Here is a 69,843-nt window from a genome sequence, read left to right on the forward strand (position 1 = left end):
CGGTTGATTTTATCTTTATTTTTATGAAAAACGAAAATAAAAATTTTGAAGGTTTTTTGGGAGGAGTTTCTGGTGGGGAGTCTTGTAAAGGACAAGGTATGCACATGGATCCATCTATTGCTAGTTTGTTTCAAGCCTTCTCATTGTCAATGCAGCAACAGCAAAGCAATGATCGAAAGGAAGCTTTGGCAACCAAAGCATTGCAAGCAGTGGTCAATAAAATTGATCAATTTGATGGGAGGAATATTTTAAGGTATTTAAGATGTTATGTTCGTGAAATGGAATTAAATCGGGTTTCTGAGAAGAAAATGGTTGCACTATTTGGACTTGCCACGATACCGTAGATAAGGGACCACATTACATCGATTACGGATCGTTGTGGGAATTCATGGGAGGATTTTTCACATGCATTGAAAGACGAATATTTCTTGGAAGATGCTGATCGCGTTACTAAGAAGCTGTTTCTGGGATGGATTGAACGGCCCAATAAGAATTTGCAAGCAACAGAGCTACTAAGGGAATTTGAGAGGCAGTACTCTCAATTATCGAAGGTAGAAAAATTGACATTGGAGCCGAACAAAGTTGATCTATTTCTTCAAGCTGCTGATGGAGAATTGCAAGAGAAATTAGAACCCCTTCTTGAAGACAAAGAAGAAGATGAAGGATTGACAACGAAGTGGAAGAACGTTGAAGATGCGGTGGGGTTGCTTACAAAAAAAGAAAGGAGGAAGGATAGGAGTAATATTCCGAAAACAGTACAAGCACCCAAAGCTCCAGTACGTACAACACCACCAACAATGCCTACAGTTCAACCTTCGACATCCTTGTCAAAGAAATCAGATATGGGTATGGAAGAAATTATACGAGGAATGCGAGATCTTCAAATCAAATTGGCAAGACTTGAAGAGAATACTTCTATAAACAATTCGAAGAATGTTTCAGAATAAGGATATGTACAAAGATGCATTTGGTGTGATGATGCTTCACACACTAGAAAAGATAGCAATGAATTTAATAATATGATACGGCAGGGAATTATTTGCTAGAAAGATGGGAAGATAGCATTGAAAAATAGAGAAGATCTTCTTCAAACCAATTTTGGCAAGGGAGGAATGAGAGCATTGATTCAAGATTACTTAAAAGAGCATGAAACAGTAGCACGAAAAAGTGCAAGTTATGGTGCTAGAGTAGATGATGAAATTGGTGGAAGTACGAAAACTAGTGAGTTTTGGACTTCTGCCGTTTCTACAATGCAAGAAGGGAAATTACCTCGAGAAGCGTTATTGAGAACTACAGCTACAATATGAGGTAGAACAGGTTGAGAGGATCATGTTGAGTCTCTTTTAGTTCATGCATATATTGCTAAGAACCAACATGAAGCTTTGATGGAAGAAAAAAGACGAGGAAATTTTGATGATACTAGAGAAGGAAATTCTTTTAAGAGGCAAACTCGAGGAGACAAGGCTCGGGAGGCAGCTTCACAAGAATTGCCTGTAAAGGATACCTCAGCATCATTGGAAGAAAAAACAATGGAAACAAAAGATAAAGGCAAATCAATTGCTTATAAGCTACTTTCTGACATTGAAGCGGCAACAAATTTGAAAGGGGTGTTAGAAGAACGTATATTAAACGCTAAGATGGAATTCACATTGAAAGAAGTCTTGAGAATTGCAAAGAAGGAGTTTCATGATGTTATCATTGACAGCCTTAAGCGAAAGAGGCAATTAATGGGCGAAACTGGAATGAGTCATGCTATTGATGTAAGAATATGTAGAGATGAAGAAGAGGTTGATATTGGTTACAAGCAACCAACAAATGAAAAGAATGGGTATAATCAGCGAGTACGTTTTGAAGATTCTAGTGACAAGGAAATAGAAACTTTGAGCCATTATACTCGAAAGCATTGGGCAAGGGCAACTACTGAGGTATTGGTGAAGGTAGGAGATATAGAAGAACCAATAGTTGCTTTGGTCGACCATGGTTCTAAAATAAATCTCATGTCTAAAGATCTTTATAAGAAGCAAAAATGGCCAATTGATATGGAACATGGATGGGCAATACGAGCACCTAATAACACACGGGGCGAATTATATGGAGCTTGTCCAGATGTCAAAATTTGGATTGGGGATGTTGCGACGGAGCAACATTTCTTCGTTCAAGATACAACGTCTTATCCGTTGATTTTAGGACAACCTTATATCACGGCAACACGGATGGAAACAAAAGTACTTGACGATGGTTCTGCTTATGCAAGGGTACGGAGCGAAGATGGGAGGAAAGTTGTATAATTTCTAACAGTACCTCGTAACCATGAACGGAATCGAGATAGGTTGAGGGAGAAACCATTGCCAAAGATTGTTGAAGGATTTAAGGATTTTGGCGAGATACCACTGTAAAGCGAGATTATGGAGGTACAAAAGAGGAGGTACTCTCGCGAGATGAAGGTACCTTTGATGCGAGTTTTATTGGTATATTGGAGAATGGAAATATTATGTATAAAAAAATTGATGATTTTAAAAGAAAAGAAAGAAAAAGATTATATAATATTGAAGGACAATTACGCAAGATAGGTACATTGCAAGATGATGAGAGGATTTTGGGTGTTTATGAAAGAAATGGACTAGAAGATTCATTGGAATTGATTACATCTATTGGGTTAGGGGATAATGATAAGATTGTTGAGATTCATTCGAGAGAGGTTTATACCATGCTTGAATCTTTTCAAGCACCAGAAGTCACAGTAGAGTCGAGATATAAAACGGCAGATAAGAAGGTAAAGCTTGTTGCCGGACCATTACCAGAGGATTCTAAAGAACAAATGGGAGAAGCATCAAAAGAAGCAAGTTTAAAAGATCCAATGAGTATTGGACATCAGTTTACTGAAGAGACTTTTGAAGAATTGAAGATTGGTTCTGATGGTTCTTTATTGTCGGAGGAAATTACTTGCTTCAAAAGACGTTGGCTAAACAAGGTAGATCGTTTGCCTTCGAATCTCTTGAAATTGGGTGTGTGGATCCAAATATTATAACACCTATGGTTATCTTCACTGTACCGCATGTACCTTGGAATCTAAGACCGATTCCAGTACCGAGGGCACATTTACCTAAATTGGTGGAACTATTGAAAGAAAAGATAAAGATGAAAATATTGGAACCTTCATTTGCGCCGTATTCTAGTCGATGGTTTACGGTACCTAAGAAGAATGGGTCACTACGATTTATTCAAGATATGCAACCGGTGAATGTAGTAACTGTCAGGAATGCAGGAATTGGACCTATTGTGGATGAATTTGCTGAGGCGTTTGCTGGAAGGGCGATCTATTCAATGGGTGATTTGTATTCAGCTTATAATCAATTTCAACTTGTCGAAGAAAGTAGAGATATGACAATGATGACGACACCGCTTGGATTGGTTAGAATGTGCACTCTTCCTCAAGGCGCGACCAACTCAGTTGCGCATATGATGAATGGGATGAATAAGGTATTGAGAGATTTTATTCCAGAAAAGACTATGCCTTTTCTGGATGATGTTCCAATAAAAGGGTGCAGAGAAGGAGACAAGGATGAAACTTTAGATACGAGGGGGTATCGCAGATATGTTGTTGATCATATACAAGATTGTGAAAAGATTTTAACTCGGCTTGGAGAAGTTCATCTTACATTATCGGGTATGAAGTCCGTATTTGGAGTATGAAAGATTGTAATTGTTGGACATTTATATGGATCTTACGGAAGAAAACCAGATCCGACTAAAGTTGATGCAATTGGAAGGATGAAAGAGGATTCTGATTCTTTAACAGAGGTTTGCAGGTTTTTGGGTGCATGTGTATTTTATCAAATCTGGATCCCTCATTTTGCTCACATAGCGGATCCATTATATGAACTGTTACGCAAGGGTTACCGATTTAAATGGGAAGAAAGGCATATTCAAGCAATGCAAAGATTGAAGAAATTATTGATGTCACCTCCAATATTGAGGAAGGTTGATGATAAGTGCAATAGACCAGTGATTCTTACTGTAGACGCTAGTCCAATTGTCATTGGATGGACTGTGGATCAAGATGATTCAAATGGGAGTAGATTTGCAGTTCGATTTGGGGCTAAAGTTTTAAGTATTTGTCAGCGTGTATATTTGTATGTGAAAAGAGAACTTTGGGGAGTCGTTTCGGCTATGAAAGCTGAAAAGGACTATTTGATTGGGGCAGTAGTAGTAATTGAAACAGATTGCTTGCCATTGCTTGGAATGATTATTAACTGTTCAACGACAGATATTGCAATGTTGAGATGGATTGCTTATATTAAGTCACTAAATCCAGAATTTAAGCATATCACTGGGAAGGACAATTTAGTAGTAGACATGCTATCTCGAGCAAGATACGAGAGGGAGGACGAAATGGTTGAAGACATTGATGATGTCGGATTGAAATTCTATTCAATATTAAATCTCAACAGAGAAGACAAGCTATTTCTTGAAGAATCTTATGAAGGAGAACTATTGAATGTTGATCATTATTTGAATACCTTGACTAAGCAGGAAAATTGGTCTACAGAAAAATTCAAACAAATAAGAAAAAAAGCATATAGATTTTTACTTCGAGATGGATTCTTATGGAAGAGACCGAAGAAAGGAATTGGGATGCCACAGCCAGTGATAGTCAAAAAGGAAGAAAGACTAAAATTATTAAAGGAGTTTCATGATAGTTTATGGACAGGGCATAGAGGAATCTGGGCTACTTTTGCTAAACTCAAGGAACGATATTGGTGGAAAAATATGTATCGAGATGTGCTCTCATTTGTAGAGTCATGTGAAATCTGTCAATCGTATTCTAATATCCAACATCGAGATGGTCTTCATCCTAAGTATCCTCTGCTATTCATTTTAAATGGGTTGTTGATTTGGTTATTATGCCGGTTGGGTTATGGCAGATGAGATATTTGGTTTTAGCTCGTGAAGATTTATCAAATCAAGTAGAAAGAAGAGCATTGAGGACAAAATCTACGGAGGGGATTTGTAGGTTTTTGCTTGAAGATGTCATTTGTCGTTACGGGTGCGTAGGAAAAATCATTGCAGATCGTGGAGAATTAAATGCACAAGAAGCTCGTAAGTTCTTTGAAAAATGTGGAGTTAAATTATCACTGACTACTGCTTATAATCCGGAAGGGAATGCAAAAAGCAAATGCGGTCACCCACCGATTGTGAAAGCATTGGTTAAAGCTTGTAATGGGAAAGTTAAAGAGTGGCCATGACTATTGTCATTTGCATTATGGGCTGATCGAACAACACATAGTTTGGTGACAGGATATATGCCAGTAGAACTTATGACAGGTCAAAAACCAATTATGCCGATCGAAGAAAAGGTACTTACTTGGAGTATGCTACCATGGGAAGATGGATTGACAAGAGAAGAACTTCTGGCTATTAGGATTCGACAATTGGAGCAAAGAACGGAAGATGTCTAGATAGCATTGGGAAGGTTAAAAAGAGCAAGGTTACAAAACAAGGCTCGATTCGATAAGCAACATCGATTGAAACCTAAAGCAATCGAGGAAGGTGATTGGGTACTTGTTTATGACAATAGTCTGGATAATCAACATAGTACTTTGCGGAAATTTTCAAAACGTTGGTTTGGACCATATGTGGTAACAACTGTTCATGATAATGCGACTTACTCATTACGGGAGTTAGATGGTACAAAATTGAAAATACCAATTGCAGGGAAGCGAGTAAAAATATTTAAACGAAGACACGCAGAGATGAATATGGAATACCTTAATGAAGGTATAGAGATTCCGCAGCAAGAAGATGAAAGTGATTTGGATAATGAAGGTGACGAAGATAAACTGGACAAAGACGTAGAGGATATATTCTGAATCAAACAGCAATTGGGTAAATTGGTGCATACCGGAAGATGCACAGGTTCAGAGGGGGTGGATGTCGTGTTGTAATACGAGTATACAGTGAAAATAAAAAGAAAAGGGAACTTTATTAATATTCAGTTACCTCGAATATTGGGAGCAACGACCAACTCATGTACAAATACTGAGTGGCCAGTTTCAGTCACCCCGTTACAATCAGCCGGGGCATACTGAAATACTCCATTCAATTCCAATAACAGGAGTCAGTAGGAAGAGAAGGACCAATTCACACGACGGGTTCGAAGAGCCAATTGGATCCAATTTTGAGAATCCAATCCAGGTTACTACTAGACTCTTATCCAATATGAGACTTGAATTGGCCGGTCAACCCAATGCAATCTAATTACGGGAAATCCAGGTCTTACTACGGGTCTTAGCCAATCTGACGTGAGGAGCAATTTGACCCAATTATGTGAACATCCAGGTTACTACGGGCATCTTTCCCAATATGGGACCTGAATTGGTCGGGCGACTCAATGTGGACCCGATTACGGGGTTCGATTTTGTTTCAGGCTGTCCTATTCTTTGTGCCGTTTCAGAGAACGTTGTTTTCGGTAAATAGATTTCTTAAAGGTAAAAATGGAGGAGAAAGCTCTGACGGCGAGAACCAATTTCGGATCCGAGCTTGATGGCGAGAGCCAATTTTGGATCCAAGCTTGACGGTGGGAGCCAATTCCGGATCTAAGACGGAAGATTGAAGAAATTCAGAGGATAAGGTTAGGAGGGATATAGTTTTGAGAGGGAAGTTTTGAGAGGGAAGTTTTTAAGGGGGATTAGAGAGAGGAGCTTCATGCTTTGGGTCGGGGAAGGAAAGACAGAGAATTTGGATTTTTCTTCTTCGTAGAGTTTTGGGAAGGCTGAGGCAATCGCTGCTGAAGTCAGTATTGTAATGGTGAATCGGGATTTTTAATGAAGTGGGTTTGAATACTCTTGACTGTTTTGTGAAATCGAGTTACGTTTGTGATTGAAGGATTAAAAGGGCATCTATAGGATTGAGTATGCGGAGTGAATGAAATTTATTGGGTTAATCTAACAAGACAGTCAGTGGATACAAGATCGTAAGTACAAAGCGGTATTGAAGATTAACAGTTTGGGTTGTTCGGGGTTCTTTGTAACGTCTAGAGACCTACCGGCTGGGGCAAAAAGGACTTCGACAAGCAGTAAAAGAGCGTCTGTATAGATTTACAGTACATTGTTGCAGTCGTTTATATTCTAGCAGACAAAACTGATAGACTTTTTGACTATCGACGAATCTCCATACTACCTTCTACAACCAGACGCCTGGCGCATTCTCGAGCAGGAAAGCACGTAATAGGACACCGTATCATCCTAGAGCCCATAGACAAACGAAAATGAGTAATAGAATTTTATGTAAAATCTTAACAAAAATAGTTTCAGGAGCGGGAATACATTGGGACACTAAGTTGTTCGCAGCTTTATGGACATGCCATACTGCGTATAAAGTTATTACCAATGCTATCCTTTTTCAATTGATTTATGGCTAGGAAGCAATATTTATCTATTAAATTGGAAGTCCAAAGTTTATAAATTGCTATAGATAATAGATTGGGAGATCATGATTCATTACGACATTGTTTAGAAGAATTAGAAAAATTGGATGAAACTAGAACTAATGCATTAATGATAATGGAAACTATACAAAAACGAAGGAAGACTTATTATGATAGTAAGCTTAGACCAAAGGCTTTTATGCCAAATGATTTGATACTTCTTTATGATAGTCGATTTAAAAAATTTTCAGAAAAATTTCAAGTTCGATGATATGGGCCATATCAAGTTATTGACGGATTTTCAAATGGTTCAGTGCAATTGGAAGATTTTATGGATACTAAATTTATGATACGGATCAATGGCAATTGGCTTAAACTTTACTATACATAAATCTGGGATGAATTTTCTATTACAAAAGGAGAAAGGATAAATAATGATGATGATAGGGTAATAAATGCAAAGAGATAAGAAGTGTGAGGAATATGGATGGGATTAGTGATAGCGGTAATAAAGAATGGTTGACAGACCTAGTTAGTAGGATATTTCATCATGACAAATAGTGAGAAATAAGAAGGAGTCGACTCAATTGATTAGACTATAGTAAGAAGTAAGAGAGGGGCTGTAAATAAGCATCGTGTTTTCTTTTGTGTAAGCAGCCATGTATGTGTATTTTGAAAGTTTAGTTGTGAGTGCTTGCTTGTGTTAGAATACAATGGCGATTGAGAAGACTAAGAGGCAGTTGAATAGGGAGAGAAACAACGCAATATAAGGCGTAAAGATGAATTGCCACCATTGGAGTGTATTATTGTGACTAACATGGAGCTGATTCGATTGGATGTTTATTGGACTAAGAAAAAGTAGCATGATTTTTGAAGAGCGCATAGGCATGGATTTTTACGCATTTCGTAAAACTTACCACCAATTGACGTTGTGCTAGTGGAGGTTAGGATTAAAGAGAAGTGAATGGCAAAAAAAGAAAAGATGGCAAACATGGTGTCTGAGAAAGCAAAGATGGAGACCGATTGGAAGGAACGGCAAGAGCGGCTCCATATAGAGGTTGCAATGTTGCAGACTAAACTACTCTTATTAGCAAAAGAGGCCAATAATTTAGTGCAGACCAATACACCAATTTCAACAACAATACCTTTGGAGATACTTTTGAAACCGATCGAAGAATGGCAGAAGATGTTGAAGGAACGCAACAACCAAATTATCCATCTTGAGTTTCAGGTACATGAATTAGGTTTATTGAATGAAGATCTGATGGCACATTTGGATGGAGAACCCTCGAACATCGAGACAGACGACAAAGATGTAGCAGAGGAGAAGGTCACCAATTCAAAGGGTGGTAAGCCAACGCCATTCACTAAAGAAGCCAATGCTGCTACGTTGTCGTATTCCGTGCTTTCCTGCTCAAGAACGCACCGGGCGTCTGGCTATAAGAAATAGTATAGAAATTTACTAATATTCAAGCAATCTATCGATTTTTGACTGTTGCAATATAAATAATTATAAGAATATACCATAAATCTATACGGATGTCCTTCGACTGCTCGCCGAAATCCTTTTTGTCCCAACTGGTAGGTCTCTAGACATTACAGAGAGCCCCGAACAACTCAATCTGCTAATCTCTGATACCGCTTTATACTCATGATCTTGTATCTAGTCACTCTCTTGTTAGATTAATCCAAAAATTTTCATTCACTCCGCATACTCAATCCTATAGACACCCTTTTAATTCTTCAATCACAGACGTAACTTTGATTTCACAAAATAGTCAAGAGTAATCACACCCACTTCATTAAAATCCCAATTCACTAGTACAACAATGACTTTCAGCAACGATTATCTCAGTCTTGTCAAAACCCTATGAAGAAAAAAAAAAAATCCAATTCTCTATCTTTTTCTCTCCCCTCCCTCCCCTCCCTCCCCCCCCCCCCCCCCGAAGCATAAAGCTAGCTCTCCCCACTTTAAAAACCTTGATTCTCTCCCCTTTTTTTTTATTTCTTAACCTATCCTCCCCTTTAATCCTAATTCTCCTCTCTTTCAAACCCTAGCCTCTGAATTTCTTCAATCTTTCGTCTTGGATCCGGAATTGGCTCTGTCGTCAGAGCTTTCTCTTTCATTTTTGCCTTTTAAAAGGTTCTTTTTCTAAAAACAACGTTCCCTAAAACGGCACAGAGAACAGGACAACTTGAAACGAAATCGAAACCCCCATAATCGGGACCACATTGAGTCGCCTGACCAAATCAGGTCTCATATTGGTTAAGAGGCCCGTAGTAAGACCTGGATGTTCCCGTAATTGGATCAAATTGGTCCTTTGCGTCAGGCTCGCTCAGTCATTAATTTAGTCCTTTTGATTTCGTTGACTCCCACTATTGGACTCGAACGGAGCATTTCGTTATTGGTAAGTATGCCCTGACCGACTGTGACGGGGTGTCTGAATTGGCCCTTGAATGTTGGCACTAGAATCGATTGTTGCTCCCAATATTCGAGGTAACTGAAAATTAATAAAAGTCCCCTTTTTTTATATTTTCACGGTATACTCGTGTTACAACACGACAACGTCTTTATAAGTTGAGGCTAAATAATGTTTGCGAAGACATTGCACAGATAGGAGTGGAGCTTTGTAGAATAGGTAAATAAATTTTGTTGTAAGTTATTGGTTGGTTATTGACAACCTTGACAATTAGACTTATGGTTAGATAGATTAATTAGTAACAGTAGGTTGTTAGTAGAATAAATGGTTAAGAATTAAAAGGTTCATAACCTTTGGAATCTACTAGCTGACGGTCCAACTTTTGGTAGGATAAAGAGATTGAGAAAAGCGAGATCGGGGCTAGACTGTGATAGTCGTAAGCCGGGATAAGCTTGGTACTACCTCTATGTTTTCTTTGTTTTTATTATTTTCTTATGAAGAATTATCATTGAGAGAAGTATTGTTAAAATTGTGATTAGAATATTGTGGAATATGACTTTGGACTGACCGTTTTGGAAAAAATCTGTGACCTTGAGAATTGAGATTATCAAATTGTATTGCGTTAAGTGAAGATATTGAATTCTGTGTGATGAATTGAGAAATTGAATATAATAAGTAAGCTGGAGATTAGTAATTGAATATATATAAATTGCAAAGAGAGTAAGTGGGAGATGAAGTGATAAGAATATGGAAGTATTATTGAATTGATAGTTGTAGAATAGATTATGTGTTGAATTAAGACAGAAGTAGTAAGCCTCGGTGTTTTGTAGTTTGATAATTGATTTCAGATAGCTAGAGTACAGTCAATTGTGAGACTAATAAACCCAATTTATATAACCAATCTTTCTCCGTGTTCGAACCCACCTCTATTAGTTCAATTGCTTTGGTATATTGGAGCTTGAACACAATGAAAATAATATAGAATGCAGAATGTATGGGAGATGGAATTATATGTTGTTCTCATTGTGTTCAAGCTTTAATATACCAAAGCAATTGAACTAATAGAGGTGGATTTGAACAGGAGAAAAGATTGGTTATATTAATTGGATTTGTTAGTATCACAATTGATTGTACTCTAGCTATCTGAAATCAATTATCAAACTACAAAACATCAAGGCTTACTACTTCCGTCTTAATTCAACACATAATCCATTCTACAACTATTAATTCAACAATACTTCCATATTCTTATTAGTTCATCTTCCACTTACTCTCTTTGCAGTTTATATATATTCAATTACTAATCTCTAGCTTATTTATTATATTCAATTTCTCAATTCATTACACAAAATTCAATATCTTCACTTAATGCAACACAATTCGATAATCTCAATTCTCAAGGTCACAGATTTTCTCCAAAACGGTTAGTCCAAAGTGATATTCGACAATATTCTAATCATAGTTTCAATAATACTTCTCTCAAACACAATTCTTCATAAGAAAATAATAAAAGCAAAGAAATCAAAGAGGTAGTACCAAGCTTATCTCCGCTTACAACTATCACAGTCTGGCCCCGATCTCCCTTTTTTCAACCTCTTCATCCTATTAAAAGATGGACCGTCCGGTAGCAGATTCCAAAGGTTATGAACCTATGAATTCTTAACCATTTGTTCTACTAACAACCTACTGTTATCAACTAAACTCCCTAACAATAAGTCTAATTCTCAAGGTTATCAATAACCAATCAATAACTTATCACAAAATTTATTTACCTATTCTACATGGATATAAAGCTTTCTTTAGATTTTTATCATCAAATTTATGGACTAGCAAAACAAGTGAATCAAATTTTGGAGTAGTACTTGAGGTATACCATCAATTATTATCACTATGATTGAACAATTCTTTTACTATTAATTAAGTTTGCGTACAATAATTCAGTATATTTTTCTATTCAATAAACACTTTTCTTTGCAAATTATGGTTATAATCTATAACTTGATACTTTTGACTTTTCAAAAGTTGATAATTTTGCAATAGAAGATTTGACAAATTATTTATTAGAGCTACATGTAGTAATAATGGTACAGTTAAAGAGAGCTTAAGAATGACAAAAGATCAATGTAGATGCTTATTGCAAGGAATAACTACAATTAAACATGGATGACAAGGTATGATTACTTTGTTGTAATATCAAGACTACTCATCTTTGTGACAAGTTGGACTATTGTAGAATTGGACCTTTTCCTATTAGTGAACAAGTCAATTCTTGTTGCTTATCAATTATAACTACCAAGTCTATTAAGATCCATCCCGTATTTCATTTATTTCTTCTTAAGCTATATAAGACAGTGAATATCTTGGAAAAAAAAACAAATGCTACCTCTTTGTATAGAAGTGGATATTAATCAAGAATTTGAGGTAGAAGAAGTCTTAAATTCAAGGCAGCATCAAAATAAGTTAGAATATCTTGTTCATTGATACAAATATGATATTAATGAATGCACATAGAAGTCAACAAAGAAACTTGCAAATGTAGCAAAGAAAGTTGAAGCTTTTCATTGACAACATCCTTCAAAACCATCTTTCTACTCTAGTATAGGATACTATCAATGACTAAGAAGACCTATCAATTATCTTCAAAGAAAATAAAGATCAAAGTATGTAGCAAATATAATTTGTGTCATCTTAGATTTCATCATTACATGATGATCACTGTCGTGGTAGAGAGAATATGTCTAAAGAAAATGTTGGACTTTTGACTTTTACTAATTACTGAATTAAGCCTTAAGATAACAAAAAATACCAAGTTTATATATAAAATTATCCTTATAAGGGCAATTACATCAATACATAAGCCCTATCTATCAAAGATCACCAAAAATATGATAAAAATATCATAAAATCTTGTATATTCTTAAGGTGAATTTTTTCCAAACTTCAATAGCTCATATCCTATGATCGGACTATCCAAAAAAATCCAAATTTTACATAAAGTATTGATGTACTTTTAAAAACTATTACAACAAATTTCAACTACAAATTAATTACGGATCTCTAGATATTGCCAAAATCCTACTAGTAGCTTCAAATCCTTATTTACATACATTTATGTTCAAATTTCTTCATATCTCACAGAATAAGTACTTAAACACCATATAATTTTGGTATATAACTTTTTAACTTAATAATACATACTTTTAGAAATTTGATTCTAAAAATTCATCCGAAAACTTAAGATATGGCTCCACCTAATACTATCAACAAAACGACTCACTTATTGCCTTTGAATTATATATGCTTTCTTCAACGTTCTATATCTTCTTCATACAAATTCTAATGCAAATTTTTTTTCACAAGAGATGAAGATCTTAAAATCAAACTTGCAAATGCTCTTTCAATGTCCAAATTCTATCAAAAAACTCCTTATATCCTCAAAATAGCAACAATATGTCTTAAAAAGACACCTTAACTTCGAACAACTATAACTTCATCACCTTAATTCCAAATCCTTTAAAATTTATACAAAAATTGTAATCCAAATCCTAAACCTTATAATCCTTACTTTTAATTCTTAAATGCCACTTCTAAGGTTGCTGAAACCCTTGTTATGGTTGCAGACAGCCTGCTAAATGCCCATGGCATATGGCTTTTGATCAATAGGGATTAAAAAAACTTTATTTTTAGCCTTCATCCATCCATATTTTACTTTCATCCCTCTAAATAAGTTTTTTAGAAGTTTGGATCTTTATCTTTGAGTTCCAATCTTCTTCTTAAATTTTATGCTAAATATTTAAATCCTACATATTTTAAATACTATAATCAACATAGGTAAACTTCAAAATAAATTTTCTTATATCAACTCTCTTTAAATTTATCAATTAACCACTCTGAAGTAAATCAACACTTATAAATATATTATCTAGTTTAGTTAATTTTTACATATTACAAACAATTACATTATGATATTGCTCCTTGTAGAACTTGTCCCTAAAAGGGCAGAGTAATATCATGGATATACATAAATATTGTAGTAAACATCTCTATAATTAAGTAGAAGTATGTAAAAATAAATTAAAGTTGATTAATTTTATAATACCTTTTAGAGAAGCTTCCTAAAAGCTTCATAGATGCTACTTTGACTTGACATGTGTTTGTAATTAATTAATAGATTAGAAACTTAGTCATCAAGTTAACTACGTATTAATAGCTTGCGAAACAAGCTAACTATGTGGTACACATATAGAGAACTTATTTTGTAAGTTAAGATATGTTTCTTGCAAAGTCAACATATTTTGGAGGTCCTATAGAATATCACCATGTAGTTTTTAATTAAGAGTATATGTAGAGGCAAAAGTGAAGCCTTCTTCACTCTTATCAATGTTTTTTTAGTCTTTAGTCTTATTTCAAGACTTTTTAGTACCTTATTTTTAAAAATAGCCATTTTAGTTCAATACTACAATATCTTTGAGTGAATTTTTAGTTCTTTTTATTGACACAAGAGTATATTGATGATTTCTTTCTTCAAGATTCATGTCTTTGATAAAATTTCAAGTAATTTGAATTTTTATTGACTTTATAATTTTTTTACAAAGTCAATGTTGTTTTTGAAATAACTTTAGATGTTGAAAAATATAAAGCATTCATATTTTGGAGAATTGTGTGAAATTGATAGATGATCTATGACTGAATTTTTGTAATTATGTAATGAGTGTTGTGCTTAATCTATGTAGTAAGTTTGAGCTTGATTTAACATTTTATTTAAAGATTGTTGGAATTCAAACATATTGGCGTCTTAAGAATTAGAGTTTAGAGGACAAGTGAGTGTTTCTAAGATATATAATAATTTGCAAATTGAATTGACTTAAATTTTTTTACACTAGTAGTTGACTTAATTTTTATTAGCTTTATATTATTTTTAAGTCTAATTTTAAAAATAAAATATAGATATTCTATCCTTTCTTAATATGTAATGAATGTTTAATTTATTAATAATGGATATATAAATATATGGATAATTGTGGATGCTAAAGTATTAGGGTAAGAGTGATATGGATTTTTAGAACTTATATTCTCACTTATCAAAAACTAAATAGGGACACGTTTTTAAAAGAAACACAAAAGAAAGATACGACTTCCTTTACATGGACATGGAAGTTATAAAATGGCTGCTTGAGCTGAATTGTAGCAATATTTACCATATCATTCTCCATCTCATTTCCTTGCCCTAACACCCTCCCTTCATGACTTGTAGCACCAAAGTAAAGAAGCGTGAGGGGTCCACGTCAGCATTCCGCAATGTGCCTCGAGAATGCCGCCTCCACGACCCACAGCGACGAGCGGGAAATGGAGTCACGTCACTTCCCCGGGAAATTGCCAAATGGCGCCACTCTGGAACCAGGCCCTGCGAAAGCACACTTGGAACGGACCCATCAATCCAACCAACACTTGCATTCCTGCCTTCACTCCATGCATTGATCCAATCGCTCTCTTGAAAGCTACGACAGTATCCAAATCTGTCTCTCTTCGAAATCTCCATATTCTTCAGTTACGCCTTCTCTGAAATATTTTATCTGTGGGTTTGTTCATTGCTGTGTCCACATGTGCTCAATTAGGTGCCAATTTGGTAGAGGGGAGGTCTGTGAGCAGTTATGGCGAAGTGTGATAGCGAGTATGCGGGGTACGGTACCTCACCCGATCTCGAGGTGGGATACGGGGCAAGGCCGGCTCTGTATCCAGGCATTTATGCTGATGAGAATGAGCTTCGTTGGGGGCTTATTCGGAAGGTGTACAACATTTTGAGCATTCAGGTGTTGCTCACGGCCGCGGTTTCAGCTTTTGTGGTATTCACGCCCGCAGCGTTGAGTTTTTTCGCTGTGCATCCGTGGATTCTGTTCTTCGCCAGCATAACGCCTCTAATATGTGAGTTCTCAAATCTCTCAAATTTAATTGGTGGTTGTTTCGCATGCAGTTCTGCTGTAGTCTTGGTGTTGGATTGGTGGCTTGCTGACAATGCATCCGAAGCTTTTTCTGGTGGCCGGTGTTTTCATGTTGGGTAAACGTTTAGATTTTTCGATCTTGGGATGCGTCAATTTAGGATGCATGGTGTGTTTTACATGTTACATTTTCGGTTGAATTACGGTGAGGTAGAATATGTTAGATGGGAATCTTAATGTCTCTAATTATAAGCATGTGTAAGTGTTCTAAGAGGATTTGAAGTTTTTATCTATTTGCAGCCTCATTATTCCATTTTGCTCCAGATTTGAGAAATACACATTATGATTCAATGGTGTACTTCCCGACAAAGTTGGATAGTCTAGACCAGCAACTCGTCATTTTGGTTTCCTATTTTGTTCCTCAATTTACTCTAACTAAATCACCCATAACATTTGTTTCTGTTTTCTCTTGCAGTAATGTGTCCGTTGTACTACTATCGTCAACAGCACCCAGTGAATCTGGTTCTCCTTGGTTTATTCACAGCGACTATCAGTCTTAGTGTTGGAATATCATGTGCGCTTACCAATGGTATGATTCCAAGGTTCTTTTCTCATTCGGTACTTTATTTCTTATTTTTTTATCTCATGATAATGCTAGTCTCTGAAGGTGTTCGTGCAGCATTTGCTAATGTTCATATTGGAACTTGCGATGGACAGGATACATAGTGTTGGAAGCCCTTCTATTGACAGCAGGCGTGGTATTGGCCCTTACCGCATATACTCTGTATGCAGCACGAAAGGGTCACGACTTCAGTTTTTTGGGTCCTATCTTGTTTACCACTCTTACGATCATCTTGCTCTTTGGACTAATTCAGGTTAGTTGCCGGACCTGTTATGTCTGTTTTCCATACGTTGCTGGTTGTAGTACTCATTGAAGTAAGAAAATCAGGCTGTGCATATTTTGAGAAGCATTTTGAAATCGTGGTTGTAATAGGTAGCCCGTTGATGCCATTTATATCTTGTGGTTTTTGTCGAGATTTTTAGAGAAGATCTTAACTTAGCGCTTATTCTTCCGTAGCTTCAGTGTGGTACTCCTTTTGAGACAACTGTGATGCTTTCAACAGGTGTTCTTTCCACTTGGTCCCGTGTCTCAAATGATCTACAGTGGTCTTACAGCACTTCTTTTCAGTGCCTACATCGTATACGACACAGACAACCTCATCAAGCGATACAGTTATGATGAGTACATATGGGCATCGGTGGCTCTGTATCTGGATATTCTTAATCTTTTCCTGTCGTTGTTGCAGATTCTCAGGGGTATGCGAGACAATTAAGTGAACATATTTGCATTTATCTTTTGTATAATCCCTCTGATGTTCATGCATACAATGTTGACACGGGAGTTGTAGCTTGTTGAGTTAGCCACGAATGTGATTGGATTGCGATTTAAAATTTGGTATTGCTAGTTTAATGGGATGCAGTATTGAACTTGGTCACCACTCAAGTTGACTCTACACTATCTTAACTACAGCATGTCTATGTAAATGAAAAGTTTCATGTCTCTTGATTCATTCGATTTGTATCTATCCTGTGTAAATTATTGAACAGAATCGTTAGAGGATATTGGAATAAAGTGATAACCGATTAGAGTTATTTTAAATGTAATTTAAATATGTTTTAAGGATTTTTTTGAAGATATTCACAATCTGCATATTGTTTAGCAAAAAAGCCTTATTAAAAATGACCTTTTTTATAAACAACTTTGATAGCCACTACGAACCAATTTCCAAGCTAAGTAATAGGATAGATGGATATTGGAAATTAATTTAATTTAAATATAAATTGTATATTTTTTAAAAAATCAACACAATTTCTTCATTTAAATGGTAACTGGAGGATGATGAGAGTTTTTCTACGAAAAATGAAAGTACTTAAAGAAAATGGTATATTTTTTAAATTTTTTTATTAAACTTAACTTAAGATATTGAGGTTAAATAAATTTATAGTTGGAATTTAATTAAAAATTCTATTTGATAGATAAATCAATAAATTAAGAATTTTCTTCAATGATCTATTTTTCAAAAGACTAAATACGAAATTTTTTTAATAGATGGAATTTTAATTCTACTAAAATTTGAAATAAAAGTAAGCAAGTAAAATTTTAAAATAATTTTGATAGTAAACTATTGGAAATAAGAAACTCATGAAAATTAGGGTTAGGGCTGAATTAAGTTTGGATGAAAAAATCTTATTGGATGAGATTTAATTTAAAGATGAATTTAATACATGGATGAATTATCATTTATGGATGAGTTATTATGCAAGGATAAAGGTTGTCAATTGGTGAGTATTTATTAAATTAAATTAAAAATAAAATAAATAATATATATATATATATATATATATATGTATAATAATTAAATAAAAATCTATATACATATAAAATAAATAAAACCAAAAAAAAAAACTAAATTAAGAGTCAAGAGAAGGAATTCTTTTAGCATGTATTTTGGAATAAATTGACATTATATATGAATTATTGGTAGAAAGTTGGTTTCATGGCTTGGATGTTTAAATAACATTAAAAAGTGACTTGATTCAAATTTAAATATGAGCTAAATGTCTATAAACAAAGTAGTTAATTTACTTATTGTGAATTAGAATAAACTTCCAATTAGTGGTAGTTTATTTAGCTTAAAGGTGCACATATAGAAAATTTGCCTTGCAAGTTAAAACAAATGACTTGCAAATTAAATACATGTTAGAAGTTCTATAGAATGTCATCATATAGCTTCTAATTAGATAATATATATAGAGGCAAGAAAGAAGTATTATTCACTCTTGTTAATGCCTTTCTAATCTTTAGTCTTATTTCAAGACTTTTGATACGTATCTATCTTACAAGATATAAGTTTAACTTATAAGATAATTTTCTTACATTTTCTCTATATAGCCAACTTATACTATAATTAGCTAACATGTGAAGTATGTGACTAAGTTATTAGCTAAGTTTTCAACCTATCAATCATTTATAAATATATATAAAATCAAATCTATTGTCGTATTATATTTGTATATGATATATAAAAATAAGATAAGAACTATGAAATATATTAGTTCTCAGTTTATATTTTTTTATTAAATAAAATATTTAAAAAATTTATTAGGAATTAGAATTAGTTAATTAATTAAAATTAAAATTAAAATAAAGATTAATAAAAATATATTTAAAAATATATATATATATATATATATATATATATATAGATGAATAAATCCTATTAGTAGAAAGTGTTGTAGTTGTTAGAAAAAAAAACTAAGTTTGTATAAGAAAAAAAATATAATTTAGAATGATTAATTATTAAAATACCTATTTCATATAAAATTAAGTAGACATAATTTTTATAGATCTTTTAATAGATATAAAAAATTTATAAAAGAAAGAATTATAATTCATAAGAAATAAAGATTTAAAAAATAGAGAGAGATTGAGTAACAAGCTTATAGGGAGAAAAATTGAGGCTTTAGATATCAAGTGGCAACTTAAGGCGGATGGAGGTAGATGGATAATAAGGTACTTGGATGGCACCTAGAAGTTCAAAATTTTATGATAGCATATAGAGAAGATGGAGAAGAAACATTTCCTAAAAATTCTTAATCAATTTATTGAAGGTATCTAGAAGGTTAATCCTTCAATGCTTGTATTAAGAGATTATGTTGGGTAATAAGGCACTTGTTGCCTATAGGTAGTATTTAAGAAGAAAGAATATTCCTTGAGAAAGCGTTGACAATTACATCAATATATAAGCCCTAAGTACCAAAGATCATCTAAAATGTGATAAAAATATTTTAAAACCTTATATATCCTTAAGGTGAAATTTTCTTAAATTTCAAAAACTCATATCTCATGATCAAATTGTCCAAAAAAACTAAAATTTTACATAAAGTACTAATGTACTTTAAAAAACTATCACGACAAATTTCAACTATAAATTCATTATGAATCTTAAGATATTGCCAAATTCCTAACCATATCTTCAAATCCTTGCTTACATAGGTTTATATGAAAATTTCTTCATATCTCACAAATTAAGTGATTAAATACTATAAATCTTTAATATATAGCTTTTTAACCTATAAGTACACATTTTTAAAAATTTTGAGCAAAAAATTTGTTTAGAAACTTAAGATATAACTCCAACCATTACTATCAATAAAATGACTCACTTATTGCATTTAAATTACATGTGCTATATTCAATGCTCTATAATTTCTTTATATAAACTTCAAATAAAAAACTTCCTTCATAAAATACGCAAGTCTTGAAATCATCCTTGTGATTGCACATCCTAATCTCCAAAAGCTATTGTAAAATTCCTTGTATCCTCAATAGTTGATCTATAGCAAAAGCAAAGATTATCTCTAAGTTCTATAGGTCAAGATAAACTTGACCTTTAGAACTTAGAGATCAAAAGCAAAGATTATCTTGACGTATAAATGTAAGTTTTAAAAGATTTGGAAGTAGGATTTAAAATTTAGGATTTAGAATTTAGGATTTAGAATAGGATTTAAGATTTAAGATAAAGATGAATAAATTACTAGTCTACATAGTGCTATGGTTGATAAAAAGAGGATTAGAGCTCTTTAATGAGAAAACTCTACAAAACTTCTCAAAAAAAAGAGATCATTGAAGAAAAAGAAATAAAATAAGAAAGATGCATTAAAAAAGGCCAAAGGTAAAAATCTTACTTATAAATTTTAATTTGATATTAAAAAATCTATTGATATGAAGAATATCTTAGAAGAAAAAATTTTGGATGCTAAAATTGAATTTACTTTGAAGAAAGCTCTTAGTATAGCAAAGAGGGATTTCCATGAATTGATCATTGATGTAATAAAAAGAAAAAAATAAATGATAGTCAAGGCTATTATGATTGAGATGAAAAAGAAGTGATAGGACATGTATTTGTCCAATTCGCAATGCTAAGAGTAAGGAGAGAAGCAAACTTAGAAAACAAGACTTTGATCAATAATAATATTCTTCTAGGAATACATCAAGTACAAGAAGCTCTAGTTGCAAATTATATCAAGTGTCATAATCATGAAAAAAATAGAGTGAGTTATTCATTTTTTTATTAAGCTAAAGTAACCATAGAGACAAAAATGAAGCTTGATGATTTAAATGATCCAATGTTGGCATTGATTGATCATAAGTTAAAAATTAATATCATATCAAGGAAGGTGTATAAAAAGAATAAGTAGCCAACTGATATGAATCATAGATGAGTAATTAGAATAATAAATAATCAAAAAAGAGATCTTTATAGAATTTATTTGGTAGTAAAGACAAAGATTGGAGATGTGGAGGTGGAACAAAAACAATTTGTATAAAATTCAATTACATATTAGATACTTATGCTATATATTTCATAGAATTTTTAAAGAGTACTATTATTAAGTAAAGATATTAAAAATCCTTGATCATTACTATGCTATATATTTCATAGAATTTGTAGTCTTTTCAAGTATCAAGAGCTTTACTTCCTAAATTAATAAAATTATTTAAAAAATGATAAAAATAGAAATTCTAAAACCTTTAATTATTTTCTATTTAAATAAATAATTCATAGTATCTAAGAAATTAGGAGTATTGAAATTCATTCAATATATGCAACTTATAAAGAAATTAACCATTAGAAATATGGGATTTAGTTTGGTTGTCGATAAATTAGAAAAATAATTTGCCACTCATGTTATCTATTCTATTAAAGATTATATTCAAGGTATAATCAATCTCAATTGGCAAAAGAAAATAGACATTTTACAATTATGAAACTCCTTTGAATTTGATGAAGATATATATCTTATTTCAAGGTACAACCAATTTAGTGGCTCATATATAAAATACAATAAATTAGATATCAAAAGAATTTGTGTCAAAAAAGACTTCTATTTTTTGATAATATTTGAATAAAAGTTTACAAATATGAAGAAAGAAATGAAACCATTAATACAAATGGTTGTAAAATATTTTTAAGAAACATATTAAAAATATAGCTTAAATATTAGAGAAGCTTCTATTAATGAATTTGACATTGTCTTTGGAAAAATCAAATTTTGGAATTGGAAAAATTCTAGTAGTAGAATATATATATAAAAAATATGATAGGAAATCAAATTTTGATAAGTTTAATGCTATATCAAAAATGAAAGTATATAATAGTATTACTAAGATTAAAAGATTTTTAGGTACATGTCTGTTTTATCATATTTAAGTGCCTCATTTTGCCTACATTTTAAAGCCACTTACAAGTTATTGAAAAAAGATAAAAAAATTATTTAAAAGGAAAAAAATAAAGAAGCTATGAAAAATTTAAAGAAGATTTTAACTTCACCACTTGTCTTTACACAAGTAGATTATCAATGTAGAAGGTCAATAGCAGTGACGATGGATACTAATCCAATAGTAATTGAATGGGCTATTGAACAAAATGATTTATTATAAAGTTTAGAGTATAGCTATAAATAGAAAAAAAGACATATCTATAAATTAAGCATAAATTTTGGAGAGTACTTATGGCTTTAAAAGTTGACAAAAATTATTTGATTGGAACCAATGTGGTTTTAAAAATGAATATTCTATCTTTATTTAGAATGATAAATAAATATTCTACTTCGGATATTATCATGTTGAAATAAATAGCTTATATTTGGATATTAAATTTGATTTTAGAACACATCATTGGCAAAGATAATTTGATAGCAAATATATTATTTAAAGCTAGATATATTAATGAAAAAGAGATGATGGCTTATAAAGATGGAAAAGATGGAAATAAAAAAACTTATAGATATTTATTTGCTATCAAAGAAGTAATTTGCAAAGATGGAAATGAAGTCCTCCAAAAGGATCTATATGAAGAGAGGCCTAAAAATATTAGAATTTATTTGAATACAATGAAGAAATAAGAAATTTGGATAGATAAGACTTTTAAGGAGATTGGAAATAAATCTTATAGCTTTCTTTTTAAAGATAGAATTTTGTGTAAGAAAACAAAAAAATGTGATAAGTTCTAATTATAAGTAATAAATGATTTAATGACTAAAAAAAAGATTCTAAAAAAATTTTATTAAATACTTTGAGCTAATTATAGAAAAATTTGAACCACTTATATTAAAATCAAGAAGAGGTATTAGTAGAAAAGACTATTCAAATATACAGAAGACTTTGTGGATTTTTATATAGATTGATAAATATAATCCAAGATTAAGTATATGGATGGACTTTGACCTACTTATTTATCGTCTATATATTTTTCAATGGATGATTGATTTAGTAACTATGCCATTTGAACTTTGAAGCATGAAATATTTAGTTTTGGCAAGAGAAGAACTATCAAATTTTATTTAAAGAAGGACTTTAAAAACCAAGTCTATTGAAGGAGCATGTTGATTTATATTCAAAGATATCTTTAGCCAATACATGAGTATTGAAAGAATGAGAGCAGATAGAGGAGAATTACCAAGGACATGAACTTCAAAGAATTAAAATATCAATTTACTCTTGTATTACTAAAAAAGATTAGAAAATCACTCAAAGATGATATAATATTGAATTAGAATGGCTATTATCAAAGTTAAGAAGACTAGAAAGTCTTCAAATAAGATTAAAGGCTAAAAAAGTATTGATAAGAGAGAATAAGGTCTTACTCTTGCTTCTTTATATATTCTTAATTAAGAACTACGTGATAATATCCAATAGGACCTTCAAAACGTGTTGACTTTGCAAGACACATATCTTAACTTTTAAGACAAGTTTTTTATATGTATGCAACATAATTAACTTATTCCACAAGCTGCCAATATGTGGTTAACTTATTGACCAAGTTTCTAACTTATCAATCAATTATAAATACATATAAAGTCAAAGAAACGTCTATAAAGCTTCTAAAAAGGTATTCTAAAAAATATTATGAAATAAATCTATTTTTATTTATTTTTATTTTATCATATAGATAAATATTAGAGTTAATATGTATGTTCATGAAATTACCTCTTTTTTTAGGAATGAATTCCATTAAGAGTAGTCATCATATATTGAGAAAATTCAAGATGCAACAAATTATATTTGCTAAATATTTTAATCTTTGCTCTCTTTAAAGATGATTGATAAGATCTCTGGGCCATCAATAATATTTCATATCAAGGTAGAAAGACCATCCTATTATTCGAGCATTGTTGAGGCTTTTGTACCTTCCTTCAAATAAACCATTTAGAATATTGTCAAGAGTTGTTCCTACTTCTAATGAAATCACCAAATATTGGGAGTTTCTTCTAAGGTTATGATACCAAATATGTTGTATCTTGCCATCTATTCAAGAAAAGACATATTATTCTTGAGGATCTTCATCTTGATTATGTTGCCTTGAAAGTTGTCACAATCGTAATATCTTATTTGGTAAGTTAGCAAGTAATGGCTTTTGAATTGAATCTACTAGTTATTGGTTCTCCATCTCCTTAGTATCACAAATACACAAAAGTTACAAACAAGAATAGAAAATAGAATTCTATCTTTCTTAGAACTTGTTTATTTTATAACAAAGATTTATTATTATTTATCTTAATTTTGATAGATATTGTCAATAAAAAGCCTCAACCTTCTTTATTGCATTTATAAGATTCTTTTTTGGCTCTCATGTGCATCCACTAATATCATATCCATGCCAATGAACAAGATATTTTAACCTATTTTGGTGCCGCCTTGAATCTAAGACTTCTTCTACTTTAAATTCTTCATTATTATCCACTTCTATAAGAAGAAGTGGCATTTATCTTCTTCTTGAGATATTCATTGTCTTATATGACTCAAAAAGATATACATGGAATACAAGATAGATCTTTATAGACTTTGATAAATATAATTAAAAAACAACAAGATTGACTTATTTACAAATAGAAAAAAGTCTAAGTCTATAATAGTTTAACTTATCATAAGAATAAGTAGTCTTGATATTGTGATGAAGTAGCTATACCTTGTAACTCATGTTAAATTATGGTTGTTCTTTTCAATAGGCATCCACATTGATTTTTTTTCATTCTTGATTTTTTTTTTCATTATGCATTCATTGTTGCATGTAGTTCTAATAAATTGTTTGCCAAATCTTTAAGCATAAGATTATTAACTTTTGAAGAATCAAAAATATCAAGTTATGGATGATAACCATAATTGAAAAAAGTCCATAAAATTGAATTAATAATGGCTGAAGAAGTCCATAAAGTTAATGACGAGGAATTTTAGATCTTGAATAAATATAGTCATGCTTTGACTTTTGGAATATATTAATATCCCTCAAAATAGAGTAGATTGTTTTTAAACTTGAACTTGGAAGTATCATGAGATTTAGAAGGATTATTCTTAACATCATGAATAAAAGGATCAAAAGACATGCTTGATGGAATTTGGTTGATAAAAGTTGAATCAATAATCAATGTTGATTTTATTGTTCAAAGATGAAAATGCCAAAAAGAAAATCATTATTTATTTATTATTATTTTATTTTTTTAGACCTTAAAGGAAATCATTTTTTGTTGATCAAAATTTGCATTTGTTTCTTTTGGTGCAAGATAAGAATGTCTAAAAAGAACATTTGACAAATCTTGTTGTTTTTCATATTTGTAGGTGATCTTAAAATCAAATCTTAATAAAAACCTACTTCATCAGGCTTAGCAATAAATCAAAATATATACCAACATGAAGTATTCAAGGTTCTTGTAATCCATACGTACAATAACTAGACTAAAATCACCTTTTACATAATGACACCACTCTTGAAACAAATCCAAAAATACAAGAAGCTCTTTATTGTCAATCTTATGATTAATCTCAGCTAGTGAAAAAAATTTGGAATGAAAAGCTATTAGATGGAGCTTATCATCTACTCTTACTTATAATAAAATAATATCTATAGCAAAGTCTAATGTATATGTTTCCATAAAAAATACCTCAAAAAAATTGACGCAATATAAAATTAGTGAAAAAATAAATTTTATCTTCAAGACTTTAAAAGATGTTTCAATTTCTTTGCTCCATTGAAATTTGTCTTTATATATCAGACATGTAAGAGAAATAGCAACTTGAAAAAATTTCTTAATAAAGATTTGATAATAATTAGCAAAATTTAAAAAATATTGCATATCTTTGATTGTTTTTGAGATCTTCTAATTTATGATAATCTCAACCTTTTTAGGATCCATCATTTATCCTTTGTTGGAAATGATGTATATTAAAAAATCAACTTGAGTAGTATGGAATACATACTTTTTTCTCTTTGCATATAATCTTGCATCTCTAAATTTTTGTAACACATGATTAATATGAAATTCATATTTTTCTATGTTTTTAGAATAGATTAGAATGTCATCTAAATAATAGATAAAAAAATTATTAAAAAACTCACAAAAGACATCATTCATAAAATATTGAAAAGTAACTAGTACATTCATAAGTTCAATTGACATAATATTATATTTGAAATTTTCATATTTAATTTATAAAGTAGTCTTCCACCTATTTCTTTCTTTAATGTAGATCAGGTTGTATGCTCCTTATAAATCTATTTTTATATAGATCTTTTTTTAATTGAGTTGGTTAAAAAATCTTAAAATTAAAGGTAGATGATACCTATTTTTTATAGTGATCTTGTTAAGTCTTTGTATAAAATCAACTCATTTTACAATAAGCTATAGATTGATCAAAATAGTAGTTAAATTTTTTCTTGTAGATCAATTCTATATCATAGAGTTATTACTTAAGAAGAATATCTACATTTTTCTTTTCTAAAATGTCCTAGAAATCATCATATTAGCTAAGAATATTACTTGACATATTTCTACTATCAAAAATAGGTGTGGTATATATAACAAAAGATGACTCTTCTTTTGCCACATGCATGAAAACTATTGCACCTACTAGTAAGAGTTTGGATATATTAAGCTTATCTATTTCTAGTTTATTACTATTGAGATTTTGAATTAAACTATAAGAAAAGTTAAGATTACAAAAAATCCAATCTATTTTAGGAATATATTATTTTAATCACAATAATCCTAAAATAATTAGATTAAAAGAAGAGCTTATCACATTAAATATTACTATATTATTATGATCTTTAATTGCTGTATCTAAAAAAAAAAATCTCATAAATAATATCTCTAAAAGACAACAAATGACCATCTATAACTTGAGAGCTGCTATCATTACTTGGCTTATTCTTCTTCAATCAAGTCTTTGTTCTTGACACCTTTCAAATTATTGATTGTTACATGCAATGGCTTGAGTAATAAATTATTTTAAAGATTCTACTTTTGATATTGTCAATAAAAAATCTTTGATGATATCTTTCAATCCATATTAAAATTGATTGATGAGCTTTATCATTTCAATCTATGTAATAAGCAAAAATTTGGAATTCAACAGCATATATGGTGGCTGATTGTGATCTTTGTCATAAAAATAAGAGCTTGATTTCTTCTACTTTTTTTTTATCACTTTCTTTGAATGTGGCCATAAATATTTCTAGGAATGAATTCAAATCATAAAAGAATCATGAATCATTTTCCATCAAAAGTACAAAAAAAAAAAAAATACTTCTAGATAAAAGTACACCTATAAACTCAACTTGAGTAAATCCATCAACGTATTGGAAGCAATATAATCTTAGATAGAGCTTCACTTATTGCAAAAATCTTCAAAATTTTGATCTTGTTCTATTAAACTTCTTGAGCATACTAATCCTTATCTATATTATATTTATAGAAATAAAACTTCTTGAATATAGTTGTGAAGTTGATTTATTTGTTTCTTTTAAGAATATATTTTTTAATATATATTTTAAATTTCTTCTATAGGCATGGGATTAGTATTTCTATGGTTGGTACTCATGATGTATGAAATTTCTATCTTGAGATTATTGATAAGTTCTTAAAGATCAATAATAGTTATAAATCTATTCTTATTTTTACCACGAATATGATCAATGATATTTTCTTCTATTTCAAACAACTTAACAAATCCATAAGTCAAATTAGAGGAGGATAATCCACAATCTCTAATATCAAATGAAAATTTCTACAAAAAGAAAAAATTTTCTCTTTTTAAAGAAGATGTCAATATTAAAAGATTAAATAATTTTTTTTACAGGTAGATAATTTGCAACTTTTAAAATACAACAATAGAAGTGGAGTAATTCACTCACTTCTAAAACAAGATAAGAATAATGTGTTAGTACTCTTGTCAAACTATCAAAGATATGAACCTCAAAGAACTAAAATATCAATACATTCTTGAATCACTCAAAAAGACTAAAAAATCAGTGAAAGATGATATAGTATTAAAATAGAATAGCTATTATAAAAGACAAGAAGACTAGAAAGTCTTCAAATAAGAGTAAAGAATAGAAAAGCATTGATAAGATTGAAGAAGGCTTCACTTTTGCCTCCATATATATTCTTAACTAGGAAGTATGTAGCAATGTCCTATAGAACCTCCAAAATGTGTTGACTTTGCAAGATACATACTTTAACTTGCAAGACAAGTTTTCTATATGTATGCTACATAGTTAACTTATTCTATAAGCTATCAACTTGTAGTTAATTTGTTGACTAAATTTCTAACCTATCAATAAACAACAAATACATATAAAATCAAAACACCATCTATGAAGCTTTTAAAAAGATTTTGTAGAAAATATTATGAAATAAATCTATTTTTACTTACTTCTACTTAATTGTATAAGTAAATATTAGAATAAATATGTATGTGCATGACAAGAATTACATGCTACGGAGGCAAAGAAATTCTTCAAAAGATATGGAATTCAATTAAAAATAATTATTTCTTATAATTTATAAATAAATGATAAAAGTGATAGAAGTCATCTTTCCATCATTAATGAAAGCTTATAAAGGTAAGTTAATACAATGGCCAAAATTACTTCTATTTGTATTATAGAATAATAAGACTACTTATATTATGGTGATCAATAATATACTCATTGATTTGATACTAGGACAAAAATTAATGATGTTAATTAAGGAATCTTATTATATATGGACTTTTTTATCTTAGAAAGATAGAATTGATAGAAAATGCCTATTCAAACTTCAAATTCAATAATTAAAGTGACTACCAAAAGATTTGGAAGTAGCAATAGAGAGGTTAAAAGTGGCTCAGTTAAAGAACAAAAAAGATTTAACAAGACATATAAGTTAAGAGCTAAATCCATAGGATTTGGAGATTAGATTTTAGTTTATGATATATTAAAAGCAGTTATTATAGGATTATAGTTAGAATCTGGAAATCAGTAGTAATTATATAGGAGTTGTAGAAGCTTGTCGGGATGCCAGACTGTAATAGTCATGAGCCGGGGTGCCAGAGTGCGATGGTCATGAGCCGAGATTAAGTTTGGTGCTTCCTCTTTGTTTCTTTTGTTTTCTTTGTTGTTGAAGAATAATGGATAGTTTTTGAATACTGAGAAGTGAATCTGTGGAATAAATCAGAGATTGATTTATGAGTTATTGATGATGTAATTGGAGTACTGAGTGATTGAATCATATGAGAAGTTATTGAAAGATTGATTACGGATAGAAGATTATGATTATTGTTTATTGAGAGTTGTGTGTGTGTATTTCGACAGAGGAAGTTTGTGATTACAGGAATGCTGTGAATTCACATTGGTTGGAGTGAAGTCTGTTATTCCTGGTGTTGGATGGAATTTATTGAGTTTTGAGTGGTCTTTTCAGAGTGTAGGGTTGCACATTGTGGTTATAGGTTGATGAAGGAGTATTGTTATTGGGAGGAAGCATTGTAGTGTTTCTTAGTGTTTTAGTGGTTCGGAATACAGTTAATTGTGTGACCCTAACAAGTAAAACTCATGTGCTTAGTCTTTCCCTGTGTTCGAATTCTCCTATACATGTTTATTTTGGAAGGAATTGTAGAATAAGTAAAATGACAATCACATTTTGGCACTGATGCCGGGGATTGACAATAGCATTGAGTGTTAAGAATTAACTACCAGATGAGTAGATGAAAAATAGGAAGCAAATTCAGTAGTATATAATGAAAGATTATGGTTATTAAGAATGAGAACATTGTAGTAAAGAAAACATTCCAGTCGAAAGAAAGACAAGAGAGAGCGCAAGCAAGAGAATCATTGCGAAATGAGGAAGAACATAAGTTAAAAAAGAAGTGTCGATAAAGTTGGATTAAGCCATGGTTGCATGACTGTCGGCATATCCGAATATATCCAAAAGCTGATCGACATCAAATATTTCAGCAATATATACCGCTAAGAAAATTACTAAGAGCACTCGCAAGAAATTTTGTCAACAGCCCAGCGTATCTCTTGAGCTCATTAACTACAAGTGGAAGAAACACAGAAAAATTGGATACTCCGTTGGATACCTTTCTAATAGCGAAAACTACCGATTCTGTAAAAACTAGTTTCATAGAATTACATAAATTGCTTGCCAATAAGGGCCAATTCAGCGTATTTCAAAATCCATCATTTTTACCTCCAATTCAATCAATAAAGTTATTTAAGGATAATAATAGTAAATTTAGGATGTTAGAAAGTCCGAAAAAGATAATTGGAAAAAATAGTGGTAATTTTATTAAGAAATTAGTTAGCATATTATCTTCTTCAATGGCAACGGGTGGTCCAGTGGTTCCACTAGCAATACAAATGGGTGACGTGAGCGATCGCACAATGAGCATAGCTCCTTTACATATTTTTAGGAGTTTTCTTGGTGCGGACCCCAATCAATATTTGTCTCAATTTTTGACAGTATGTGTAGCCAATAATGGAAGAATCGAAGATATTTGGTTACGATGGTTGTCAACAACCTTAAAGGATACAACGTTTGAATGGTACAGCCACCAACCAATGGATCAATTTCTGAATTGGAAAGCATTGAAGAATACATTTTTAATCCATTTTCAGCCAATAGGTTTTGAGGATCATCTTCAAGAGAGGTTAATGAATAGCAAAATGATCCTAAGGGAGCGGTGGAATTGTATTATGGCCAGGTAGCTGATATACTCAGTAAGTGTAACTAGAACTAATATTTGGTGCAGTAATTATAAGGGCTACAGTCATTTGATAACAGAATGCCCTTCACCCTCACAAATGATGGATCAATGTCCATTTTGCAGGAGATAGTACTGCTCGCAAGGCTTTAATGGTCGGATATTGATGGCTCTTCATTAGACAGAGCCCTTTCATGTGTACGTTGATGCATCCAATGTGGCTATTAGATCGGTGTTAAGTCAGAAGGATGACAAGGATCTCGATCATCATATCTATTATGCCAGTCGGCAATTGGTTGCTACCAAACGTAATTACACTACTACTAAACGAGAAGCGTTGAGTATGATATACTTGGTTCAAAAATTTTGGCACTATTTGCTTGGATATCCGTTTATTTTTTATATGGATCATGATGCCCTCAAAATACATGATTAATAAGCCTCAATTGAGTAGGCGCATTGTCCGATGGATCTTACTCTTACAAGAGTTCAATTTTACAATTGTCATTCGACTTAGGAAGAAACATGCCAATGCTGATCATTTATCACGGTTGTCTAATATTCTCGACAATGAGCCTGTCCCAAATGCTCTTCCCGATGCCGAATTATTTGTGGTGGATGTGATTTTCTCCAAGTGTAGTGAAATCATTCAGTTTCTGACCTTCCACACCTTTCCGCTGACTTTCACCGAGAAGCTTAAGAAGCGACTCATTCTGAAGAAATCTTCGTACACAATGATTTACGATACTTTGTATAAACTAGGCAAAGATGGCATTTTACACCGCTGTATCTTTTCAAATAAAATACAGTTGATCCTTGAAGGTTGCTATTTGGATACTTAAGGTGGTCATTTTACGGGAGATAGTACTGCTCGCAAGGCTTTAATGGCCAGATATTGGTGGCCCACAATGTTTTCTGATGCACACCAATTTGTTTGTCATTGTAATCCCTATCAATGAATTGGTCGACCCACAGGCACTTTTGCCATGCCGTTAGTTCCAATCTTGACTCAAGCACCACTCGAAAAATGGAGTATTGATTTTGTCGATTCCATCGCATTAGCGTCAAAACCTGGCTAGAAGCGATATACTTTAGTTGCCATGGACTATGTAACAAAATGGGTAGAGGCTATTGCTACCCACCATGATAATGCCAATATGGTGGCTATTTTTCTATATGAGAATATTATAACTCGATTTGGGTGTCCAAAAGAATTGGTTAGCGATCGTGGCACCTATTTCCTAAATACTACCATAGCTACCTTCATGAACACATATGAGATTAAGCATCGAAAAACCACTCCATATCATCCTTATGCTAATGGGCAAACAGAAAAGACAAACAAAATTTTGTGCAAGGTCTTGACTAAGACAATTTTGGAGGTGAGTATCGATTGGAAGACCAAACTCTTTGCGGCTTTGTAGGCATATTGCACCGCGTATAAAGTAACTACCAACTCTACTCCATTTCAACTTTTTTATGGTCAAGAGGCAATTTTATCCATCAAGTTGGAGGTTCAAAGTTTACGGTGTCATGATGTAACATGATTAATAGGTGAAAGAGTGTGGAGATTATTATAATTTAAGAGATCTTAGTTCAAAGTATTAGAACAAATTATCTTAGAAATATAGTTAATAGCCAAAGGGGTAGAAAAATTAAAAGGTACCAATGTTGCCTTTTAGAAAGGTGACTTCTACTTACTTTGTAGTACCATAAGTAAGGCAAATCAAAGTATATTGGAAAAATAAATGATATAGGAATCTTTAGAAGAAAGTTAAAAATAAATTCTAGAAAGAATTTACTTAGAAAAACTAGATATTGATACCCGGAGAGGGCCGGTTATGAACCAAGGTCGAAATCAGACCCTGAGGCACAAAACAGAGTCTCGATGACGACTCTAGGACTCTTTGGCAAATCGGAGAGTGGGATTTGAGAGAAAATTGGATAGGGTTTCTATGGGCATTGATTTTGGGTGATTTGGATTTGATTTGAATTTTTAAGAGCTTTGCAAAGTTGAGTTTTTTTTTCAGATGACTTAGGTTTTATGAAATAAAATAGGGTTTATGTTTTGAGTGATTTTGAGAGTTTTGTTGCAGATCTATGCATGAATATTTTTAGGTTCATGGTTATAGTTGTGTTAAATACGTGTTGTGAATTTGAGCTTGATCTAACGATTGAACTGAGAGATATTGAGGTTAAGTGAATCAAGGATTCAGAAAGTAGAATTTTAGGTCCAGTGAGAGTTTTTAAGATTTCATGCAATCTACTAGTTGGATTGGAGTAAAACTTATGTGAAATGATATTAGACTTGTTTTCCTATGTTCATGAGAAATTTGAAACCAATCGAACGGCGCAAAGAAGAGAAATTGACTCTAGAAGGTTGGCAACAAGATTGGAGAAGGAGGCCGGCTAACACCCGAACACATTTTTGAGGTTTTCGTCAATTTGGTAACTCTGATCCTTTTCAAAAAAAATTTGCTTGTTTTGAACTTGATTTTTAAGAAGTGTGCAAATTTTGAATTGAGATCACCGGTTTATTCATTAGATATTGAGGTTTAAATCTGTCATAGGAATTACTAGGATTTGGATTAGGGTTTGACTAGGGTTCGGTTTAGGGTTTGGATTAGGGTTTGATTTAGGGTTTGGATTAGAGTTTGGACTAGGTTTTGGTTAGGATTTGATTTAGGATTTGGATTAGGATTTGGATTAGGATTTAGGATTTGATTAGGGTTTGATTTAGGGTTTGGATTAGAATTTGGTTAAGGTTTGATTTAAGATTTGGTTTAGGATTTAGGATTTGGATTAGAGTTTAGAGTTGGATTAGGATTTGGATTAGGGTTTAAGGTTTGGTTAGGATTTTATTTAGGATTTGGATTAGAGTTTGGAGTTGGATTAGGGTTTGGATTAGGGTTTAGATTAGGATTTAGGATTTGGTTAGGGTTTGATTTAGGGTTTGGATTAGGATTTGGTTAGGATTTGATTTAGGATTTGGATTAGGATTTGGTTAGGATTTGATTTAAGGTTTGGTTTAGGGTTTAGGGTTGGATTAGGGTTTGGTTTAGGATTTGATTTAGGGTTTGGTTTAGGATTTAGGGTTTGGAATAGGGTTTAATTCAAGATTTGTTTAGGATTTGACTTAGGGTTTAGGAATTATTAGGATTTAAGATTTAATTAGGTTTGGTCTAAAGTTGAGTGAAATTCAATAGGGTTTTAACTAGAATTAAATTAAGGTTGAATTGACATATATTTGAATAAAATTTGTGATCATTCTAATATTTCTTTAAAAATTTTATTGTTTGTTTGAAATTTCTTTGAGTTGTTTTGAATTTGATTACATTTGTTTACCATTATTATAGTCTAATTAGAGCATTGTTAGTATTCTATTAGAATTAGGATTTTGTTATCGCAATTTCTATTCTTCCTTCTACAGCCAGGTGCCCGGAGCATTCTCAAGCAAGACTTCACACATTACGACAACGGATTGCCTTGGATGAACGACTCAGTGACAAAGAGTCATTACATTCTCGGTTGGCAAAATTGGAAGAATTGGACGAAATACAAGCTACAGCTCTTTTTTACTTGGAAACAACTCAAAAATGGAGGAAGAGTTACTATGATAGTAAACTGCGTCTGAAGATTTTTATGCCCAATGATTTGATATTACTGTATAATAGCCAATTTAATCATTTTCCAAGAAAATTTCAAGTTTGTTGGCATGGGTCGTATCGGATGATTGAAGATTTTTCGAATGGATCTGTTCAATTGGAGGATTTTATGGGCCATCGCTTTAGTACCCGCATTAACGGGAACCGATTACGGTTATATAATACATAAAATCTCGGACGGATTTTTATTTTTTTGGAGGTGTGACTTTGCATGGACACAAGGTAGACCTAAGTATGGTATAAGTGCATTAAGGTGTAGAGGCAGTTGAAAAGATAGTTAGTAATTATTAATGTGTCAGATGGGACAGAGGTGAAAAATGGACAATATGAGTAACATGTTGTCATGATCACCGGTAGTAAGAGAATAGGAGTGGGGCACTAGTTAGAGGTCATTTTGTGTTGTTGTTCTTGGTTGTTTTCTGAGATTGCTATTTCTTGTGTTTCTTACATTTTTGAGCGTAGTAGTTCCAGTTAAGAATTTGAAAGAGGAAGCGTCATGGCAATTGAAAGTACAAAGCGAGCTACAAACAAAGAGGATAGTGGCCAAAATGTGAGAGCTAGACGTGCATCAAAACCACCTTCTGTAATAATTGTTACCAATATGGAGCCGATGAAGTTGGATATCTGCTAGATGCCAAAAAGAATCAAAAACTTTCGAAATGTACAATTGTTTCAGTTTTTGCATCTATCAGATCGCTTACCATCAATTAATGTGTCATTAGTGGAGGAATATATTGTGAACTACGACCCGCAGGATGGATCGAGTGTGGTACAAGGGCGAATTATCGGGATTGATGGAATAATCCTGAAAAAGGTGTTGTATCTTCCCATTGGAGAAATTGCGGTAGAAGTTGATGACTCAAGCAACTTTAGTCTAGAAAGATATTTTAAGGGAGGTATGTCGGCCTTTGAGAGGAGCCAAGGTTGGCAGACTGCTGAGGCTATTTCACCAGAACTTGTGAAATGGTTCCGTTTTATGGTGAGGCAATTAGGATTGTATCGACACCCTACATATATGTCCAAACGGTTATTGTATGTAGCGATAGGAGTGCTGAAAGGGATGGTGTTCAACTGGGCAGCGTACATAGCTACTCGTATTTATGTAGAGATAGGAGCCAAGTGGAAATTGGAGAAATTCACTTATTTGCTTTGTTCCAATTATGTGTATGCTATGATCACACACACATTGCGTCAAACAATGCCAGTAGAGGAAAGTCCTATACCAATGCCAATATCTCCACAGAGAGAATAAAATTCGTTGGCACAGAATGTCAATACAGCGGATGTAATACACAAAATTGGGGAGTCAAGTCGTATAGTGGCACAAGAGGTCGTTCTAGTTATTGAATCAGAATGGGTTTCAATTTGTTTAGTAGTGGAGGAGGAGAATGAAACCCCAATTTTGATGGATATTAATCAATTGGCGTTTCCACAAGATTGATTGCCTAAAGGAGTACCTCTTAAGAATGCTTTATTGAAGCACATTTCACAAATACATTGTATGGTGCGAACATTGGATGTAGAAGGCACTAGCAAAAAAGATTTAGAGGATAGTAAGAAAGTAATATCAGAGCAAAACTGAAGAATTGAAGAGCAAGAACGGACAATAAACAAAATTGGAAAATCCAAGCTGGTATTGGAATGGAAATGGGTTCACCAATATGAGTCTTAGACGAAAGAAAAAAAAATACATCTTATGTATTGTGGAAGGACAATAGGACAAATTGATCCAGAATCACAAGACATGGGATTTGGAACGAGAGAAACTCAAATGCTAGTTGTAGGCAGAAAGAGACAAGGCAGAGTTATTGACGAAAGAGAAAGAAGCATTGAGTGACCAATCTAGATGCAAAACACAGAAGTTGAGGTCCAAAATCAAAGTTTTATAAGCTGAGGTGACAAAATTGATAGAAAAGTTAACAGTGAGAAGCCAGTCACAAGTGTCAATTGAAGATGTTCCAAAATGGATGAATCAGCAATAATATCAGTTGGAACTTCGTGATGCCCAAATCTTAAAACTAGAGGCTCAAGTCCGTGAATTGGATGAATATAATGAAGATCTATCAAACCAGTTGAAGAAGGAGTCGATGGACGGATTGGAGGAGGAAGAAAATTTGAATTCAGAACTAGAATCGGTGGAACCTATATTCGATAATGCAACAAATGATCAATTGGATGGACCACAGGAATTAGTAATTTTGTAGAGTTTTATTAAGTAGTTTTTAAATAGAAATCAATTGTATGTTTGCAAAGACGCTGCACAGATAGAAGTGGAGCTATGTAGAATAGATATTAGTTTGTTTTTATAAGATATTGATAAAATAGATTAATAGTCCATAGAATAGTCAGTTTAGGAGGACGGATGATTGATTCAGTTATTAAAAGTAGTTATTATAGGATTACGATTAGAATCTAGAAATCAGTAGCAATTATATAGGAGTTGTAGAAGTTTGTCGGGGTGCCTGACTGTAATAATCATGAGCCGGGGTGCCAGACTGTAATAGTCATGAGCCGGGGTGCCAAACTATGATAGTCATGAGCCGGAATTAAGCTTGGTGCTTCTTCTTTGTTTCTTTTGTTTTCTTTGTTGTTGAAGAATAATGGATAGTTTTTGAATACTGAGAAGTGAATCTGTGGAATAAATCAGAGATTGATTTATGAGTTATTGATGATGTAATTGGAGTACTAAGTGATTGAATTATATGAGAAGTTATTGAAAGATTGATTATGGATAGAAGATTATGATTGTTGTTTATTGAGAGTTGTGTGTGTGTGTTTTGATAGAGAAAGTTTGTGATTACAGGAATGCTGTGAATTCAGATTGGTTGGAGTGAAGTCTATTATTCATGGTGTTGGATGGAATTTATTGAGTTTTGAGCGGTCTTTTGAGAGTGTAGGGTGCACATTGTGGTTATCAGTTGATGAAGGAGTATTGTTGCTGGGAGGAAGCATTGTAGTGTTTCTTAGTGTTTTAGTGGTTTGAAATACAATTAATTGTGTGACCCTAACAAGTGAAACTCATGCGCTTAGTCTTTTCCTGTGTTTGAATTCTCCTATATAGGTTTATTCTGGAAGGAATTGTAGAATAAGTAAAACGATATTTACACTTCTTCTAAAAAGAAAAAAAAAATTAAGTTGATAGTGGCTAAAAAGAAATGGCATCAATCTTCTAGAATCTTGAACCCAGTTTTTTTTTTTCTTTTAAAAAAGATGTACAAAATTTAAATAAAATAATAATAATTGATTTAAGATTTAAAAGTAAGATTTAGGATTTAGTATTTAGGATTTAGAATAGAATTTAGGGTTTAGGATTTAGAAATAGAATAGGAATTTTGATTTTGAAAAGGTGGCAACCTTCTTGAAAGAAAGATATAAGGACTCTCTAAAGAAGTTTTTACTCTCTTGTGTTTTTAATTTGTAAATGTTTAACAAAAGAGTTTGTTGATACAAGAGGCAAAGAAACTTACAAAAAATTCTTATTTTATAAAGTGTAATATATGTTTTAGAATTATAAGATAGTAGGGCAATTAATTGCAATTAGAAGGTCTATATTTTTTAACGACAAATTCTTTCTCAATAATAATGTGTCTATAAAGTTTTGAAGAAGCTTCACTACAATTTTTTATCAAACCTAACAACATTTACATTCTACTTAATGTTCCTTAGCTAGGTAATTATATATATCTATGACATTTAGATATATAATTTTTAAAAAAAAATTAAATAAAATTATGTATTATAATAAATATTAATATTTTTAAAAAAACAATATGTATATATGTATATATACAGTGACAAACAAAACCGAGTACAAAATCTGAAGTGCCAACTTTCAAGAGCAATTACAGAAATTTCAACGATTGTTTTATAAATCTGAAAGTTACATGGAATAATACACACAGTCTTGTACACATGTACAAAGTTGCACATCAAATTGATAACTAAACATCCTTCTACAAAGTCAAATCAACAACTATGTCTTGTACTCAGTATTGTTCAAAGAAAATCTTCAAACTTCAATATTTAGTCCAATAACCTTTTGCTTCCAAAACAGCTGAAATCCTTCTTGGCATACTTTTGTATAGTTTCTCACAATCTTTTGCATCAAAACTAGGGTAAATACTACAAACATTCTCCCACAATTCTTGAACACCTCTTGGCCTTGGAGTGACTTGGCTTAAATGCTATTTGAAAAGGGCCCAAAAATGTTCCATTGGATTCAAATCTGGAGATTGAGCTGGCCATCGAAGGAGCTGAAATGGCTGTGAAGAGAGCCAAAACTGAATACTTTTTGCCGTATGTTTGGGATCATTATCATATTGAAAAACCACCTTAGTAGGATCTAAGTTGTAATTCTGTGTGGTACTTTGCAAGTAGGTTTCTAAAATTTTTTTATACAAATGTTGCTCAATTCTACCTTCAATTTGATACCAAGCACCCGGCCCAAAAGTAGTCATACAACCCCAAATCATAATTGAACCACCACCATGTTTGACAGTTTGACTAACATGTTTAGGTCCCGGTCGTTCTCCTTCTATCAACCAACACCAAGACCTACCATCTGAATTGATTAGGTTAATCTTTGTCTCATCACTGAAAATAACCCATCTCCAATCATCAACGGTCCAATTTTTGTATTTATGAGCAAAACTCAACCTTGCAAGAACATGTCTTTTGGCAAATAGAGGCTTCTTTTGTTGCACACAAGTACCCAAACCAGCTTCTCTCAAATCACGCCTCAAGGTGATGTCTGAGAAGTGTTTACCTATTTTTTCTCGAAGTTGTTTTGTAGCTGCACTTGTCGTTTTGAAACAACCAGCAGTGATAAGGTGCACACCAAGTCGCTTCTCTTGCTCTCCTAAAACCTTTGGACGTCCTCCTCTTTTCTTTTCTATTTCACCACTAATCTCCCTCCTCAGATGAGCTACTGAAGACTGACTCATTCCAAGTGAGTCTGCAACTTTTCTTGTAGAAACACCACTCCTAAGCTGCACCAATGCTTGGTTCTTCAATGATTCACACAACCGAGGCATAGAGATACAATTGACAAATCAACTTTCACTATAGATAGTACACAACAAGAGCAACACAACAAACAAAAAATGCCCTCAAATCTTGCAACAAGGAGTGTACATTGAAATTTCGAAATTCAGCAAGAAGAAGCAACCAAAACTGAGTACGCACGTCTCTGTGCTTCTACAACACTTTTCTCATAAACCCTACCTCAAATGATAATGAGATTTTTTATCCGTGTAGAGGACTGGATGAATACACACAATAAAAAAGTAATTCTATCAATTGACTTATGTGTCAGTTGGAAGGATCAATGAACTATGACTGTTCAGATTTTGTACTCGGTTTTGTTTGTCACTGTATATATATATATATATATATATATATATATATATATATTAAATAAAATATAATTAGAATATTTTATCATTTAGTATCAATAAGGTTGTACAAAAAAAATGTAGAATATAATGACTCTTATTTCTAAAATCTTTTATTTATAAAAAAGAATATATATTTTATATATATGTGAGGGTAAAATTTACTTCTTAATTCAAATTACAAGATGGTTTCAATTAAAATTTTCTTGTAATTTATGGTATAAAATGAGATAAGCAAATAACAAGAATAAAAGATGAATAAAAAAAAGTGAAAAGAATGTAATTAATAAATTACAAATTTAAAAATTAATCACATTCTATTTATTAGATTTTTATTTAGTAAAAATAAAATTAAAAATAAAAATATATTTTTAGATAGTTAATTTTATTATATTTATAATAACATTAAAAACATATAAATTTAAATTTTTATGAATAAATTATAAAAATTTAAAGATATAAGATATATAATTAATAAGTTAGATAAATAAATTTAACCTCAAAGATAACTTGCTTAAAAAATTAAGATTTTGAACCTTATTAAGGTTCATGTGTAATATATAAGGATATCTTAGAGATATCTTGAAGCCTTAGTCTTATCTTCCTACCTACATTTATATGAGACTTATGCATCTTTCTTCATACAAGGATTATACTAGCTACTAATCTTTTTATTTTCTACTAGTAGAATTCACATTTTTACATTTTTGACTTTACAAAAGTGTTTAAAAATACCCAATTATTCTAAAAAGTTTGAATGGCCTTTAAATCTTTCTCTATTCTTTTTTAAAATAGAATTCTTTTATATTTACTTACTAAGATTCTATTTTAGTGACTTTTTTTTCTAATAAGACTCTTATAACTTAAAATTACTATTTAATTCTAATAAATTCTTTAATCTTAATATTTTTATATCTAAATAATTTATAATTATATTTTTAATCAATCCACCATTTCAAATTCATTGGTAGAACTCATAATAGATAAATCTCATCTACAATCATCTTTATCTTATTTTGCTTCATCTAATAATATTCTAAATTCTTCTTAATATGATTGCTACCTAAAAATTTAGTATTAGAGTAATGGTTCAGGGACTCTGAGAATCTCATTAATTCATTCATGTTGTTAATTAAATGACAAGGTATTTGACTATCTTAAGAGAGACATTGTTACTCCTTCCGTTTATCCACACTTGGTTGAATTTCTTTACTTTAACATTCAAAGCATTGGATAAAAATCACATTGCATCAATATTTATAAGGACCATTGCGATGCTTTGTTTTAATTAAATAGTTGGATTCTCCTTGTTTGTACTAATTTTGAGTCAGTTGTTCACTACCTAGACTCTAAACCCTATACCATTCTTTAATAAAAATGATCTTTCAACTACTTCTTTTGTTGAATTAATTTCTTTAACCACTTAGAAGAAAATGAAATTAAATTTTTTAAAGGTTGCATTTGAATAGATACAAATACAAACCTAATTCAAGCTCCATCAAGAGTACACTTCAAATAAGGTAAAAATAATGCTAATCAAGGGCAAATTAGAAAAACTAACTTAATATGGATATTTAGATGAATAGGACCTAGGTAATAAAAGGTAGGTTGGAGTTATTCAATTCACATAAAAATTAGATCAATGAAATCTAAATAGTAGTAGACAAATAAAAGATACATGCTCTAAGTAAAAATTAGACATTTATAAGTGTCGAATAGAAAAATTAGGTCAAAGGATATTTAGCGGCTAACCTAAAAAGAGCAAAGAGCTTGCAATTAAATGAAACACTATAAGTTACCACCCTAGGCAGATGATTATGTGCGTACAAGAAACCTGACGATAAGACCAATGAGGAGTGGGAGGGAATCGGCCTCAAAGTGGTGAATACAATTTGATTGTGTTTGGCAAACGAGGTGCTGTACAATGTCATTAACGAGGATTCAGCACCGAAGCTTTGGACGAAGCTGGAGAGTTTGTATATGACAAAGTCCTTGACAAATCAACTGTACTTGAAGGAACAATTGTACTCTACGCATGAAGGTACGAGTGTCATGGAGCACCTGAATATGTTCATTTTAATCATCTGTGAGCTAGCGAGCATAGATGTGCAAAAAGAAGACTAGGATAAGGCGTTGATTTTGTTGACTTTGCTTCCTCCATCATGTAAGCATCTGGTCACGACTCAATTGTATGAAAAGGATACGATAGAGCTTGAGGAAGTCACTGCGACTCTGTTATCTTGTGAAATGCGACGGAGACCTAGTAGTGAGGACAAACAACCAGAGACATTGGTAGTCAGAGGCCAAACTATGGATAGAGGACGTAGTAGAGGCAAATCCAGGTCAAAATCAATATCTGCAATGGCAAATTGAAATGCTATAACTGTCAGAAGGTTGGGCATTTCAAGAGGGATTGTAGGAAACGCAAAGTAGACCAGCGGGATTTTAGATTACGTTCACTCAGATGTTTGGTCTCTTGCATCCAAAGCTTAAACACTGCACTTTGTATCTTTCAAAGATGACTTCTCTAGAAAGGTGTAGAATTACTTGATGAGGAAGAAGTCTAACGTGTTTGCTACCTTCAAACAACGGAATGCAGTGGTAGAAATGAGGACAGGAAAGAAGGTGAAATGTTTATCTGACAATGGTGGAGTTCTAATCACATGAATTTGATCAAATCTGCAAGGATGAAGGAATTATTCATCACTACACCACATCTCGCACTCCACGACTGGTGTAGCTAAACGCATGAATAGAATACTGCTGGAGAAGGCTTGCAACATGATGAGCAATGCTGGACTGCAGAAGAGCTTCTGGGCTGAAGCAATAAACACTCCATGTTTTTTGGTAAATCTCTCACCCTCTACTGCGGTACAATGTACGACCCGGGAAGAGGTTTGGAGTGAAAAGTCTGCAGAGTACTCATCACTACTAGTGTTTAGATGTCCTGTACACTACTAGAGTTTATATGTTGGTGTTTTGGATGGTCAGAGAACGAAGTTGGATTCAAAGGCTAAGAAATGTATTTTTCTTGGGTACGAGAGGACGGTGAAGGGCCACCGAGTGTGGGATCCTAACTCACAGCAGATCATTCAGTAGAGATGTGATTATTGATGAAAGTTGCATGTTGGGCACTAAAGAGGAAGGAGAAGCAGAGAAGGAGCTAAGTACGAGGGATAAATTGGAAGTGGAGGTCGATGACTGAGAAGCTCCACATCAATCTATAGATACCTCTGATTCAACTTCAGATTCTTGTATTAAAAATTATTTTTATTACAATTTTTTATGATATATAATAAGAAAATCAAACATATCCTTAATATTTTATCTTTTCGAGCCTTGTATATACTATTCAAATACTACTAGCCTTACAAAGGAGAAGGAAAAGATGAAATCTTACTAATAATTTTATACCTTGTCACAAGTAAAAGATATAGCTTAGTCTGTAAAGTTTATTATATGGCACAATTAGGAGCAAAACCAAGCCTATTACATAAGACAGCTTTAAAACTTTATTTTTTAAGATTTAAAGAAAAATAAACACTATTGTCAATATTTTTAAATTGTTTATACAACCACAAGTTTATCACAGTTTTACAAATAACATGAGGCAAACCATACGAGAGATCTTTAATTTAAAAACTCATTTTTTAAATACTTTTTTTAATTTTTAGCTCTACTTTTTTAAGTTGATACTAAAATAAAATAAGATATTATTACTCACTTTAGTACCAAAGCCAAATATATAACCTTTGCTACAACATTAATTATTTTAATGTGGTTACCAACATTATTATAAGAACTTGAATATGCTATATTGTTGCCAAGCACAACCAATCTTATGTTGTTATAAGTTGCAATCTAAAAATTCATAATCAAAAAGCATATTAATATAAAATATTACCATATTTGAAGAAAGTTGAAATCAAATAAAAATTCTTTAAAATATATTGAAAAAAATATATTGAAAAACCAATATAACAACAAAGTGGTTATTCAATTAATTTCTCAATAGCACATTCTTTTGCATATTTTTTTGGTTCTTTAAAATATATATATATATATATATATATATATATTCATACTTAGAAGTTATTTTTTTGACCTTTTAACTAACCTAAAATATTGGCTTATATAATTACTTTTATCTATAATGTAGCTTAACTAGATCTTTTGCATGTTTTTATACCTAATTTGATATGTAATTTTTATACCTAATTTTTATACATAAACATTCATATCAAATATCATTCATATCGTATAAAAATTACAACAGAATCAATAAGACTACAATATCGTGATTCACGTGAATTGTGCCAACGTGCAGTTGATCGATACCAATCCTAAAATCAGTGCCACTCACGTTCGCATTCGTGAGTTGCGGCTCTGGAGCTGCACCGTCCCTTTGCCTCTCCCGCTTCGCTGCAAACGTGAGTAGGCCACTAGCCAACCTATCCTACAACTGCACACAGGAATGGCTCTACGACTTGCAGTGAGCACGAAAGTCATCAACGCTTACTCGATACCAGTGGTGCTCTTCCACTGCTTGGATAATTGGAGAACGAACCGACTCTCTTCTTTTGCACCGAGTAATATTTGCATTCTTTTGGTTCCGATGGTCGAAAATCCTTCAATTCTCAGTTCGAGCCAAGAGTGGACCGCAATCGGCATCTGATGGCACTAAAGTGCAAGCTTATGAGACACGATCTTTGTGCGCTCAATCTTGGGATCATAAACCATGGCGACAATCGGGCTTTGCACGACATGCACAGTTCCCGCCTCGCCTGATTCCTCCAGCGTGGTGACGTTACCGGTATTGTCCAAGTTGGTGGCGGAGGTGAGCATGGCCGACTTGATGGCGGCCGGGCTCTCGATAGGGCTCACTGATCGTACAACGCGCATACCAGCTGCTGTGGAGGCGCAGTGGGTGCCATGGCCAAAAAAATCACGTGGGGACTTCTACTCATCGACACCGTCCTGGATGAGACCATAGGTAGCTTCGCAGGCCCCAGAAAAAAAGCGAGCGCCGATGATCTTCCTGTTGCAATTCGAGACCGTGAAGTTCGTCCCGACCTCGCACACCCCCTTCCATCGCTAGGGAATCGGCCCGAGGGAGAGGTCGGTGAAGCTCAACCGCTCTGGCCAGATTCCGCTGTCGATCACTCCGATGATCACATCTTCTCCGAAATTGCGCTCAGCCAACAACCCCCCGTTTGCAGTCGCCAGTCCCAGAAACTCCGAGCTGTGGGTGGTAGCTCGCTGGAGGGGCCTGGCAAGGTACAAGCCCTTCACGCCAGGCATCTTTTCCATGAACTTGGCCTGCTCCGGCGTCAGCCTGGCCGAAAACCCGTCTAAGACGTGGTCGTAGACGTGGTGGAGGCAGTCCATGCCGTCACCGGAGTGACCCTCCGCAACAACCTCGGCTCATTGCATCATCCCAACGTAGCAAGCGAATTTATCGAGAACGCTGTGATGGGAGGTGTTCCTCTCCATGAGCACAATGTACGTCGTGCTCCCGTGGGACACACCGTCCGTCCCATTCAGTGCCAGACATAAGGCCAGAAAGATTACAAAGCGACCTAGGGCGAGGTTCATCTTCGCGACCAAAGGTCTTGCGATGCCACCGACTACAAGAATTTGTGGAGTTGAAGTTTCGGCTCCACAAGCGTGCTTCGCAGCGAGATAAGCTGTCAACGTGTTCGACCACTGCAAGCTGCGACTTCTGCGAAGAGCTCTGGGAGGTCCTTCTCAAGTTCGAAATTTTCCCCGTCTCCTCGGATCATTCAGCACACAAACAAAGCTAAGTTGCAGGCTCTGAGTGGGTCGACATGAATACCCTCAATTTCTCGCAGAACAGGTACCCAGCTCGCACTTTGCTCTCTGCACTTTGACCATCCGCCAGTCACTCATGCATGTGTACAGACGTGGATGACCGATGCTTACCTCAGATTTTGTAAGCAGGTCTTTGACGGCCCACCAACTGTTGGGAGTCTCTAAATTATTGGTAGGAGGAGTGCAGTATTTGTGTGGTTTAAGAAAAAAAAAAAAAAAAAAAAAAAAATACAGAATCATTCATGAGTAATTAGATTTGGTTTGACAGTTTATTAAAATCTTGTATTACAGAACGACATTTGGATGTTTTATTCATTCAATACTGGTAACAAATTTGATATCTATCTTGCCACGGTTCCATATCCAACTGCCATTTCTATATTTTGATTGTAGGCCAAAGAGAAACAAAATCTAGAATAAGACACTATTGACTTTCTTCTTTATGTGTTAATAGATTTTGGGCAATTTTAATGAAGTTTTTACATGTTTGTTGTTGTCTATGGCCACCAACAAAAATTAAAACTTAGGACAAAGGAGAGCAAAAGCTAATGGGACCTTAGTGAGAGACAAAAGAGGGCTGAGTGAAGGATTGGAGAAATACAATTAAGAATTTAGAAGAAGGAATAAAATATAAAATATTGAAGCTACTATTGGATTACTTGCAAAAAAAGAAAGGAAAAAGGATAGGTTTAGTACTCAAAGAGTGGTACAAGTACCAAAGATCCCAATGCCTACTATACAATTGACTGTGCCTATTGTCCAACCTCTATTCACTACACCAAAGAAAGAAGATATGAGACTTGAGGAAATCATATAAAGGATGCAAGATCTTCAAATTTAACTTGCAAGGCTTGAAGAAAAGACTTCTACGATAAGTTCAAAGGCTACTTTTAAACAAGGATATGTGCAAAGATGTATTTGGTGTGATGATGATTCTCATTCTCAAAAAGATTGTGGTAAATTTGATGACATAGTACAACAAGGCATTGTTTATTGGAAAGATGAAAAGGTTGCATTGAAAGACACTAGCGATCTTTTCCAAAACAACTTTGGTAAAGGAGGCATAAAAGCATTGTTTAAAGATTATTTGGCAGCACATGGAATTGCGGCAATAGAAGCTCCAAGTTATGGAACTAGAGTGGATAATGATAGCAGACAAAATTTTATTGGAAATGTTCAACCAAGTGGACTTTGGTCTTCTGCTATTTCTACAATGCAAAAAGAGAAGATGCCACAGGAAGCTTTATTGAGAATTGCTGCAACAATTTGTGGTGCTACGGTATCGTAATACATGAAGTCTTGCTTGAGAATGCACTGGGCACCTGGCTGTGGAAGGTAAAAGAAAACTGTAACAAAAGGTCCAATTAGTTGATGACCTCAAAATTCTGCTTGGATGTCAGCTAGCCTCTCCTTCTCCAATCTGATGCCAAACTTCCAGTGCCGATATCTCCTTTTTCCACTGTTCGATTGCTTCCAAATTTTACTTACATTTAGAAAATCAAGTCTTCTAGTGATAAAACCAAAAATCTCTCTAATCCAATTAGTAGATTGCTAGATATCTAAGAAAACCTTACTAGTCTTCAAAACCCTAAACTCCAAGACCTTAGCCCACAAAAACCTTCATATGTATTGATCTGGCTATTCAATTGACTTCAAATATCTTGTACACATTCACAACAAGCATACCAATAAGTTTCTAAATTTTCACCTATAAAAATGCTACAAAAGACACGAAATCTAAAAATTTGTAAACTGGTTTTATTTCTCAAAGATCTGGATTTATAGAGAACATCACTTGCTTTGAAAATCCCTCAAAAATCCAAAACTGATCCAAATGACACGAAATTACCTCTCAAAAATCCCTCCACAAGTCTTCTCTCTAATTCAACTCTCCAATCTCCCAAAGAACCCTTGAATCGCTGTCAAAGCGCAGTTTTGTGCCTCAGGGTCTGATTTCGACCCAGGTTCATAACCATTCCTCTTCGGGTAGCAACTTTCATCTTCTTGAGGTAATTTTTACTAATTTGCACTCCAAATCCTCCCTACATATGCCTATATCCTTTATTTTTCTAATCTACCTTGTTTTGCCTTATTTATGGTCTTACAAAGTAAATAGAAGCATAATTTGTAAATAGGCAGCATTAGCACCTTTAGTTTTTCTACCCTTTGACTAATATCTATTTTTCCAAGATAATTTGCTACAATATTTTTGAAGTGAGATCCTCAAAACATGATATTTTCTTCACCCTTTCACTTGTTATCCATATTACATCATGACAATGGGTTGGGAGGATCCTGTAGAAGCTTTGTCAATGCATGCATATATTGCTAAAAGCCAACATGAAGCTTTAATGGAAGAAAAGAAGAGAAGAAATTTTGATGATTCAAGAGAAGGAAATTCTTTTAAAAGGCAAACTCGAGGAGATAAGGCTTCTACGGCGGCTTCACAAGAATTATCCACAAAGGATACTTCAACAATATTGGAAGAAAAAGATAAGGAGATGAAAGATAAAGGTAAATTGACAACTTATAAACTACTCTCTGATATTGAAGCAGCAACAGATTTAAAAGGAATGCTTGAAGAACATGTGCTAAATGCTAAGGTTGAGTTTACATTGAAAGAAATTTTAGGAATTGCCAAGAAAAAATTCTATGATGTCATTATTGACAGTATTAAATGAAAGGGGCAATTAATGGAAGAAGCTGGATTGAATCATGCTATTGATGCACATATATATGAAGGTGAAGAAGATGTATTTGATAATTGTTACAAATAATCAGTAAGTGAAAGAAGAAGTCATAATCAAAGGATACATTTTGATGATCAAGATAATAAAGATAGAGAGGTTTCAAGTTATTATACTCAAAAGCATTGGACTAGAGCAACTACAGAGGCATTAGTGAAGATTGGAGATATGAACGAATTGGTTGTTGCTTTAATTGACCATGGTTTAGAGATAAACCTTATGTCTAAAGATCTTTATATGAAGCAAAGGTGGCCAATTAATATAGAGCATGGATGGGCAATACAGGCAGCCAATAATACACAAGGAGAGTTATATAGTACTTGCTTGGATGTGAAAATTTTGATTGGTGATGTTGCAATGGAGCAGAATTTTTTTGTTCAAGATGCAATGTCTTATCCTCTTATTTTGGGACAACCATATATTATTGCAACTTGAATGGAAACAAAGGTACTTGATGATGGTTCAACTTATGCACAAATTCATAATGAGGATGAGAAGAGGGCAATATAGTTTTTAACTATATCTCCAAATCATGACTGAAATTGAGACAAATTGAGAAAAAAATCTATTACCAAGGGTTGTTGAAGAATTCAAGGATTTTTTGGAGGTATCACTATAAAGCGAGATTATAGAGGTACAAAAAGAAATGTATTCTAGTAAGATATAGGTGCCTTTAATGGAGGATTTATTAGTATTTTTGAAAATAGAAGCATTATATATAAGAAGATTGATGATTTAAAAAAAAAAGAAAGGAAGGAATTAAGTACTATTTAAAAAGAATTGTATAGATTAGGAATATTAGAAGATAATAAAAAGATTACTCGTATTTATAAAAAAAAAATGGACTGGAGGATCCTTTGGAATTGATTGCATCTTTTGGATTCGGTAATGATGATAAAATTATACCAATTCATTCAAGAGAAGTTTATGATATGATTGAATCTTTTCAAGTACTGGAAGTTATAGTTGAGATAAGATATAAGACAGTAGATAAGAAAGTTAAATCAGTTGCTGGACCTTTGCCAGAAGTTTTTAAAGAAAAAATGGGAGAAACATCAAGAGAAAGGAGCTTGAGAGATCCAAAGAATATTAATCACAAGTTTACTAAAGAGAATTTTGAAAAATTAAAGATTGATTCTGATAGTTCTTTATTGCTAGAAGAAATTACCTGCTTCAAAGAAATGTTGAAAAAACAAGGTAGATCATTTGCCTTTGAATTTTATGAAATTGGGTGTGTAGATCCAAATATTGTAACACCTATGGTTATTTTCACTATACCACATGTGCCTTGGAATCTAAGGCGAATTCCAGTACCAAGGGCATATTTACCAAGCTTGGTGGAATTATTAAAAGAAAAGATAAAGATGAAGATTTTAGAGCCCTTTTTTGCACCATATTCTAGTGGATGGTTTACAGTGCCTAAGAAAAATGGATCATTATGTTTTATTCAAGATATGAAACCAGTGAATGCAATAACTATCAAGAATGTAGGAATTGGGCGTATAATAGATGAATTTGCTGAGGTATTTGTAGGAAGGGCAATCTATTCAATGGGTGATTTATATTTGGGCTATGACCAATTTCAACTTACAAAAGGAAGTAGAGATATGACAACGATGAGAACACCACTTGCATTAGTTAGAATGTGTACTCTTTCTTAAGGCGCAAACAACTTAGTTACGCATATGATGAATCAAATGAATAAGGTATTGAGAGATTTTATTTTGGAGAAGACTATGCATTTTCTAGATGATGTTCCTATAAAGGGGTGCAAAGAAGAAGACAACAATGAAACTTTAGATAAAAAGGGGTGTCGCAAGTATATTGTTGATCATATACAAGATTATAAAAAAATATTGAATCGCCTTACAAGAGTTCATCTTACATTATCGCATACAAAATCTACATTTGGAGTACAAGAGGTTGTGATTGTTAGACATTTTTGTGGATTTTATGGAAGAAAACTAGATCCAACTAAGATTGATGCAATTGAGAGAATGAAAGAAGATTGTAGTTCTGTAACAAAGGTTGACAGGTTTTTAGGTGCATGTGTATTTTATCATATTTGGATTCCTCATTATGCTCACATTGTGGATCTATTGTATAAATTGTTACGCAAAGACTATCGATTTAAATGGAAAGAAAAGCATGTTAAAGTAATGCAAAGATTGAAGAAATTATTGACATTGCCTCCAATGTTGAGAAAAGTTGATTATAAGTGCAATAGGCTAATATTTCTTATTGTGGATACTAGTTCGACTGCTATTGGATGGACTGTAGGTCAAGATGACTCGAATGGACATAGATTTGCAGTGCAATTTGGATCTAAGGTTTTAAGTACTCACCAACGTGCATATTCACAAGTGAAAAGGAAACTATGGGGAGTTGTTTCGGCTATGAAAGCTGAAAAGGATTATTTGATTGAAACTATGGTGGTAATTGAAATAGACTGTTTGCTTTTACTTGAAATGATTACCAATTGTACAACACCAGATATTCCAATGTTGAGATGGATTTCTTATATCAAATCACTAAATCTAGAATTTAGGCATGTTGCGGAAAAAAACAATCCGGTAGCAAATATGTTAACTTGAGCAGTATATGAAAGAGAAGACGAGATGGTTGAAGATATTAATGATATTGGAATAAAATTCTATTCAATATCAAATCTTAATAACGAAGACAAGATATTTTTTGAAGAGCTTTATCAAAGAGAATTACTAGAAATTGGTCTTTATTTGAATACCTTGACTAAACAAGAGAATTGGTCAATAGAAAAATTTAATCAAATAAGAAAAAAGGCTTATGGATTTTTGCTTCAAGAAGGGTTTTTATGGAAGAGATCAAAGAAAGGAATTGGAATGCTAAGACGAGTAGTAGGTACCAAAGAAGATCAACAAAGACTACTCAAGGAGTTTCATGAGAGTCTATCGATAGGACATAGAGGAATTTGGGCTACTTTTTCTAAAATAAAGGAACAATATTGGTGGAAGAATATGTATTGAGATGTAACTTTGTTTATAGAATCTTGTGTAATTTGTCAGATGTATTCAAATATATGACATCGAGATGGGTTGCATCCGACATATCCTTTGGCTATTCATTTTAAATGGGTTGTGGATTTACTTATTATACCAATGGAACCATGACAGATGAGATATTTAGTTTTGGCTCGTGAAGATTTATTAAACCAAGTAGAAGGCAGGGCAGTAAGAATAAAGTCCACAGAGGAAATTTGCAGATTTTTACTTGATGAAGTTATTTGTTGCTATAGATGTGTGGAAAAGATCACTACAGATTGAGGAGAATTGGATGCATATGAAGCTCATGATTATTTTAAGAGATGTGGGATCAAATTATCATTGACTACTACTTACAATCCAGAGAGAAATACAAAGAGTGAACATGGGCATTCACCAATTATAAAAGCCTTAGTGAAAGCTTACAATAGAAGAGTGAAAGAATGGCCTCAACTTCTACCTTATGCATTATGGGTTGATCGAACAACACATAGTTTGGTGATAGGATATATGCCAGTGGAACTTATGATAGGTCAAAAATCGATTATGGCAATTGAAGAAAATGTGTTAACTTGGAATATGCTACCATGGGACGATGGGTTGACAAGAGAGGAATTGTTAGCCATTAGAATTTGGCAACTTGAACAAAGATCAAAAGATGTGGAACTCACATTAAAAAGGTTACAAAAAGCAAGGTTAGGAAATAAGACTCGATTTAATAAGCAACATTAATTGAGGCCTAGAGCAATTGAAGAAGGTGATCGAGTACTTGTTTATGATAGCAGTTTGGATAACCAACATAGTACTTTACGAAAGTTTTTAAAACATTGATTTGGACCATATGTGGTAGTAACGGTTCATGATAATGCCACATATTCATTAAGGGAGGTAAATGGTACGAGGTTGAAAATACCTATTGCTAAGAAGCGAGTGAAGATTTTTAAAAAGGCGAGATAGAGAAATCAATATGGAGGATCATGTTGAAGATATTGATATTTTTGAAGAAGATAATTATTTTGAAGATGATGGTCAAAATAGAAATGAAGGATTTGATGAAGAAAATGAAGAGATGGTGTGATGCCAATTATGACATATGGCTCATTTGGCGCATGCCGAAGGATGCGCAGATTAAAAAGGCATGGATGTTGTGATGTAATACGACTACATAATGAAATTATAATCAAAATTGAATTTCTAATTAATATCTAATTATCTTAGTTCAATTATAATTTGAGGTGTCTAAACATGGCTTTAATAAAATCCTCTTAGATTATTTTTTTATCTTAATAGTTAGTAAGTTAAAAATTAGTCAATAATTTTACCTTCTAAATAATAGAGACTCTTCTACTACCTTAGAAAGACCCATAATTTGATAAAATCAGATTAGAAGAGGTAAATAATTAGTATAGTTGGTACTAGGGTTAAGTTGAGAGTAGTGTTGGGCTAAAAAATCCTTAGGATAGGTTAGATTGATACCTGGAAGTTGGCCGTTTGTAAGATAGGGTCGAAATCAGACCTTTGGCCACAAAAATGACAAGCTAGGATAAAATAGGGATTTCATTCAAAGATCGGAGGATAGGATTTGAGAGCTAGCTTGAAGTTCTTTTTAAAAGCATAAGGATTGTTTTTCGAGGATTTTTGAAGACTTAGCAATTATTGTTCAAAATCAAGGTTTATATTGGTGATTTGGGTTTTATATAATATAATTAGGGCTAGCAATTTTGGCTAGTTCGTGCAATTGGTATAACATATATAGTTGAAAATTTGAAACTATTTGAATTATTAGGTGTACTAAGTGTATACAAAAATTTTTGATAATCTAATGGCATGGTTTAGAGATATCTAGGTTTTAGTACAAGAGAGTTTCAGAAGTTGGTAGTTTGAGGTTGGATAGGCTTTCTATGATATCTAGAGATCTATCAGTTGAATCAAGGTGAAATTTGGCATGGTATTGAAGGACTTGAAGATCAAGTTGCAGATCAATTTTCAATCATAATTAACTGTTGGAAAGGGAGAAATCACTGCTGGGATTTCTACTTCACTTTTCAAGTTGGCAGTCGAGTGACATCTGTGCACTTTTTGGAGGTTTTCTCACAATTATTAAGTTGGATTGAGCTAGAAATTCTTGAGCATATAGAAGACTTACATTGACAATTGCATGCAAAATTTTATATCAAGTGGACGGTCGGATTGCATGTTACAGCTTATTAAAGCTCACTAATTAAAATTAGGGCTTATAAGAAAAATCTAAACTGCTTAAATATAAAAGTAACAAGATAATTGGGATTTATGTATGGTTAAGGCTACTAAGAAGAGCATTTTTTAGCACTTTTGGATTAAAATTCAGATTATATTCTTCTCATATGGATAAAACTTATTGAAATTTCTTGAATACTTGTGAAACACAACCTCACCTTCTATAGCTAGGTACTCGGTGCATTTCCAAGCAAGACAACACGTAATATGATACCAAAAGGTGGGATTGATGAGTATTGTGAGTCACCAAATTGACTTGTTTATTTTTTTAGGATAAAAATATGCATTTAGAATGCTTTAAATCACAATATATAGTAAGTAGTGTAAAAATCCTTAGAGAAACAAAAAATTAGAATATTAGTGGTAGAAATGGAGTCTTAACAAGTCTTGGAGGCAATTATCTACGTTGATTTAGTATTTTTATTCATTGTTGAATAGTAAGAATTATTTATTAAGACCAATATTTATATTGGTCTTGTATCTATATATACTAACTATAAAAACTATAAATGTTAGTAGTTAGAAGAAGCATGAGAAAGAACCTCATATTATTTTAGTTATTGGTATAAAAAAAATAAGATTTATAGTGGATTTAAATTGATATTTATTATTATTAAAAATCATCAAGATAGGAAAATATAGCCTTAGATGGATATTATTATTATAAAAATATTATAAAAATTTATAGAATTTATTTAGAATTTATTTAGAATTTTTTAGGAATTTTAGAGCAATTTTTAGGATCTTAGTAAAAATGAGTTTTACTACTTTGGGAGCCTTTATGAAGAAATGGAGCAAGATTTGAAGGCCTTGCAAGGTTCTTAGCTAATTGGGTGTTTTTTTAATGCCATGGTGAGGTTAAAATTACAAAAATATTGGTCCTTCTAGTAGAAAATAGGAGGACCAGCAGCTAGTGTAGTCCTTATAGGAAGGAGAATGCACAAGTCCTATGTGGACTGTAGCACTTTGAAGGTAATTAGGAGGATAAGACTAAGGCTTCGTGGCCTCTCTAAAACACCCTTATACACTACATGTGAGCCTTAGTGAGGCTCAAATCCTTGATCTATAAGCAAGTTACTTTTGAGATAAAATATTTTTACTTCACTTTTCAATTCTTTACTTCATATCTTTAAAACTTCATAACTTACTCATAGTAATCTAGATTTATATATTTCTTACGTCATTGGAAAGATATTAAAATTAACTATCTAAAAAAAATTATTTTTTATTTTTACTTTTTATTAAATAAAAACATAGTAAATAGACTATGATTTAATTTTGGGTGTTGTAATTGCGTCATGTCATTTATTTCAATTGTTTTGTGGTTGTTCTTCTTTTGTTCTTATTATTTACTTACTTTACTTCACATCAACAATTACAAGCAACTCTTAATTGACACCATCTTGTAACTTGGATTGAGGAGTGAAAATTTACACTCTTAAGTATGCAGAAGGAAAAGAGTTGGTGAACTATCGGGTTTAGCGTATGTTGGCTGCAGCATCTGTACCATTATTGGGATTTGTTGAGTCATATGAATTTTGATTATGAATATAGATCCTGCATGACACAACAAACTCATTGTTGCTAAATCTGTTTGAAGCCTTATGGATGCAATCCTTTGAAAAACCATTTTAATTTTGAGGTTGTAAATTACTTTCTTTTCAACTAGAAAGTTTTTAAATCATTTTTTTCTTATTATATATTTTTATTTCTTATGTAGGATTTTTTGTATATCATAGTTTTTCTATTAGTAGCAAATTATTTAGAAGTCTAATATTTTATGACATAAATAAAAGAAAAAATATAAAAAATAAATATTTTTAATTTTTTAACTATCTTTATCACCACAATTAACATCAAAATTCCTTCAAATTTTGATTTATCTTGTAAAGTTATCTTTAATACAAACCATTATGATATATATATATATATATATATATATATATATATATTAAAAAAATTATTGTTTTTATTTGGTAGAACTATAATCAATATCAAAATTCCTTCAAATTTTAATTTATCTTATAAAATTATCTTTATTACAAAATATCATGATAAAATATTATATCTATTAATTAAAAAAATTGTTGCATTTTTTTGGTAGAACTACAAAAGCACATTTAGCCCAAAGCATAATTTTTTGCCTAAGAGACAAAAATTGTATACAATAACAACCATCAACCTGATGGTACTAAGAATGGTGGGATATGCATGTAGCTGTTGACATGTATTAGGCATCTAGTAGCAAGCTCTTGCACCTTGAGATTAAGCAAAGGTGAGTAGGTATATCTTCGAGGTGTTTCAAGCCAAGATATAGCAATATTGAATATTTATGTCTAATAATATAGAGCAAAGCTAAAGTAGAAAACTAGCTATTGTACTATCCAAAAGAGTAATAAGACACTTAATAGTATAGGAATATGCAAATGAGTGCAAGTAGTGGAAGTTAAGCAAGGACCAAAAAAATGAAGCCTTCTCTTCTTTTATAGACGAATTGATTGCCTTATGTGGGATTTTGGCTACTATAGGTAGAGAAGATTGATCTCAAATAAAAATCACATACTTGATATAAACAAAACCACATTGTTTATAAATTATTAAGCCAAGCTCAAGCAACTATTTTTACAATATTAATATTAGGTTCTACCCATTGTCAAGCATAAGTAGACCAAAATTCTTCTTTCAATACAAAAATTATATTGGTTAAATATTTGTGACAAAATAAATAAATAAATAAATAAATAAGTGAGGTTATTGTTGTTATTTTAACAAAAGGCACTTTCAATAAATACATGAAGAGTGAGAGTTAGTTCTAAGGTTGATTAATGATGCCTTATATACATGAACAACATTAAAATAATAACCTTATAAGATTTTAGAAATATTCATCTACAAATCAAATTTGAACATTGACAACTAATATTATACAATTATTAAGCTATACTACTAGTGACTTAACCTCACAAGGCTCTTTGTTAAATATTAGACCACACATACCTTCTATAATAGATATAATATTAGTTAATTAGAACACTATATTCTTGTTTAGCCAGAATTAAGAAAATTTTGCTTATTAGATACTATAACAAATTAGATATGTCAATCTTCAATAGCTATTGCTCAAAAAACCATCACTTTGTACCTTTGAATAGTGATGAATGATGTGGCTTTTAATAAGATTCATTAGACCATATTTAAGTTATATAATAAATATTGATTGAATATGATTGACTATAGCCAATTGGAATGGACTAAAATCTAAACACATTTTATAGAAACAAAAAATATGATTAAAAAAATACACTAAGGATTTAAAAAAAAATAGTACATCAATAAGATCTTTGCATCATAGAATATTGATCACATTAATTAGAAGTCAGTAAGTCCTTATTCTAGCCTTAAAAGGTTATTTTAGGCTATATTATTTTGTTTTTTTGATACCTAAAAAAATGATATAATACTTATAATTTAATCCATCTATATTAGAATTTCTTCTATTTATTCATATATATATATATATATATATATATATATATATTATTCATGTAAGGATATACCATAGAGGTTTTATTCATGAAAGTCCAATTTTCTTTTTCCACCTTTGCCACTAGAATATCCATTCCTAGAGCACCAATATTAGATTTCAGTCACTATGCTTAAAAAAAAGGTATGGAAGCCTTGATTGAAGAAGTTTGCCACCTTAAGTACTAGGGTCGCATCCAAAAAAATATATATATATATATATATATTGAAACAAAAAAATAGAATCATTATTGCTATGAATAACTATGAAATATATCCAATCTAGTTGCATGCAATTTAACCAAAAGAACTGACATGATAGACTTTACACATAAGATTATTGAACCACCTAATAAAATCCTACAATTCTACTTTTTCTTCTATTAGGATGGCTGAGAGTTATTTCTAAGGCATAGTATTATAGGAAATAATAGATTAGAATTAGAATACATCTATAGTAGTTGGAATACAAAATATATCATAGAAATTGATAACATCTATTAAGAATTTGTTCAAAAAATATACTTTGACAATATCAACTCTTAAATTAATTAATAAGCTTGGCAAAATGTGTAGCTTGGGATTTCTTAATTTTTCAAATGATAGACTATTCTACTTTCTTATAGCCAAAAATAACAATCTATATATATATTGAAGAAGCTTGGATTCCATTTGATATCATTAAAAACATCATTATTTTGCTCCAACTATAGTACTATTATTTGAATTTGACTCTAGAATAGATTAAAGAAATCAAATTATTGATTTTTTTTATTTTAAGATAAGGCCTTATTCCTAGATTAAAAAAAAAAACTATCATATATAGATAGTATATATGGAAGCACGAGTGAAGTATTCTTCACTCTTGTTAAGGCCTTTTTAGTCTTTAGACTTGTTTCAAGATTTTTTTAGTCTTGTAATTTTTAATAATAGCTATTTTAGTTTAATATTTTACCATCTTTGAATGATTTATTAGCCTTTTGAAATGACACAAGATTGTATTGATCTTTTAGTTCTTTGAGATTCATGTCCTTGATAGTGACTACATATTTAATAAGTTTCTAAGACTAGTCATTGTTATTTTGTAATATGACTATATGATGAAAATATAATCAAAAATAAATTCTAATTAATATCTAATTATCTTGATTCAATAAAAATTCAACATATTTAAATATTTCTTTTATAAAAGCTTCTTATTTTATTTTCTTGTCTTAATAGCTAGTAGATTAAATGTTAGTTGATAATTTTACCTTCTAGGCTGTAGAAACTCTTTTACGACCTTAGAAAGGCCATAAATCAGAAAAACCAAATTACAAGAGATAAATAATTTGCATGATTGATACTAGAGTTAAATTGAAGGTAGGAATGGACTAAAAAATCCCTAAGATAGATTAGATTAATATCCAAGGATCGACCGTTTGTGGGACAAGATCAAAAGTAGTTCTTTAGCCACTAAAATAATTGCCAAAGACAAAGTAGGGAGGCATTTGAAGATCGTCAATCAAAATTAGTGAGTTAGCTTTAAATTAATTCTAAAAGTGTAAGGCATGTTTTCGAAGGGTTTAGTATGATTTTGCAATTATTATTCAAAATCAAGGTTTATAACAGTGATTTGTGATTTATTCAAAACAAGTAGGACTCCTACTCTCAACTAGTTTATATAAATAGTATCACATCTATAGTTCAAAATTTGATAATTCTTGAATAATTATCTATGTTAAGTATGTGTAAAATTTTATATTAATCTAATAGTATAGTTGAAAGAAATCTGGATTTTGATACAAGAACATATTAGAAGTTGGCAATTTGGAGTTAAGTAGGATTTCTATGATATTTGAAGATTTACTTGTTGGATCAAGGTGAAATTTGGCATGGTATTAGAAGGATTCAATATCAAGCTACATATTGATTTTGAATTGAAGTTAATGATTGAAAAAAGCGAAATTACTACTGGAATATTTGCGTCAACTTTCAAGTTGGCGGCCAAGTGACATTAGTGTAATTTTTGGATTTTTTTCACAATCCATATGATGGATTGGATTTAAATTTTATGAGTATATAGAAGGCTTATAGTAGCATTTGTATGCAAAATTATGTACTAAGTACACAATCAAATTAGAAATTATAACTTGCAAAAGCTTACTAACTACAGTTAGGACTTGCAACAAGAAATCAAAATTGCCAAATTATGAAAGTAATAAGGCAATTAGGATTTATGTATACTTGAGGTTACTAAGAATATTGTTTTTGAGTACTTTGTATTAGCTTTAAGCTCTTTGGAATTAAAATTACAATTGTATTCTTCTTATATGAGTGAAATATATTAAGGTTTCTTGAATATTTATAAAACGCAACTTCACCTTCTATAATCAAGTGCCCAATGCATTCCCAAACAAGACAATACATATTACGACACCATTGAGAGAAACTAAGACAATGTTATAACTTCTTTCAGATTAATATTTGATCAATAATTAGGACCTAGATTTTTAATTATGTATATCAATTAACTCAAATAAGGTTAAGATGGTAAGGCATCAATGCTTTGTATGATTGGAGGGATATATTAGATAGGTTGTTTTCTAATAGAATTAGAGTCGTTTGTATCAAGATGGGATTTTTGTAAGTTAAATGTACTACCATTCGATTCTTATTTTTCATTTATAGAGGTGTTTTTTAGTCCCTCCTATTGATTGTTGGAGTTATCATCTTCAAGAAATTCATGTATCATTGCAAGGTTGTTCTTGCAATTGAAAGTTCTTACTTAACTTCTTTTTTTTAAAAAAAAAATTATAGCAAGTGGCCTTATACTTTCTTACTCAAGTTGTACATTGTTTATAGAAGTATGGATGCTTGCTTACATTAGGAGAGTTTGACACTTTATTGATATGCCACCTTTAGATATTACAGCTTATACTTTAGATTGATCATCTTTATTATATTCTTAAGGAATATTAGAAGGCCATTTAATGCCACCTTTGACTGCATTTCTAATTGAAGTTGTAACTCTTGATGTATGTTTTTTTTGAATCAAAGATGTATTGATTCTACTAAGGTTGATTAATAGAACTAGAATTGATTAGGAATGGACTACGTTGACTATGAGAGAGATATAAGATACTTTCTTTATTAGATTCTATTAGTAAAAGCTTTTGTAATATAATACAACTATATAGTGAAACTATAATCAAAATTTAATTTTTAATTAATATCTAATTATTTTAGTTCAATAATAATTTAAGGTATCTAAACATGGCTTTTATAAAAGCCTCTTAGGTTATTTTTTTATCTTTATAGTTAATAGGTTGAAGATTGGTTAGTACTTTTATCTTCTAGGCTATAGAGACTCTTTTATTACTTTAAAAAGATCCATAAATTGATAAAATTAGATTAAAAGAGATAAATAATTAATATGGTTGATACTAAAGTTAAGTTGAGAGGTGGATTGGATTAAAAAATCCTTAGGATAGGTTAAATTGATACTCGGGGGTCGACCATTTGTGAGACATAGTTGAAATCAGACCTTTGGCCACTAAAACAATTGCCTAGGGCAAATAGGTTTTCATTCGAAGATCAAAGATTAGTGATTGAGAGCCAGATTGGAACTTATTTCAAAGACATAAGGCTAGTTTTGGTGGAATTTGTTAGGACTTTGCAATTATTGTTGGAAGTCACGGTTTGTATTAGTAACTTGGGATTTATGCAATGACATTAGGGCTAACACTCTTAGCTAGTTCATAAAATTGGTATCACATCTATAGTTCAAATTTTGAAAGTGCTTGGTTAATTAGGTTTTTTAAGTGTATGTAAAATTTTGTGATAATCCAATGGTAAAATTGAAAAATATCTAGGTTTTGGTACAAGAACATATTGGAAGTTGGCAATTTGTGATTGGAAAGGGTTTCTATGATATCTAGAGATTTGCTAGTTGGATCACAATGAATTTGACATGGTATTGGAAGACTTAATTGTCAAGCCATATACCAATTTTGAGATGAAGTTAACAACTAGAAAAGGAGAAATCACTATTGGAACTTCTATATCATCTTTCAAGTTAGCGGCCAAGTGATATGAGTGCAGTTTTTGGAGGTTTTCTCACAATCTGTAAGTTGGATTCGGCTGAAATTTCTTAAGCTTATAGAAAAATCACATTGAAAATTACATGCAAATTTTCACATCAAGTAGAAAATTAGATTAGAAGTTACAACTTGTCAAAACTTACTAATTAAGATTGAAGTTTACAAGAAAAATCTAAATTGCTTAAATATGAATGTAGAAGGTAATTGGAATTTATGTATCATTGAGGCTACTAAGAAGAATATTTTTTAGTACTTTTAAATTTAAATTTGGATTATATTCTTCTCATATGAATAAAACCTATTAGAGTTTCTTGAATACTTGTGAAATACAACCTTACCTTCTATGGATAGGTGCTCCGTGTATTTCCAAAGAAGATAATACGTAATTATGTAATACAACACTACTAGTCTCTCTACATATATCATATAAATTTTCTTACTAGTAGCCAATAAGATGAAAGATGCTACTTGGATTTAATTGGAATCTTCTACCTTAAGTTTTTTTTATCTTTAAACTTTCTTCTACTAGTTCTATTTGGTTTTTGACATAAAATACAATTCTCTATGGAAATAATGGTTTTTAGAGCAATTTGTGTGCTAATTAGATGGCCTTGTGCTACTATGTTTTTTTTTTCACCAAAGATCCAACTAGTCTTATCAATAAGATAAAATACTACCTTTCCACTAAAAGAGAAAGAGGGAATTCAACTTTATTGATAATAGGAATAATTGACGGCAATTTTTTTATATAATTAGGATCAAAAATCATAATTTGATTAATGTGAGTTATGTCCTCTTCTAAAATGTAACTATCTTTTTGATTTTTCATTATTTTGTAGTCCTTGATGAAGTGATTGGTACTAAAATAAAAGTTACAATAAATGGAAAGGTTAAAGTAATCTATTATGATGATAAAATCCTCTCTACTTTATTTATTAGTGATAAAGAGGAATATGAACCATCCAATTCTAGCCTCTATTACTATACAAATTATTGCTCTGTAGTTACTACATTTTGGGTGTCACTCTCCAACAAATTATCTAGTCCTTCATGTAATTTGAGAAGCTATCTTCATGAATTCACTAAAAATTTCTTTAATTGTAATCTAAGTTGGTATCCATGGGCTATTTGGATTATTGGAGTCAAATCCATGGATCCATAATTATAAAATACACATCTTTTATCTTAAATAATAGAAAGTAAGCATAATTTATCTACAATATAAATATATCTTAGATATCTTCGGTCAAGATGCAAACATCTCATAAACAATAGCTCTAAAAGTTCGTAAGAGTGTACTGGCGGCATCTAAAGATTTCATCTATTTTGCAATAATTATGATATCTTTGAATTTTATTAATAAAAAATTATATGTATTTAAAATTTGATATTCAATAAATTAATAATATATATTATAGAGAAAGATATATGAAGTAAAAATATAAAGTATAAAATATGCATAAAATAGTTATAATTTTAAAAAATGAATGTATAAATTAATTAAAAAATAATAATTAAATAATTAAAGAAACATACATAAAAAAAAGTTTTCACTTTTTGTTTTATAAATAATTTTAAATCTTTAAAGATATCAAAAAATTAAATATAATATTATAATAAATCTAAAAATTATGAACTTATTTATTGAAAATAAAATTAATAAATTTTAAAATTAGAGGCTTATTGTGCTTCTACACTTTATTCTCTAAACTTTTATATGAGCATTACATTTCAAACCTCAATTTACGTTTTTAAAAGGCATAATATATGAACAACTTTTGTTTATTATTTTTTAAGTATTATCTTTGATAATCAGGTGGATAAATAATAGATATTTCTAAAATTAATTTTTATTTTTAATAAAATTTGATATTTTAAAAATCTTCAATGAAAATTGTTGATCTTTTATAATTTAAATGATTACAAAAAAAGATTCTATAAAATAAATATCCTATAAAATAATTTTTAGATAATAAAATTAATATTTAAGATAAAAAAAAAATATAAGTTAAATTAGCTAAAATATATGTTCTACTATTTATATTCTAGATTTCTTTAATATTTTTTTGTTGTATAGAATCAATTTTATGGAGATGTAATAAACATCTACATACTAGTACTTACATTTCATTTAATAAAATTATGTTATTTTTGTAGATAAATTTAAAATATCTTTATATTATTTTAAAAAATTAAAATTTCAACTCAAGATAATTTATAAAAAAAAATTGGATGGCTTTTTATAATATATATATTTTTTAAATTGGTACTTTATTCTTCATGCTCGTCACAACTACTAGATGACAAAGAATAGATAGGAATGTATAATTTTGAAATAAAATATTATAAAATATAATATTCTAACTTCAAAAAAATATTATAATATTAGATTTAAACATATATAAAGTGTTACTATAAATCAATGAAGTAGAGTCATAACAATCAAAAATATTCTTATAAGTCTTAAATAAAGATTAAAAAACATTTGAAAATATTTAAAGCATATCTTTGAATTTAAAGGATTAACTTGCATTTATAGTAGTAGAGTTAATAAGAATAAAAATTAACATGGCTAAATGCATTAGAAAAATTTATGGATTTTAAAATTAACTTTATTTCTCAAATAACTTTTTTTTCTAATATTCTAATATCTAAATAGTAAACTGCAATAGAATTTATAATGTATTTTATAAATCATACAAACTTATATTAATTATAAAAATAATATAAAATTTGATCAAAAATAAATCAAAAAATAAATTATTTAATTTATCTTCATTTTTTTAATATAATTTAATTTTTAAAACATCTTATTTTAGATATTAGTAAGAAAATTTTATAAAATTTATGTAAAATAATATATTATTGTCAAACTTTAAAGAAGCAAAATTAGTGCCAATATTTTAGCAATGTCCTTTTAATGCCACCAACAAACTTTAGAAATTATTGTATATTGATTTTGGAAGTATCTTTGATCAAAGAAAATTCAAACTTCAATTATACTTAAATTTAGTAAGACAAATTCAAGATTTATACATTATAATCTTTAAAAGTAATTAAAAGTGCACAACTAATTTAATCCACTAAATAACAACCAATGTTCAATAGATTCAATCTTATTTGGTCCAATCCAAGTAATATTTATGTATGGATCATTTAGATGTAATAAAATGTAATGATCTTTGATGAAAAAATATGAAGTAATGACCAAGTTTAAAAAAAAACAAAAAAATTAAAAAAAAAAAAAAAAAAAAAACGACAATAGACAAAGATTAATTAACTATGTAAATAATATCATGCTCCCACACCTATCAGCAAACTGGGTGTTAATATACTATAAGTCGTATTCTCTTTTTCTTTCTTTTGTATTTTTTTGAATCTAGTCCACTGATGTTTTTCCACCACTTGTAATTGGTATGTCCAATTCTTTTCAAAATTTATGTGCTTTTTAATTGTTTATTGATTTAAGTTTGAGTAAAAGTTTAGTTAAGAGCTATGATTCAATTAATATTTATTGACGTTTAAAATAGCTTTAGAAATGGATTGAAATTTATTTAGAATTTTTTAGAAGTTTTTTAGGATTTTGGATTTCATTAGGATTTGATTAAAGATTATGGATTAGGATTTGCTTAGGATTAAAGATTTGCTTATGATTTATAACTCTATTAGAATTTCATTAGAATTTGAATTAGGATTTAACTAAGATTCATTAAGATTTCAATTAGGATTTTAATTAGGATTTAACATTAGATTTTATTAAGATTTTTTAAGATTTCAATTAAGATTAAATTAGGATTGATTAGGATTTTCTTAGGATTTATTTAAAATTCCTATTTTTAATATTTCTTTAGGATTTTTTATTTTTTTATAAAAAATTGATTTCTAGAATTTCTTTAAGGTTATTATTATTTCTTTAAGGGTTTTTTTTTGGATTTTATATTATATTTTTTTGAGATTAAATTATAATTTCTTTGTATTTCTTTTGTGACTTCTTTTAAATTTTATTTTGATTGATTAAGATCTGATTGAGGTTATTAAAGATTACTTGAAGTTTACTTAGGACTTTATTATACTTAGTAGAATTGTTATTTCATTTCTACTTATATTCCACCGCTAGGTATTTGATGTAGTCTTAAGCAAGAATACACGTAATACAATAATAGTAAAGTTTTATGATTTTCTCCCATTTGTGAAATTACTTCACATAAGATAAAATTTAAAGCATTGATTTTTATTACAAAATGCCTCGAAAAAGTTGATGTAATAGAAGATTGATGTAAAAGTAAAACTTGTCTTCAAAGCTTCAAATGATACTTCAATTTTTTATTTTATTTAATTTTTTTTTTGCATGTCATGTATGTAAGTGAAGTTGCAACTTGAAAAATATTCTTGGCAAAGATCTAATTATTTTGAATATTATAAAATTTTTATAATAATTTGTTGTTAGTTCTATAAAAAAATTCATATATAACATTTTTAAAAGATAAAAAAACAACTATCCATGACTTTTACATGTACAACTTTAATTTTTTTAATAAAGATATGCTACATCTTTTAATAAACTCTTCATTCAAAAAATAAGTTTATACTCTTAAATTTTGCAAGCTAGAGGGTTTGTGATTTTTAGATCCTAAACTAATATCTATTATAAAACAAAAAAAAGTTCTAATAAGAAAAAAAAACCTTTACTAAGTTTTATATAAGATTTAATCCCATAATTCTTATTATAATTAGATTAACTTGTTTTTCAATATATTCTCTTCTTTGACAATCATATTCTTCATTTTGTAGTTGTATTGCTTCTTCGGACATTATTTTGTATGATACTTAGGTTCTTCATAATATAAGCACAATCCTTTTTAACAATAATAAGTCTTTTCTTGCCCAATAAAAGATTTAAAACGTACCTCATCAATTTGCATGTCTTTTACTTTCAAATGTATGTTTTGAGAAGACATTGATATTTCCATTAAATTGTAAAATATTAAAGTTTACTTGTGCAACTCTTGGATTGAAATTCAAAAAGTTGATTGTTATACTTCACAACAAAGCCAATTATTAGAGTCAATGTTTAAGGATTATAAGAATTGAATATCAATTTCTTTAACTCATATTTTAATTTGTATAAAAATTGGATAATAAAAGTAGTACCATCTCACTTGAGAACAAATAAATATTGTCTAAAATATAAAGCATATAATATTATTGATTGATTATCTTGCAAAATTTGAATCTTATTTGTTGCAATATAAATTACATCATGTTTTCCATGCATCAATAAAAAATCCATCAAATTTCATGGACATACATATTTATTCTAATATTTATCTATATGATTAAATAGAAGTAGGTAAAAATAGATTTATTTCAGAATATTTTCTAGAGAAGCTTTCTAAAAGCTTCATAGATGCTACTTTGACTTTACATGTGTTTGTAGTTGATTAGTAGATTATAAATTTGGTCAATAAATTAACCACATGCTAATACCTTATGGAACAAGCTAACTATGTGGCGCACATATAAAAAACTTGCCTTACAAGTTAAGATACTTATCTTGCAAAGTCAATACATTTTAGAGGTCTTGTAGGACACTACCACATAGCTCTTTATTAAGAATATATATGGATGCAAGAATAAATCCTTCTTCATTCTTGTCAATGCCTTATACTCCTTATTCTTGTATCAAGACTTTCTAATCTTCTTATCTTTGGTAATAGCCATTCTAATTTAATACTATACCATCTTTGAGTGCTTTTTTAATCTTTTTTAGTGACACAAGAGTGTATTGAGGTTTTCTTTCTTAAAGATTTATGTCCTTGATACCAAAAACGTCTTTAAATTATACAATATTGAATCATGTTGTTAAAAAAAAAAGATAAAAATAATAATAAAATACAACTTAAAAGTGACATCTCAATAAACATGATTTGTAATCTTGAAGTTGAATAGCTTTGAGGTTGAAGTTTAATCATTAGTTTTATTTGATTAATTAATCTTTGAAACTTTGATTGTATACCATCAAATTTCTTATGCAATTATTGGTTCTTTAATGCTTGAATGGAATTCTACCATAAAAGAAATAACATGATTTGGTATAGATGTTGAAGCAATTCTAATAATCTTCACATCTTCACTTCTTGTCAATCTTATTACTCTTTGTAGTAGTAAATTGAGTTGATGCATTAAAGACAATAAGTCCAATATTTGTTCATGCATTTCTACTATTTTATTTGTCATTTTAATAAGTTTTTCTATGATAACACAATAGAATTGAAGATGTCTAAAATTACTTAAGACAAGAAAAAGAGACGACTTAAAAACAAAAAGAACTTTAAGAATAATATAAGTATAGAAGTTGATAATTTATAACTTCTAATATGCTTATGTCTATAAAAAAAATAAAAATAATTATTCTTAATTTAAAAAATAATAATAATAATAATTTTTTAATTATATAAGTGTACTCTTATCAATCTTTTAAAGACAAGAACTTAAAAAATGTTAAAAATAAGTGAAATTTTTTTTAAAGAAAGATTTATATATATATATATATATATTAAGAAATTCAAATGATTGTTGCTATAAAAAAAAAAAAAAAAAAAAAAAAAAAAAAAAACTAAATTCTCTTGAAATTAGATTAGAAGCAAAAAAAGAATTGATCAGAGTACGAAAGGCCTCAATGATGCTTCTTTATATACCATCTAAGTACAAGCTACATTTTTGATTTGAAACATAGCAATTAGATGAAAGAAAAAAAATATTATATTATAAAAGAACTTGAATAAAAATATTGTAACAAACTATCTTAGAAATTTAGATAATAGATAATGAGATAGTAAAAATTAATAAGTGCTAACTTTAAAATAAAAAATATGCTTCTATTTACTTTGTAATACTATAAATGAAGCAAAATAAAGTATATGAAAAATTAACTAATATAAACATCTTTAAAAAATAATTAAAAATAATATTTAGCAAAAAATATCTTAAGAAACTAAAAATTTATATCCAAAGAAGACGGTTGTAAACTAGGGACAAAATCAAAATCTAAGGCACAAAACCATGTATCTATAGCAATTCCAGAATTTGAATAAGGTTTAAAAGTAAACTTTCGGAAGGTTGTTTAATCATTAGTTTTAAGTAATTGAAATTCATATTAAATTTTTTAGAGCTTTTCAAAGAAAGATATATATATATATATATATATAAAGAGAGAGAGAGAGAGAGAGATTTTGAATTTTAAAAAATAAAAAGGAAGCTTACATATTTGAAAATTTTGTAGATGTTATAACAAATTTATGAATGAATTTTTTTGATTTTTTTTTGTATTTTTTTGAAATTATATTTTAAAATTTTGAAGTCAATCAAAAAGTTATAATAAAACTTATAGGAGTTTTATAGAATTAAAGTCTAAGATATTTGAATTTTAAAATTAATAAGATTTTTTGTAATTTTAAAAAATCCATTAGTTTGATAGAAGTAAAAAAATTTAGAAGCATTTTAAGATTAAATATTTATAAATTTACTAATTTAAAGAAAAATTGAATACTTCAACAAGGATTAATTTTTTTTATTAAGATCAATATTTAGGTTGGAAAAGAATGACATTTAAAATTCAAGAGTATTAGGAGCTCCTTCTTCTAATTGAAGAGTTTTATTTTTCAAACTTTTTGTGCTTATTATTTATATAAAGATTAAAATGTAAAAAAAATAAAAATATATATATATATAAAATCAAAAATTCAATTAATTGATATTGGAATTTTAAAACATCTACAGAATTTTAATTAGTATTTACTTGGAATTTTTATAAGATTCCTATAAAGATTTAGTAAAATTTGTTTTGGACTTAATTAAGATTTATTAGGATTTATTAGAATTGATTAAGATTTTATTAGGATTTATTTAGAATTTATTAGGATTTACTTAAGATTATTTTAGGATTCCATTAGGAGTTTTTAAAAATATATTCGAGGCTTTATTAGGATTTAAATATATTTTATTTGTGATTTATTTTAAAAAATAAATTAATATTTTTAATATTTTATTTATTTTTAATATTTTAATAATATTTTATTATTTTTTAATATATCTTTATTATTTTTGGATATTTATATATTTATATATATATTTATATATAGATAATAAGGTTAATTTATGATTTTTTATATTTCTTTTAAAATTTATTTAAGATTTTTTTTGGATTTAATTGAAATTGATTAGAATTATTGAATTTTAATTAGAATTTATTTAGGATTCTATTAGATTTATTTAGACCTTATTATTGCAATTTCCAAATTATCTTCTATAGCCAAGTACTTGATGCATTTTCAAGCAAGACTTCACCTAATACAACAATGTGGCAATATTCTATAGGAACTCCAAAAAATGTCCAAATTATAAGACATGTGTCTAATATACATAATAAGATTCCTAAATGTGTGCCAAATGTCCAACTT

General features: G+C 30.7%; 1 protein-coding gene and 1 pseudogene across 1 annotated transcript; one reads left to right on the plus strand and one right to left on the minus strand.

The window, feature by feature from the left end:
* Nucleotides 1–15,294: 15,294 nt before the first annotated feature.
* Nucleotides 15,295–17,353, plus strand: LOC112281138 (BI1-like protein). The gene is made up of 4 exons (XM_024517339.3): nucleotides 15,295–15,768; nucleotides 16,258–16,371; nucleotides 16,500–16,657; nucleotides 16,907–17,353. The coding sequence occupies exons 1-4, from the start codon at nucleotides 15,498–15,500 to the stop codon at nucleotides 17,114–17,116; spliced, it is 753 nt and encodes a 250-aa protein (XP_024373107.1). The 5' UTR covers nucleotides 15,295–15,497; the 3' UTR covers nucleotides 17,117–17,353.
* A 26,802-nt stretch (nucleotides 17,354–44,155) lies between these two features.
* Nucleotides 44,156–45,707, minus strand: LOC149989439 (subtilisin-like protease SBT1.6 pseudogene; annotated as a pseudogene).
* Nucleotides 45,708–69,843: the final 24,136 nt, after the last annotated feature.

The sequence above is a fragment of the Physcomitrium patens genome, chromosome 4 (assembly GCF_059467195.1).
Source record: "Physcomitrium patens ecotype Gransden chromosome 4, ASM5946719v1, whole genome shotgun sequence".
NCBI classification, from domain to species: Eukaryota; Viridiplantae; Streptophyta; class Bryopsida; order Funariales; family Funariaceae; genus Physcomitrium; species Physcomitrium patens.

Excerpts from the sequence above, each read along its gene's own strand:
- LOC112281138 (XM_024517339.3), top strand. The coding sequence starts at position 15,498 with ATGGCGAAGTGTGATAGCGAGTATGCGGGGTACGGTACCTCACCCGAT. Across the intron at positions 15,769-16,257 it reads CAGCATAACGCCTCTAATAT|TAATGTGTCCGTTGTACTAC; the intron begins GTGAGTTCTCAA and ends TTTCTCTTGCAG. Across the intron at positions 16,658-16,906 it reads TGCTCTTTGGACTAATTCAG|GTGTTCTTTCCACTTGGTCC; the intron begins GTTAGTTGCCGG and ends TGCTTTCAACAG.